Source organism: Carettochelys insculpta, chromosome 1 (genome assembly GCF_033958435.1).
Source record: "Carettochelys insculpta isolate YL-2023 chromosome 1, ASM3395843v1, whole genome shotgun sequence".
Classification (NCBI taxonomy): Eukaryota; Metazoa; Chordata; order Testudines; family Carettochelyidae; genus Carettochelys; species Carettochelys insculpta.
In genome coordinates, this window is record NC_134137.1 from 59,658,819 (window position 1) to 59,730,907 (window position 72,089).

Sequence of the window (72,089 nt, forward strand, 5' to 3'; positions counted from 1 at the left end):
GATGCTGCTCTCTTGAAAGTAAACCCATCTTCGAAAGAATCCTTCTTCCCTTTATTTAATGGGAAGAAGGATTCTTTCGAAGATGGGGGTTTAACCTTTGAAAAAGCAGCGTCTACACTGGCTTTCTTCTTTTGAAAGCGGCTCTTTTGAAATTAGAATATGCAAATGAGGTGTCAAACATGCAAATTTATACCTTATTTTCACTTTTGATTTGCCTCACTTGCATGCCTCTTTCAAAAGAGAAATGCAAGTGTAGACACACCCATACTGTCTGATTTCCTATATAACAGAGGTCACAGAATTTCCCCAAAATAATTCTTAGAGGCTGCCTTTTAGAGAACATACCAATCGTCATTTCAAAATATGCAGAGATCATGACTGCCAGTCTATGAATTCAAACTTTATTTGCATGATTCAAAATTTACATCTCATTTCCTGTCTGACTTTATCTAGTTTCAGTTTTCAGCCATTGGATCATGTCACAGTTTTCTCTTCTAGCCCGTTAATAGATATTTGCTCCCCCGATAGGTACTTAGAGACTTTGGTGAACTCATCCTTTTCACCTTCTCTTTGTTAAGCAACACAGATTGAGCGCCTTCTGTCTCTCAGTATAAGGCCAGTCTATACTAGACCTCAGAATCAATTGTACATTTGCAATTCCAGCTAATTCCTTTCCTCTTCATTATTAGTCACTTCACCCACTAGATGTGTCATCTGCAAACTTCAGTCTGTGATAATTTTATGTTTTCTTCCAGGTCAGTGATAAAGATGTTATATAGCGTAGGGCCCCCATCTCTGGAGGATCCCACCCCCTCAGGTGAGACAAAGCCTACATCTCACCTCACGAACCTGTACTTTATTAAATAGCCTTATTTGCATAAAAAATCCTAAGACTCCCAGCAAGTAAGGTTCCCAGAAGTCATCCAAAACACCAAATATCTTTCTGGCCCTCCACTTAATCACTCACATGATGCAAAATATTCAAAATCAGAGACAGGACATCATAATTTACACTGCATTCATTTTACCCCAAGGGAGAAAAACAGGGCCTGTGTAATAAACTGAAACAGCTCTCACTTAAGCAGTTAGCAACTGGAAAATAAGCCAACAGTGAAGAAATTCATTAACGCAGAATTACACATTCAACAGTTTGCTTGCTGAGCAGATTGACATTATTGAAATGATAATGATTTTGATCATGGCGAGAGAGAGAAAGAGAAACTTTAGCAACACAACTAAACTCTGTTCCTATCATATAAGATTAAAATAATGGGCTAGAGATAACCCACCCCAAGATTTCATCAGTTTAGGATTCTGGATTCAATGTTCATTCAGATTGCTACTCTGACTCGAGCAGGGAGTTTAATAAATTAGCCACTGTGTGACAATTTTGAAACTGTTTGGTCGTTATTTCTATCAGTCCCAACGTAAGCTGAAGGTTAACCCAGTACAGATGAATGGGTGAGGAAGGGTAGGCTGGGGGTGAGGGCTAGCTTGGAATTTGTGAGCTTAGTTCTTTGCTCTGTCACTGCAATGTAACAGCTACAGCTGCGCTGCTGTAGCATGACCACCGAGACACTCACTACAGCCATGAAAGGCACTCTTCCACCGCTGCTGTAACTCTCTCTCTCCAAGAGGTGGTAGCTAAGTCTACTACAGACGTCTTCCACTGCACTAGCAGTGTTTACGCCTAGTAGTAGGCATCCTTCAGTCTGCATAGACTATGGATCGCACCCTTTATAGTTTCAATTGAGGACTTCATTTACAGCATCTACTGTGACTATGAAGACCCGCACGAGAGTGACAGTCCTTGCTGCATCTCTTGCAGATGTGGTGGGTGTCTGGCAAGTCCTTAGTGTGTTTTCTGTGCACTCGCTTCTCCTCTGCTAGCTGTCTGATCTTCATCTCGCCCTTCTGAAGGCCCTTGTGTAACCCCTGCCTCCATCTGCCGTGGTCGTCTGCTAGTTCTTCCCAGTTGTCCAGCTCGATGTCTACCTCTCTGAAGTCTCTCTTGCAGACATCTTTGTAGCGCAACTGGGGGCGTCCGGGAGGTCTTTTGCCAGAGGCTAGCTCACCATACAGGATGTCTTTTGGAATCCTTCCATCATTCATCCTGTGGACGTGGCCAAGCCAGCAGAGCCGACGCTGCCTGAGAAGGGTGTGCATGGTTGGGATTCCAGCTTGCTCGAGGATGGCGGTGTTGGTCACTCTGTCCTTCCATGATATTCCAAGGATGCGCCTGAGGCAGCGCAAATGGAAGACATTCAGCCTCTTTTCCTGGCGGGCATACAGGGTCCGAGTGGTTAAGGCATTGGACTTGAAATCCAATAGGGTTTCCCTGTGCAGGTTCAAATCCTGCTCACAGAGAGGTCTGTGTTTACGCCTAAAGGTCAGCTTAATTGCATTGCACAGGACATGAACATTTTCACAGCCCTGACTGACATAGTTAAGACAGCCTAACTTTGTAGAATAGTCTTGGACAGAACCTCACTGATAGCAACAGCCCTTTGCCAGTTTATACCAGGTGGGGATCTGACCCATGGTCCTTACCCCACAGAGGTTATTATCTGAGGTTCCAGTCCTACAGTGTGGCCCACGTGTCCTTATGGGTCCCATTGCAGAATAGCAGTCAGCACTGAACTGTGACACCATGGCTACGTCTACACGTGCCCCAAACTTCGAAATGGCCATGCAAATGGCCATTTCGAAGTTTACTAATGAAGCGCTGAAATGCATATTCAGCGCTTCATTAGCATGCGGGCGGCAGCGGCGCTTCGAAATTGACGCGTCTTGCCGCCGTGCGGCGCGTCCAGACAGGGCTCCTTTTCGAAAGGGCCCCGCCTACTTCGAAGTCCCCTTATTCCCATGGGGGGGGACTTCAAAGTAGGCGGGGCCCTTTCGAAAAGGAGCCCCGTCTGGATGCGCCGCACGGCGGCAAGGCGCGTCAATTTCGAAGCGCCGCTGCCGCCCGCATGCTAATGAAGCGCTGAATATGCATTTCAGCGCTTCATTAGTAAACTTCGAAATGGCCATTTGCATGGCCATTTCGAAGTTTGGGGCACGTGTAGACACGGCCCATAAATGGGAATTGAGAATGGGATAGGGGGCAGAGGAGGATAATGGCGTTGATTAAGCTCATATACTTGCTTATTTAGCACATACAGATCTTGTTTCCATTAAGAAGGGTTGTAGTAGCAGGAGGAGGATTAAAAGCTAAGGGTTTGAATTGTTTCAGATCCAGAAACTGTACTCAAATGAACAAACATTGTTCCCAAGGTCAAATTCTCACTTGGTATAGGCCCATCAAAATCAAATAGTGCTATGCCAGTTCGTACCCTCTGAAGATCTGCTGCAGTCCAAACATGTGTTACTAAATCTGGTCTTAAGCTGGTGGGGAAGTTATTCCATTTCCAAATACCCTTCCAACAGAGCCATGAGTGGAGGACATCTCAAAGTGAGTTACAATAGAAATTAAAGAGAAAATGCCACCTGGGAAAAATCTCTCCTGTCTGTTTTATACCTTCCTACCTGAGCATTTTGCAGCCATCTTTCTTTTTAAAGGCTTCCCATTTTCTGTCTTATGCCCATTTTAACATCCTATGAGGGGAGTTAAGATCACTGATTACACACACACACAAAAACACACACACACACCCCCCACCCAGATGTTATTCCTCAGTCCTAAATGGAATTACAGTGGAAGGATCAACAGACTGCTACCACAAGGAGCATTGAATTCAGGCAAGTAGCCGGTGTGGGAATTAAGGCACAGTTTAGTGTAGGCTCCATCTGTATACAACCAATGAGGTTGACAGAGACTCTTTGGAAAACTAGTCACTAAACTGAGCACTTATTTGACCATCCTTGATGGTCCTCAGCATAAAGAACAAATCTGATACATGCTGCTCAGTGGGCAACATCCAGGCTTCTCAAGGTAAAGAGAATTTTGGAAGAGTAAAAGGAAATATATTATATTGGTACACTGAAATATACAACGTAATCAGCTCACTTCATTCTCTCCAGGGACAGCACCTACACTGAAGCAGAATTTTATACTTATCAACAAAAATGTTATTTGGATCTATTGAAAATAGGGTTTTGAAACATGACATCTTTCAAGGCAGACAGAACTGAAGTAATAGCTGTGAAGTGCAAGAAAGACAGATAGGCTCATTCAAAGGTTATGGCCTCACAGCACTGTTTCTGCAATGAGCAATTGCAAATCAGCTGTGATCTGTGGCTGGAAAAGAGAAAAAATTCTTGAGGAGACAAGCCCAGATCAAGCGTTGTTCATGAACAAAACAGAACATCAGATAACCTCAGAAACTCTCCAACTCTCATTTTTCAGAAGAATAAACCAAGGAGACTATTGGAACTGTTTGACTAATCAGTTGCCCATTTTGTCAATGTTCAGATTAGATAATTGTTCCTAAATGACTTTCCCCCGTTTGACCGACTTGTGTTATTACGTGGTGAAGCCAAAGCTTCATTTGTTTCGGGGCTTGCTGGAGACTCAGCCCTGGCACCTCTTCTGTCTGTAGCATGTAAAGCATGACCTCCCATGCACAGTGCCTGTCAGGTTATGCTGTCCAGAGGATGCCATTTTGTAGAACAAAATGGTGCACTTCTATGAGATGACCTCGTACTTACAAAGCATGTAAGGACTTGCTGTAAGAGAATGCCATCATTGTTGCTCGAGTCCTGACACTTCTTTCTTTAAAATGAAGCGCTGGGTGAAGTTAAACCTCAATACAACTTTTAACACAATATCACAGGGTCCTTGAGGAATTTGCTCTAGTGATTTTTAGTACAAAAGGTCAGGGTAGTTAACAATACTGGTAGCCTTTTTTGGCAAACTGGTTAGGACTTGCTCTTTTCAGAAATAAAAGAAGCCTATCATTTCCCTTTCCAAATGAACAGGGAACATCCTTTAAATAGTACGTCAAGACCATATGCAAAAGTACTACACAAGCACTTCAAGTAGTACAGGCAAGTTATTTATTGGTATTATTCTTAGTTCCTAAAGACCCAGTTTGTTTGGTGTGATATGGATATAAAGTAAAAGTCAAGTAAAGAGTTTGAAACTTTGAGGAAGAATACATCACTAGGCATCAATATATGAAAAGTTAGGCAGGTAGCCAGCGATTAGCACTTCATTCAATTATGCAAATATACTTGTGGTACCAATGAGCACAAGCAGATTAGCTTGTTTAAAAGTTTGACTTAACAGTACAGCAACAAATCTATTAATCCTTGGCATAGATACAGTACACAGATAGTTTGAAGTATCTCATGTGCTGCTCAGCTTCACTACTCTGAAAACCAGAAAAAACATTACTACCTTTTTTTAATTAATGAAGTCATTTTAGTCTAACCTCAGACACTCAGCTGACAGACTTAATAGGTCATAGTTCATAAAAGTAGATTTTGAAGTCCATCTGCCAGCTTCTCGTCTTGGTTACACTGGTCAGTAGAATTACTTCAAATATATGCGGGATAACTTAAATCAAAATTGAACTCCAGAGGCAACTTTGTATATTCATGTACAATCATTGACATGTGCGCAAATGTATTTCTTCTCAGACCTTGATGCTCCTTTTTAAATAACGTGGCCCATATGTTTAAGACAGCCAGTCAGAAAAAAATTCTCCTGGATACCTTTTTACGTCACAAACTGCTATTGAGTTTACCCCTCAGAGGCAGTGAATTCCCACTAACTGCATTCCTCTGGCCATGGGTGGTTCACTGAACTAATTTCAAGAGCTGATTTTTATTTGCACTATGGCCCAGTCACATTTATACCCACCAGAGTGGCATACAGGAGCCTTCACATAAATGAGAATGATGCCTTCTGCCCCTGAAAATTTTATCATTGATGTTCTATATAGAAAGAGTTAAACTGCTTCAAAATTAAATCATCACACTGAACAAATTTTGATGATTGCAGCTCATGTCCCCAAACAAGCAGTGGCTGCAACTGAACAGTGGTTCTCAACCTAGTTACTATCATGGGCCACATATGCAGCTTTCAATGTGTTATGTGAGCCATACCCACACAATAAATATACTACCTGTATGGCCTTAAGAATGTCTCATAGGCCTCAACTGTGTGCTGACTGGGCCACAACCTGTGGCCTAAGAATGGCTGGGATGAAAAATAAGGCCCTGAGCCAGCAAAATACTAAAGCTGAGCTTAGACCTTAGTGAGATTAACTCTTGGTTTGGGGGTTGGGGTTTGTTTTGTGTCTCGGGGGTGGTGGTTAGAGACCACAGATTTCAGCACCTTGCATGTTCCAGATTTGGATTGCTCATATGTGAACATTAACAGAGCTAATGATAGTGATGGGATATTTGATGAAAACTGGGGAAAATGCTTCATTACGTTGTCACACCATTTTTCCCTCTACAGCGCTCGTAGAAATTTCTTAAAAGAAAACAAAAATAGAATTTTTTTTGGTCACGTCTTTTCCTATGGCTCTGAACCAACTTTAACTCTTACAGCAGAAACTACTGCCCACCCCACATCAAACAGCCTGTCCTATTTGCACGATATTTCACACGCTGATCCCATGTTCCTTACTCAGGCAAAACTCCATTTGAGACAGCATGTTCCAAAGTAAACTGCACATGCATGGAAACCAGGAACCCTGAGCGCCATGTCCATCTCATCTGTTGGTTCCCTGTACGGTCTTTTAGGCAACTCCTTTAGGCCTAAACATTAAAGCTGGGTGCTTCAATTTTTGAATGCCCAAGTTGAGACAGATACTAAGGAATCTTCTCTTCAGAGAAGCCAGCCATTGTCCACTTGGCTCTAATGAAAACTGAAGGGTCTCCCCACGTCTGAAATTCAGGCATCAGAGCAGATGTCTCTCAAGCTGTCGAAACTAAAACTGGAGTACCCCAAATTAGTGTGCACTTTGGAAAATTTAGGCCTTCACCTCTAATCCACAGTTTCCCCCATTTCTGAAACACAGAAATGAAAAATGTATCTCAATGCCAAGTACACTATAATGAACTGTAATTACAGTGCATCCTTGGTGTTTGTATTGGCTTCAGTGGAATTTTTGCCTAAGGGACCGAGATTAGGCTGAAATCATTCAAGATTTTTGGTCTACAAAGTCAGACACACACCATTTAAATTACGTTCCCTCAGTAATACCCACCAGTAAATATATATCTAAATATATATCTGATGCAATGCAATGCATGTCCAGTTAGATGGTCCATTACCGTGTTTTCTATATATTCATTCAGAATACAGATGTTTATAAACAAACAGTATTTCAAAATCAAGTGCTGCTATTTATAGATAAAAGCTTCAGAACAATTTGGTTCAGTAAGTGCCACCCAGAGGAATCCCGACTAAAGAGGCGACAAATTTTATACCGTTTAATCTTTGCTTAATTGTGCCTTTATTTTACACTACATGCTTTATTCTCTGCCCTTTTGACATAGCCAGCTGCCTACTGGAGTCCTATTAAGAAGCACACCAGCCTCAGGCTGTAACTGGCACCAGCTCCCAAAGCCCATTCTATTGACGGGTCACATTGCTTGTATGTGCCTGCAAGCACATCATCAAAGTTCTTATACTCTGTGTTTCCCTTCAAACTGCTGGGGGAAAGAAGAAGAAAAAAAGAGTGTGAGAAGCATAAACAACTAAAACAATGTTTGTAGCTAAGTATCCTGCCCCACAATAGACTGCAATAATTAATGACACAGTGGAATGTCTGGTTCACTTTGAGTTCAGGTTCATCCTGTTATCAACTGAGCAGACAGAGGAAGTGACATCATACACACAGGCTCTGGTTTAAAGGCAAGGAAGTACAGCAAGAAGTTTCAGCACTAGTGCTTTGGCAGGAAGTTTCTTTTTTTTTTAAAAGGCTGGGGTGTGTTTACTGCCTTTTTTGCTCAGCCATGCACAACGAGCTCAGTCCCGCAAGTTGCATATCACCCACAACAGCTGATGTCAGTAGAGGGTACTCAGTCTCTGCAGGACTGTCTCATTATAAGGGATGCATATGCAGCTGTTTTCAAAGGGATTTTTTTGTTTAAAAAATTACTCAGAGGGATCTTTTCACCTCATCTTTGCACTCAAACTTTGCACTCCACAAGAAAGTGATCCCCCTGGATTCAACAGGCCCATTCAAGTATGCAAAAATTACTATCACAAGTAAGGCCCCAACAGCTACCAACACCTGTGCCTTCTGTGATATGCTCTGAAGCTCCAGAATCAGGCTGGTCAACCATCAACGGACTCACAAATAGGAGGGTGACATGAAGACATCCTACTTGTTATCAAGTGATCGCTGAGAGATTGGGTAACATTAGGCCCAGGAACCTTACCTCACAGTACATGCAGCTCTAGAACAATGCTGTACAGGGCTATCTCCAGGATATCAAACACCTAGATCTGTCGAACCTTGGTTAACAGATTTGTGCTGCCCATATATGTAGTGAAAAATTGCTTCTTGTTTCATTCCATATTTGTACCATATCTATTATAATGTTATAATGAAATGATCATTCCTGGGCATTGGAAAACAGCAGTAAGTGTAAAACATGCCTCAAAGCCCTAAAAGGAGTTAGGTCTTAGACCTGAGTAACTTTGCTCACATGAATAGTCTCACTGAACTCAACATGATGGCTCAGACCATCATGAAAATTTGGGTGGACTACAGAAGTGATCAAGGCTACTCACATGGGCATATACAGAACCAGGCACTTATGCTGTAACTTGCAAGGAGCAGAGATCTTGCCTCATTAACTACTTTTATAAAAACGGCAGTGCTTGTAGGTGTGTCAATTGAAATATTAATAATGCTAGCTGACACATCAAACAGGACGTGGTAGTTTACTGATGTGCCCTGCTGAGTCTGTCTTAGGGTTTTGTATTTCACTCAGACTATCAGAGCACTCTGAAAATACCAACATATGAAATCTGTTTTTGTCACAAACCCAGGAATTGGTTTACAATTTCCCCAACCAGGTTGCCCTCCTCTCTTCACACAGTAGTGACCCCAGACCCTTAGAAATGATGATATTTGTCACTAAGTCTTTAAAACTGAGCTGCATGTTATAGCTGTGTTGAGAACACCACAGACCTTGTGCACTAGCCTCAATGATTTCTAAAGGCTTTGTCCAGGCGAATTTCACTTCAATACATCATCAAGTCTTGCCCTTGGGTGATGGTCATGGGAAGAAGATGAACTCCATAGATCCCAGATGGCCGAACACTTAGAGAGAGAGCGAGCAATCTAGGCTACATACACACAACAGAGTACATCGGGGTAAGTTATGTCGCTCAGGGGCATGAATAAGACATGCCCCAAGTGATGTAAGTTACACTAACCTAAGTGGCAATGTGGACATTTCTGTGTCAGGGGAGACCTTCTCCAGATAGCATGACTGCCCCCTATTCACGGGGCCTGGAGTAATTAAGCCAATGGGAGAGCTCGCTCCTTTCAGCTTAGAGACACTGCACTAGCCGTAACATCTGTGCCACTGGAAGCTCTGTAGTGTGGTTATAGCTTAGTTATACGTTAACTCGAAGGGTCTCAGTTTAGTGGCCAAACAAATTTCAGGGAGTCATGATTAGTCCCCCTGTTAGACGGCTAAGTAGGAGAGAGGGCCACAAGCTTAGAGAGGGCAGATCCTGAAAGATTTTTCTGTTGTTACATAGGGTCTTAATATGAAAAAAAACCAAACGGAAAACTATTTTGCTACCTCATCCTAACTCCACAGAGAGAATGTGGAGCTGCAGCTGACCCATAATTTGAAGCCTTATGGCGCATGCAGACTTCTATATTCATAGGAAATATAATTGCTATCCACACTGAAAGATGTTGTTCAAACTTACACATGCAACAAAAAGCAAGGGAAGGAGGTCTGTTCTGATGTACTCTGGTGTCACGGTATGCATCTGCTCTGTGTCACTGGGAGGGCAGGGGAGAATGTCAGAGCAGATTCTTGCCCAGGGCTTGAGCAAGTCACTGTAGGTCTGAAGGAGCTTCAGTAACCAGGGAAGTAGTAAAATACACCAGTAGTTTATCAAACAGAAAGATATAAGGGAACTCATGCTGAGAAAAATCTACAGTGTGAATCAGTGGGAGTTAATTCCTGCCATGGTGGGATATTGAAAATATAAATAACTTCTGCTGTCCTTATGGCTGGATGATTCTGAAGCAGTCTTGAGATCTACTGCCCTGGAGGGAATATGCAGGCATGTTAAAATAACCAGCAGCAGGTGTTTCTGAGGAAGCCAGGAAGGAGCTGTTGATGGAAGCAATAGTCACATTCATGTTTCAGAATTTGCTGTTTCATGCACTACCTAATGTTAATACAAGCTGTGCCCTTTTACACTACTGTGCAATCAGTTATGGGACAGTGTCACTGCTGTGTTAAGATATTGCTTCCCGACACATGGTACAAACGCTGGGATTTAACATTCCTACGGTATGAACATGAAGAGGAAAACTATGCTCTCTCCTATTATGGAACTGTGTTATAAAACTGGAATGCTGTCCCCGCCTTGTCTGGCTCCCAGGCATCAGGACTTTGCCAACAATCATTCTGTAATCCAGCGCGTGTAAGTGTCACAATGGGAATGGTCTCCTGCTGCACAAAGAGGAGAGGCGATGAATGTGCAAAGCTGGCAGAGGGGTTTTTTTCTAATCTGCCAGTAACACTCAAGTGACTTTCTGAATCTTTCTGAATTCTGATACGTACTGGATGCATAGCCTTGCCACTAACCAACGGCAGCTGTATGTTGCTGACGGTGAACTGCACCCATTACCTTTTCAAGGAGAGAAAAAAATCTCCAGCTGACTCCTTTGCTTGCATATACTGCTAGTTTCGGTTTTTAAATGATGGGCTAAGGACAAAGCCACCCAAAGTTTTCCATCGGAACATAGAGTGAGCTTGATCCTCCTCTTGCTTCTGTTGTTTTCCCCAGCATACCACCACTGATCATGTATATGAAAGAAAATTCGGCTTCTGTAAGCATCCAGTAGGATGGCTGTACTTGTCAAGTGCCTGGAGCTAGTTTCAGAGTACCAACAGCAAAGGGAACTTCTAACACTAAATTCTGTTCTCAGTCATACCAGTGTAAAGCCAGCGGATCTGAACCAAGTTAGTCTGGAGTTGCACCCATGTGCACTGGAGTTTGTTCATCAACACAGGAATTAATTTTCTTTACCTCTGCCATGGAAAAAATAATGCATATTTAAAAAATCTCACTATGCGTCTCTGCATTGCCATATTTTTCTTTTATCTGACCCCTTTGCATTTCAATTTCCCCATGTACAATGTTTTAGATCCCCTCAGCCATTTCCAGTCCTACATGTTTTTATCACATTTACTTAGGAAATGCCTTCTGGAGTTACTTCTTCCTCTGCTGGCCACAAAGCTATTTAAGGTTAGGCTTTTTTTATATAAAGAGGCTTGTTTAATTATACATAGAACATTTTAAGACATGAGGCCAAGCCCTCCTCCGCACAGCGATGATCTAAGCACATCCAGGAAACTTTTGGTGCCAAAAATCTCAAACTCTGGAGAAAATATTTGCCAGGCAACATGGCTAGAAACTTGTCAGAGTTCACTAGCATAGGCTCTGAAGCTTAGATTTAGGCATGTGTGCTGCATAAGAAATCAACACAAGCCGAGACGGCTGCATGGGTTGAGTCCCAGTACACAACCTTACATGAACAGTCTTAAACATGACTGCTCAGCCCATGGCTTAGAAAATTCCAGCAAGATTTTGCACGGTTCATGTGTCAAACAGCAGCATAGGAACAGTTTACTGCAGCAAGGGTGACAGGAAAGATGGTAACTTTTGTCAGGAGTTTGCACAGGTGAAGAATGGAAAAGCTTTTCAGATGACAGCACTGGATATAGATCAGGTAGGATTGTCCCGCACAGATACTACACAGACATGTGCCAGTGGCCGATACCTGTATCCAGTCAGTCAGTCATTCAATAGATGCTTTTGAAAGCTCCTTGTCAACCTGAATTCAGTGCTAATTTCCAGTACTCCCCAAAATAATAAGTCTTTGGCAAACAAATAAACTGAGCTGTCTTTCTGTACAGCTTAAGCAAAGATCAGGATAGGATAGGCAGAGAATTAAACAGAGGTAGAAAAGCTGACCTCACCACCTCTGCCACCAACAGAAAAGTTCTACAGAAAGAGTATGAAAGGGAAAGAGTTCAGAGAACTCTGTGTTCCAGCAGAATTCATTAGCGCTAGGAAAATAACAGATTTCTTTTGTGTTTCTCTGGCAGTTCTGCAAAAAATTAAACGTATTAGTTTCATTCAACCCAAAATGAAGCATTTTGTTTCCATTTGCACATCGGGTCTGTTTTAAAAAAATAAAATGGAAGGACGTGCCGAAACAAAAAGTCATTTCAAATCAAAACGTGTATTTAAAAATGTTGACCTAATAGCATTTCAAAGCTTTCAGAAAATATCCGTGTTGCTTTTTTTCCTCCCACTTCCTGGGTTCTCCCCCTTCACCACCCCTCACCCCCAAACAATTTGGCAAAACTGGTATGAATTTGCTAAACACATTGCAGTTGCTGAAGCTGCCTTAGTCACTAAAAAGAAATTTCGGTCAAAACATTTCACCCAGATCTAGAACTAATGCGTTTCCCTTCTCTGATTCTCTGAATTATATAACGTCTTCTTGCTTTTGTGGCCTCAGTGACCTGTGTCAGCAGACTGTGCAATCAAACCGTATAAGACTACAACGAGAGAAATCTACATTAACTAATGACTCTAATAGCTACCCGATGAAGAATGAGACACTTGATAGGAAAGGGAGAGGCAGTCAGAGGATACTGGCAGCAGCATGTATGGGCTTGAACTGTTTTAAAGCTTAGTACTTGCAATGCTGCAAGGAGATTAACCCCTTAATTGCTAGGTAATATGAGAGGTTGGTATTATCCACAGAGTTACAAAGAATCCAGAAGGAAGGGGTAAAATCAGGGATGGGGGGGGTGGTTAAAAAGATGAGTGACAACCAGATGAGGGTGCACTGCCATGTGAGCTGCTGTCTGTGACACGGGATTGTCAGGCTGTAGAGCGACCCTGGCCGTGTAAGTAGATACAGCCTTTACAAACTAATTGTGTGCTGGCCTGCAGTGGAACCCAAAGGTGGGAGGGCTCATAACAGGAAGCCTTCCTCACCCATCAGTCACCCACAGAGCCCCATCCCCAAGTTTTCACACCCCGGGGGGGGTGCTGCTCCCTCCCCATGCTCCTGAGAGAGGAAGCAAGACCATGAGTTCATCTCCTTCAGCCCAAGCACAGAGATATTGCGCAAAGAGAGCATTCTTTGTGTGCTCTCGGAGCAGGCGGAACTGCCAAAGAGTGAGTGATGCTGACCCACACCCAGCCCAGGGCTCTATACCCCACACATGGTTGAACCCTTAACTGAGTTTGAAGTGGTTGGAAAGAGCCCAGACTGGCACAAATCCAAGGGAGGAGACTGTCAAAGTGGCTTCGAGGATCAGGCCTAACCCCAGAACAAAGCATGAGTCAACAGTGCGATGCTGTTGCAAAAAAAGCAAACATGATTTTTGGACACAGTAACAGGAGTGTTGTGAGCAAGACACGAGAAGTCTTTCTTCCACTCTACTCATCACTGATTAGGCCTCAGTTGGAGTATTGTGTCCAGTTCTGGGCACCACCTTTCAAGAAAGATGTGGAGAAATTGCAGAAGGTCCAGAGAAGAGCAACAAGAATAATTAAAGGTCTAGAGAACATGAGCTATGAGGGAAGACTGAAAGAACTGGGCTTGTTTAGTTTAGAAAAGAGAAGACTTAGATGGGTCTTGATAGCAGTTTTCAAGTATCTCATAAAGGGTTACAAGGAGGAGGGAGAAAAATTGTTCCCCTTGGTCTCTGAGGATAGGACAAGGAGCAATGAGCTTAAAACTGCAACAAGGGAGGTTTAGATTAGACATAAGGAAAAACTTCCTAATTGTCAGGGTGGTTAAATGCTGGAATAAGTTACCTTGGGAGTTTGTAGAATCTCCATCACTGGAGATATTTAAGAGCAGGTTAGACAGACACCTATCGGGAGGTGGTCTAGATGGTGTTTGGTCCTGCCAAGAGGGCAGGGAACTGGACTCAACGACCTCTTGAGGTCCCTTCCAGTTCTAGTGTTCTACGATTCTATGGGTCATTAACGGCAGGAAAGGATAACCCAGTGTGGGGCGAAATCTAGCTTTTCCACCTTTGCCAGGAAAGGTGGCATAAGAGTCCCTATGGTAGCTCTACAACATGTACTCCTGGGGGCACTCCTAGCTCTTCTTGAGAGTACATTAACTCAGTATTTCTCAATCTTTTTATGGATAAAACATTGTATTTATTTTATGTTCATCTGATTTCTTTTAACTATCCTTTTTGCACACTCATAAGTATGGTAAGTTTATTGCCTATAGGCAATTTCTTACAACCAACCAGTTATAAGTAAGTTGTTTAAACAAACATGTTGCAAGGGTAGAAAAAAAATGTGTGCCTGAAAATTATAGGTACTGGGGGTACTTCTGAAATGTTTTTTGCTCCACACCAAGAGAAGATCTTATACCGAGGGAATCCTCCAGTAGCCAGCTAAAACGAGTTTAAGACTGCTTAGCGCCACTGGAGCAGTGCAAAGTAGCCTGAATTGCCACAGAGAATATAACTCATACTGCGAATTAGTAGTAATAGCACTGAAACAACAGGCCGTGCCTGTTCTCCAAATGTCGTTGGCCCTACAGAAAGTAACAGCATATTGCTGCACAGAATCACTTTAATACGACTGTACGTGTTCAGAGGAATTTGTATTGTGCAGCGGGTTCTTCTGTAGCATTAATGAGTTTATGCTGGAACAGTACTATATTCCTTTACATTCACTTGTTTACTTTTCCTGCTTGCCTTTGAGCTCTTTCTTGGGAATAACTGCAGAGAGTGCTCTTTGTGCTTTGTATCGTTTTGTGGACAAAAGGTGGGACAGGGATTCTATAGTGAATCCACACTCAATGATTGTGAGGTTGAAAGTCAAATGTGTTCGCTTTAAAATGAGACTCAGTCTACATAAAAGTAACCCACCTAAAACAGGGCTACTTTGCTATCCTCATCTCAGTTTCTTCAAACTGAGCAATGCTCTGGGACTTCCCCACAGCTAGACTCACAAGTGCACCACGCTTTTGAAACTCCTGAACATGCAAGATCCTCCCCTCTCTTCCTGCACAATGGGCGTGTTGTCTGGTATGTGAGACAGAGAGATGCAGAGCTATTCTGCATTGTAGGGACTTTCACAAGCACACTTCATACAGAGGCACAACACGCAAAGAGGCCCTACAGTCTTTCACTCTGAAAGAAGTGGAACAATGAACCCAACCACCTACCACTGTTACTGGCAGAGGGAGGAGCCATGAGGCCTTCTGCACCTGAGGGGCTGCATCTCTCAGGTGCATAGAACAGGCCATTGAAACAGCTGATGATTTTAGTATATCTGGGGAGGAGAACTCCAATTTCCTCCACTATGATCAGTGGTCTGCATACTGGCTCATAACAGCTCTATTTCAATGGCATGCCCTGAGAAGTCTTTTCCCAGCCAATACAGGTGGATAGCAACTTTGTTTTGTAGACCTCAACTAAAAACGCACAAATTAGTTATATGCCATGATGTCCTATTTAACTGAGTGAAAATCAGAGGGGACCTCATCTTCAAACACACAGAGCACATCATGGACTCAAGGGGAGTGGGTAGCCTGAATGTATCATTATTCTAGGCAGACATTGCTTTGTGGGGAGGAGAAAGAACCTGGTGAGTAATATGAACTGTGTGGGTGAAAGGCCTCAAAAGTTTTGGAGAAGAATCCAAATTTTCACACGCTCATCTCGAGCAACCTCAGCTCCCCAGCTCTTCCAGGTCTGCCTACCCACTGACACCAGAAGCTTGTAAATTGTCATTGAGAAGCATGAGGAATTGAGCTGCCTGGACGAAAAAGCCCAGGATGGTCCACCTAAAATAGAGACCACTGAAAGACTTGTCCTTCTCAACTTGGTCCCACTTTTTGGTGTTTGTGGGACTGCATGGGGTGTGCCCCTGCCTGGCTTCAGGCAGCCCTGCAAGTGGCTTCTTACCTCATTTTCCCTCTTGGGTAAACCACAGGCCTCCACTACAGGCTCCAACTTCAACAATACTTCTTGGGGGACCAGTTTATTATAAAAGCCTCATGCAAATCATCTATCACAAAAAAAATCCCAGAGCACAGTACCTGTCACCTCAGAGCATGAAGGTCTTATTTTCATGATCCCTAGTGTCTTTCATCAGAGCTAGGCCCCTTATACATCCTCTTCCACCTCTCTGCCAAGACAGCCACAGTGTGGTTCCTTCTAAGGAGCAGCCCTGCTCTTACCCACAACTCCCCCAGGCTCTATGCTGGGGCATCCTTGCCAGGAGAGCATCTCCTGCTCCCCCAGCTCTCTCACTTTTCCTCAGGATCAAGTTCTCCATCCAGGAGACATAAAGGGTGCATCTACACTTGCATTCCTCTTTTGAAAGAGGTATGCAAATGAGGAAAATAAAAATGCAAACAAGATACAAATTTGCATATTGACACCTCATTTGCATATTCTTATTTTGAAAGAGTATCTTTTGAAAGAAGAAAGCCTGTGTAGATGCTGCTCTTTCAAAAGTAAACCCCACCTTCTGAAGAATACGTCTTCCCATTAAAAGTAAACCCCACCTTCTGAAGAATACGTCTTCCCATTAAAAGTAAACCCCACCTTCTGAAGAATACGTCTTCCCATTAAATAAAGAGAATAAAATAGGCTACTTGAGGCATCCCTTACTCCTCCTGCAATGAGGTCCACAGGGATGTTGACAATGTTTTGAAATGATGGGTGCATGTCAAAGACATGGAGTAGCTATTTTGGGGTATTCCAAAATAGCTCTGCCATGGAGACATAGGCTGAGTGAGAGAGGAAAAGAGTATGATAGGCCCAGCCCACTGACACAAATGTATAAACCCAGGCTCCTGACAGTTGGGGCCAGAGATGGGTGAAGGCAGGAGCAGCAGCAGCAGTAGAGGGCCTAACTTCTTTAGGTGTGTCTACACTTGCATTTCTCTTTCAAAAGAGGTGTGCAAATGCGATAAATTGAAAATTCAAATGAGGTATAATTTTGCATATTCAACACCTCATTTGCATATTCTGATTTCGAGAGAGCTTCTTTCAAAAGAAGAAAGCCAGTGTAGATGCTGCTCTTTCGAAATTAAACCCCATCTTCGAAAGAATCCTTCTTCCCTTTATTTAATGGGAAGAAGGATTCTTTTGAAGATGGGGTTTAATTTTGAAAGAGCAGCGTCTACACTGGCTTTCGTCTCTCAAAAGAAGCTCTTTTGAAATTAGAATGTGCAAATGAGGTGTTGAATATGCAAATTTATACCTCGTTTGCATTTTCATTTTGTGTGCCTCTTTTGAAAGAGGAATGTGAGTGTAGACACACCCGAAGAGGGTCGAAAAAAGAACTACATAAATTCATGGAAGATAGGTCTATCAATGGCTGTTAGCCAGGAAGGGCAAGGAAGATGTCCATAGTCTTTGCCGAAAGCTGGGAATGTGCAGCAGCAGATGGATCATTTGATGATTACCTGTTCACTCCCTCTGCAGCACCTGGCATTGGCCACTATTGGAAGACAGGATGTTGGGCTAGATAGACCATTTGTCTGTCCCAGTGTGGCCATTGTTATGTTCTTTAAGGGTGATGTTGGCAGTGACTGTTAGTGATATCACCCCATTGATATGCAAGGGCAGTTGACCCCTTTCAGAGCTATTATCTCACATTAGCTCTCAGGCAGACCTCTGCACTGGTTACACTCAGGGCATGTTTCCAAGCTTTGCTTTACAAACCATGAACCCTAGAAACTTCTTATTAATTTATTAGTGTTGATGTGATAAAATGAAAGCTGAGTTTCTGGTATAACCACACAACTATCAGAGCTGCAGCCCTGGGTATGGAGCTTCAGCTCCTGTGCCTTAGTCCACCCGTAATCTAGATGATCGGGAGTTCTCAAACCTTTTCAGGCCAGAGCACATTCTTCAAAAGGACTTTGTCTCATGCATAACTTCTCTACATTCATAAACCCACCCTTCTTCTCCCACACGAGCCTGCAATGTCCCTGTGGTACCTACAGCCACCGCAGATGCAAAACAGCCATCTGAGATAAATATGCAAAGTACATGCAACATCTTAACATCATTTGGCTTCTGAAAATCAGAAACACCTGCACACATGATTATCAGCCTGTCTGCAGATAACCAGAGAGTCCTCACCAGTCCATACTGGTTCACAAAACAGTCTGAGAACTAGCGATCTAGATCACATTTAGAAATTTGCTAGCTTCTGTGCTATTAAGAATTGAGTTACTTCCTTAACTGGCTGCTCATTTAGGATCTGAATAAAAAGCCCTGGGTGTCCTTTTATTACCTGCCGCAATACCTGGCTTTGGAGCCAGCCATTGATTTGATTGCTGGTGAGCCCCATTCCAGTCAGCACAAAAGCAGAAACATTTCTGTATATGACTCAAGAGTACGGATTAATAAAGCCATTCAGAGAAAAGGTCAGTCATGGAGAGAATAGACATGGTAAGTGCAATTTTACTCCCACTAGATTCAGTCCTTTTCATTCAAAGCCATTATTCCTAATTAGACAAAATATAATCAGTGGGTAAGAAAAAAGGGCCACTTTGAGGATTACATGTAGCAAAAACAATGATATAAAAGTAGCACTCGCACCCCGTCAATTAAAGATGATACACAGGGCCACTTCAAAGCAGGACTTGGCAGCCCAAATTTCCTTCCAATTAAATGACACCAGGGAAGCATTTGAAACAGTGTGGGCTCCTTTCCATCATTACTTATGACTAACTGATAAACTGATATAACACTGAACTATTTATCACCGTAATACCAACCTACGTTCCGTAAGCACTGACTCAGTATTTAACTGAATCGGGGAAATTGAACCAGTTCTACAGAAAATACTACACATGCTTTCCATTTTCTATATTCAGAAACCTTGACTTGTTATTATTTATTATTTCTATTATCATGACACCTAGGAGCTCCAAGCATGGTCAGGACCCTGTTGTGCTAGAGGCTGTACAATTTCAGTATAAAATGACATTCTCTGCCCCAAAGAAGTTACTCAGTACAAGAGAAGAATCAGCTGGTGAACACAGAGATGTACAAGGGAACCACGAGACAATATTGAATTGCCACTTCCTCCTTCACACAGCCCTAAAATTTGTAATACAGGGTTAAACTGGAGAATCTATCCAAAAAAGAGAGCTAAGAATTTGCCTTGCTGTTCACTTAATTCCATACTGTACAAGTTGAAGTACTGTTAAATTAGCATGTGAATTAGTCTGCAAGTCTGCTACCTGACCTGTGCCATGTCTAGAGAACAGTTTGTTTTTGTGGAACCCCTATGTGGGATTTGCTTTCTTCAGTGAACCTGCCCCCCCACCCCCAAGTTGGAAGCCATGGTTAGCTGCCTGTGTGGTTGGGGTTTGGAGCACAGACATCACATCTACCAATTGTACAGCTAGATCACAGTTCGCACAGATTTAGGCCTATACCAACCCACGAGGGATTGGGCCTGAAACTTCAAAGCTCTCTAAAGGCTCTTTGGATCTTTTGTTATTGATTATGTAACACCACTGGTGCATATGGGACTGTATAGTTTGGTGGACATGACAGGTCTCTCTCCCAAAGAGCTTACAGGGGAAAGGAACAGTCGGTACAACACAGCACAGAACACACATAGGCACGTATGGCCAGAATCCCCAGGCTGCCTCAGAGCATGTGGGTTTTAGATGGTGCTTGAAGGTGGACACACATAAATTGGGAGGTTGGCCCAGGTGCACAGGAGGCCATGAAAGACAGAACAACCACTGGCATGCATGAAAATAACAAGTGATTGAATTCCACCCTGGTGCAAGCAAGTTCAACTCTCTTTCATGTCAATAAGGGTGACCTCAGTTGATACCAAGGTTGAATTTGGCCTAAAAGGGATCAGACCAGAGAGAATGACAATGACTGTAAGTAAGTAATTGCTGAAACTTGTGGGGAGAACATTCAGAACTTTGACTTCCTGTTCTGCGTGCACAAAGACAGATGGTTTTGTTTAAGGGAGTGGAAATTATGTACAACTACTTCTGTGGTGACATTCATCCAGAATTGCTTTCCATACTGTATGCAGCTACAGTTCACTTGCCCACCACTAAAGTGCAACTTCTCCTAGAGCACAGCCAAGCCGCCGCCCAGCACCAGGAGTGCACCCAGCAAAAGTGAAGGGGGGAAAGAGATCGCCACCTCTAACATCAGTCATCAGACAACGAATCCTCCCACCATGTGACAGAGAAACGGCCTTTTGTAATGCTGACTCTGAGGCCAGGAAATTAAGTTTAGTCTCCTACCAGCCCTCCTGCATACCTTGCCTTCGTTCATCTCTCCACAGAGCAATCACTAAGTGGAAAATGGGCACTTTGAATGAGGGCTCACAATTCTGGGGAACAGCACTGGACTCTGATGCAAACGAGTTAACCATAGAAGCTTTCAAGATGGTTGAAAAGATGTGATTTTTCCAATTCCTCAACGGCATTACTCACTTCTAACAATCGTCAAACCCATTCCACTTGCAACCCCAATCTACCCCCAAGTCCCCGAATCCTTTCCACCATGCACAATGTTTGCGTTGGCAAATTCCACTACAAGACCAATGCCAAAGTTAGCAAGCAAAGTGAGAAAACAGTACGTCAAATAATGGACTTCTGGCATGTCTCCAGTTGACTTCAGATGGCCCAGAAAGAGATAACCCCAAATATATTTGATTAACTTAAACTCAGTGGATTTTTTTGTAATGTTTATCGATATGGCTACAAGGATGATTATCTAATTTTTGCATTTCATCCCATTCAAGAGCTATAAAAATAACATTGCGTCTATATGCTGCTGAACTGAGTGGGCAGAAGCCTTCTATCAGTGCGACAAAAAGCTGAAAAAAGTACCCCAGGGCCTGTTGCATTGAACAAGAAATACTGGCATTGACATATTTTAATATAGTCAAAAAGGGCAATTCTGTCATTTACCCAGTTTGCCTCCAATGGGGGGACAGGAGGCATAACGTGCCTGGTGACTGCAAGTATGGTGGGCCAGCAAGCTCCATGACCCTGCAATTCCTCTTCCTACGCATGTAAGGTAGGGAGCAGACACCACAGGCAAGGATAGGAAGTGGGCAAATCTTCCATTCCGCCATCTTCAGTACACAAACTACACAATCAAATCAGTGCAGAGAGGAGGGGTGCTTGGTACTGCCTCGGGAGCAAGAAGGAACCAGACACCAAACTGAGGCTCTGAGTCACGGACTACTTCCCAGAGTGCTCCTGGGACAGAGCATTCACATATTGCCCCTTACTGTGGGCAGACTGTATTGTTACAAGGTAGCCTGAGATATCTTATGAGAAGGCCTGGCTAACTTTAAATGCCTAATAATATTATATGTCATAATTTTTTCATTGTATTAATAAAACCTAACTATAAAGACCTAAAGTACTCAATAGTAGTGTTTTTAGCTAACATGATATTAAAGGGGTACAACAAATAAAAAAAGACTTACCACTGACTGTAGCCAAGGTATTATTTAAATAGTATTTCTCTCTGTAAAAATACTTTGTTTTGCTGTCATGGGTGCAAGAGGTAAACAGAAAACCTTCCTGGTGAGCAAGAGAATTATTTTTTGCACTGTGAGTGTTGAGAATCTGATCCCAGCAACAGAAGCCACTTCAATATGAAATGCATCATTAGTGCAACAGAGCCCTGGTGATGGACTACACTGATAAGTCACCAAAGCAACCCTGACTGGAGATGGTACTTGGTGAATGCACCACATTAGTTTACTAGCCTATCCTCATTGCGCCGGGTTTATTTTTAACTCAGACATCCTGGCCAATGACAATATGTTTCAGAGATACACTGACTCTGCAGAATGCATAGAGTGAGAGAGACAACAAATGCTTTAGTTTTCAGCAACCTAAGGAAAAGTTGGACCTACTTAGTGTTACAGTATATGCGTTTTGTGCTTTTGTTTTTTGGCCTTTAATGTAAAATGAGCCTCGCTCAAGAACAACATTTTCAGATGTTGAAAATGCTTCAGACCACATTAACACCACAGTGCTAGATACCAAATAATACAGTAATTCCTTCCTGCCTGAAGCAATCTGATTTCCACTCCTCACAGCATCAGACCCCATACAGCATGCCACCTAAACAGGCTAAGTAATCAGTATCCTATGGGGGAAGAAAGGCTGACAGAGAAGAAAGGGCTGTGACAGGTGTCTTATCAGTTCCTTGACGTAATTTAACAGCACACATAACAAGGCAGAGCTGAGGAGCCAGACAGGGAAATGGGAAGAACTAATTGCTGCTTTGTTATGTGTGGCACTGGGAACAGTACAAGGAGCGATAGCTCCTGCTGACTTCAAACCACAAAAATAAAACAAACAAACAAACAAAAGAAAAAGAAAAGAAAATTCCAGTGTAGCCCGTTGGGATTCAGAGTTGATATATGAGCCATTTAAATAATTTTGAGACAAGGATACAAACATAGAAATTGCCAGGCAATCTACTGGCAATTTTCCTGTGTTGTAAGGTGCTGACTACAGGTGACAGAAACAAGAGTTAAAGAGAGAGTGCAAGCTGGAAACAATGAGAAAGCATCTCATATGCCCAAATTAATCACCATGTTTGGCACAGACAGTGTTATCATATGCTGTGGGCTTAAGTGTGATATTTATATGTTAAGAGTTATATGACTAGCCAAACTGGGTGCCTATCTTCAGACACTTACAAGAGCCCTGAATTTTGCAAACTATTGAGCACCCACCCTCTGAAAATCAGATCCTTTGACTGTATCCCAAGTTGGACACCCAAAAACAAATCACTTTTGAAAATCCTAATCATAACATGTGTGACGAGGTCACTACAGTCCCTGAGTATTGAATGCTGAACACATTGAGCTCTGGCACAAAGGTTTGCTCCTCAGAGAATTCCACATGACTGTGCATGTGCAGAATTCATGACCCTCCCCCCCCCCATTTCTTTGCTTCCCTGAAGAAAAATGACTGAGGGAGTAAAGGGAAACCACAAGAGCTGTTTTGATTCCCTCCTCAGCAGGGCAGGCAAGTCAGGCTAGCCACCCAGAATAGCCTGCAAAGACGTAAGATCACTGCCAGCATGGAGAGCTGGGCATCCATGCATGTGTGTGTGTGAGACACACACACACACACACAGAGTGTTTGCAGCACACTTGATGTGAAGGGCCGGGCTTTGGGTGCTTCTGAAGAGGTAGGTATGGGACACGCTCTGTCCCCTCAGGCAGAGCAGAATGTAGCAGCCAGACTGCTTAGTGAATTCTTCCCATTGTTCTTAGTGAATTCCCCCCAGGAGTATAATATGGATGTTAAACTTGTAAGGCTTCTTTACATTGCCAGAGTGGTGTAAAGGAACCTTATGATAAAGGACAGCATGACCTTATAAATGCTAATGGTACTTTAGTGATTAGAACTGGTCTAAATTTGGGAATGGAAAAATTTCCTATCAAAGTGTGGTCCATGAGGTGTTTGCTAGCGGTCTTTCTGGAGAGGGCCCATAATCAATATAAATTGTGAGTTTAAGTTCCCAGCCCACCCTTGCTCTTCAGTTGCCTATGATGTAACACAGGGCATATGGCTGACTATATTTGTTGACTAATAACTGAAAGCAAAGGATCAATACTAGCCATGTAACTGTTAGACAGAGGAGGCTTAGGGATTTCCTCCAATGTTTGCCAGACCCATTCTCTATTCATTATACTGTAGTTCAAATAAATTACCAAAATAATTAAAACCAGCATGATTGTACTGTATTATTTTAAAAAATAAAATATGCAGGATTTTTATTTTTTTTTCTTTTTGGCACAGAATTCCCCCAGGAGTAAAGCTTTCCACAAATGCAACCTAGCGCACAGGGGCCTCAGCAGCTGAATGTCTACCTGCCTGGGGGTTGCAATGATTAATACCTGCCTTACTGAGAGCATGGAGCCAGCAAGATTCACCTCAGAAGCAGGGGGTGGTCCTGGCCAGGAGAGCTGGGACAAGCTAATACAGTTCTACTCTACATTTGCTTCAATCACAGGTGCCTAGAAGCCCCAGCCATTGCGTTTTAATGTTGCCTGCATGTTCTGTGGCCAGGCAATGGTGTAATTTACAGCCCCTGTGACAGCAGGTGTGAATCAAGCCCTCATCTGAGTTCCTCCCCTGTTCTGCAGCACATGGTTTACTCAGCAAACTGAAAATCAGGTCATCACAAAATTTCACAATGGAAAAGTGGCTTCCAGGCCTGTGAATGGTCCATGCCAATGTCAGACTTGTTTGGCCAGTGCTCCATTAGAAGCTGCTTTTCCTGTTCTGCATGTCAGTGTCCCTTCTCTTTTCTGACCCTGCTAAACTCCTTAGAGTAGGCTCTATGTTTTGGCTGATGGTTTGTATAATAAGTACCTTGCAAATGGAGTCCTGATCAATGAATAAGTTCCCTAATGCAAATAAATGATGCAAATAAATGCACTAAGGTATGTGCTGAGAGCAACAAGGTAGAAAAGGAAACAGCTCTGTGGGACCACAGTAGTATGGGGAAAGCTGGAACCTGCAGCATTGCAAAGAGTTATGCCAATGCAATTGCTGCTGTTATTCCTAACCCCCTCTGCTAGGCTTCCGGTTTTGTGTTTAGACAGACAGTGAAGTACAAGCTCGGGCCTTCCAAAGTGTGGCTTGAAAAACTGAGCCACGACAAGCCAAGATTTCAAAATCAGTCCACCAGTGAGCATGACAGCACCTGGGCGGGGGAAGGAGTTTATTTATATTTAAAATCATCCTCAGAAAATTTGGTACTGTCAGTTTATGCAATCCTGTAATCCTGCGCACTTAACTGCATTACCCTTATCCTCCATCTCCCTTTCCCATTATGGCTTGTCTCACTCATTTGTTGCAAATGTGACTCTATGCCCTTGAGTCAGGGTCCTGGTTTATCTGTGGCATTGCACAGGGCTGAGTGCAATGGGTTTACTATGCTGAATGGGGCTACAATACATAATAAAAATATCAGATTTTCTGGCTTGGTGGAGAGAGGAGGATTGTTAGAATATACCCTGGTACGCTGCAACACTCGATTGCAATCTTTGGCGTGTTCATATTACTGAAGCGTCACAGAGGCTATGGTTACACTGCAGCAAGCTGTCCACAGAAGCCAGAGAGATTTCCTGACAAAACTTCTGTCAACAGACTGCAGCCACACACAAAACCCAATCAGAAGAGCGCTCCACATTGTCAGCAACGTGGCCACACTGCCCAGCCACTCTGTCAACAAAACAGGCACCCAGAAGCACAGCAGACAGGGCCGCCCATTGTTCTGAATGCCCTGTCCGTCAAAAGAAGCCCCACCCCCACCCTCCCATGAGCTTCCACACAGCTTTTTTGTTGACAGAACCTGTCATCAAAGGGCAGTCCGTCATCTGGGAGAGGAAGAAGGTTGTTGGCAGAAGTGCCAACTCTTGTCGACATACTGTCAACAAAATGCATTTTGTGTGTGGATATCCCACCAGTTTTGCTGGCAAAAACTGGGGTTTTGTCAGCAAAACTCACTAGTGTAACTGTAGCCAAAGACAGTAAAGTGACACAATCCCATGGGAGACAAGAAGTCACACAACTGGATACCTGGAAACTTTAGCAACAAGGAAGTGTTTCTATTCTTTTAAAACCTCTAATAAGGAATACACTAGAAATAAACCCAAGTACTCAATTCACTATGCACAATTGGCTGGCTTAGCATGTGCACCAGAGCAAATATAATATCCCAAGGTGGTCCAGGATTCATGACTTTTAAAAATGTATTATGAAAATCTTTTCCAATGTACACCAAGTGTGTGTGGGAAAAGGCTACATTTTGCATAGATGATATGGCGACACTTCTAAAGTTCACTTTCTGCAAATATTTGCACAAATAAAAGTTGACACTGTTCCCAGAAAGCAAACACTAAATACGTGCATGCCCAAAGTGAATTTATTTAAACATTCAGAAGAATTCTTGCAAAATATGTTGGCAGTATTCATATACTTTTAATACTGTGGCTATAGTAGATACACCTTTAACACCATACCCTTTAACATACCAGAAGGTCTGACGCTTACTCTGAAACATACAGTGAACACATGGAAATTATTTATCTAGGTGTAATTTTTATTTATAGTGCTGTAAATACAGAAAGATTAGTGACCTAAAAGATTTTTTTTTCAATACATGGAAGGAGAGATAAAAAGAACTAAAGGAAAACATGGGCCAGAACTTGCTAAACATGCAGGCACATTAACATGGAACAAGACATCCTGCTTCTGTTTTTTGTGGCTTTGTGTAAACTTGTTCACGATAAAACAAAGCTCAGTTTGTTGGTAGATTGTGTCTCTGAACCTGGAATCAGAAGAAGATCAGGTATACTTGGCTATCCAAATGGGTCACCGTTAACTCTCAGAATAACAAAAAGTGAAGCTAAGCAGAAGTCCAACAACTTTCCCCAAAGCAATCAGGAATCCAGCCCCACTGTGTAACAGCTCTGAAAACCCAAGATGTACAGTCAGGCATTACCCAATCGCTGGCAGACAGCCAAATGATATGCTGTGCAGTTATAAGCTGTTTGAAGTGTGCTAAAAAGAATGCAACCCAAAAGAAGCTATTAAAGGTCTGACAGAATTGTGGCCAAGCCTGTTTATTGCATGAGAATTTGTATATATATATACACACACACATCATAAACACACATATTATAGACCTCAAAACAACCTTTCCAGGGACTCTATAAAGCTGGAGAATGGAGGTAAGGCACATGAGAAAAGATTAAAAGATTCACTTATCCCATATCATTGGCCAAGATTTCTTAGGCCTGGTCTACACTAGGGAACAAAGTCATCCCCATATACACAATTCTAGCTGTGCCTTTAGCGTAGCTAGAATGGACCTATCGGGATTGACTTTGTTCCTTAGTGTAGATCAGGGCTTTTCAGGCTCATGCCAACATCCCTTACTCCACGCAGCCTGATCGTTGGGGAACAAACACAATCCCTGATACACAATTCTAGGTATGCCATTAGCGTAACTAGAATCAACCTTTCAGGATTGACTTTGTTCCCTAGCGTAGATTGGGGTTTTGGGGGGTCATGCCCATGTCCCTTACTCCACACGACAGCGTGGAGTAGGAGGGTCAAAGGCCAAGCACAGAGAGATCAATTTTGGTGCGTCTTCACACATACAGCAAAATTGATCTCCAGCAGATCGATCATGGTGCATTAAACCCCCCATAAGTACAGACATACCCTCAGGGTTGAGGAATTTTCTCACACAAACAATGGTATTTGTGAAAAGTCCATCCTGTAAACTGCAGTTGAGTGTTTTTTAACTCATCTTAAGAAAAAAATTGATCAAAAGATTTTGTACTGAGATTTTTTCTGTCAGGAAATTTTCATATAGAACTAATTTATTTTGGTTTTCAATAAACTAAAAGAAAAACTCATTTCAAAATGACACGAAAAGTTTCTTGCAATTTGAAATTTCCCATTGGAAAAAAAATGTCATTGGAAATGACATTTTCCTGCCAAAAACATTGATTTTGTGAATTCACCTTCCTTTCCAGTAGAAATAGTATTCTGCCTTAACATTCTGTTAGCTTCCAAATCTTAACACCAGAGTCAGAAAGAAGCTGGCGAAATAGAATAATATATATTACTTCCTTTCAGTCTGTGAACTGTCCTCTCCTAAGCAAACAGTACAGGACAATGAGAGGGAAAACGAGACAAGGGCTACGTCTACACTGGCCAAAAACTTTGAAATGGCCATGCAAATGGCCATTTCGAAGTTTACTAATGAAGGGCTGAAATACATATTCAGCGCCTCATTAGCATGCGGGTGGCCGTGGCACTTCGAAATTGACACAGCTCGCCACCGCACGGCTCGTCCAGACAGGGCTCCTTTTCGAAAGGACCCCGGCTACTTCGAAGTCCCCTTATTCCTATGAGCAAATGGGAATAAGGGGACTTCGAAGTAGCCGGGGTCTTTTCAAAAAGGAGCCCCGTCTGGATGAGCCGCGCGGCGGCAAGCCGCGTCAATTTCGAAGTGCCACAGCCACCTGCATGCTAATGAGGCGCTGAATACGTATTTCAGCCCTTCATTAGTAAACTTCGAAATGGCCATTTGCATGGCCATTTCGAAGTTTTTGGCTAGTGTAGACACAGCCAAGGAGTGCATTCTTAACTTTCATTTCTTTGAAGAAGGATGGATTTATTGCAAATACAGAATGAAGATGGCAGCATGGAACAAAAAGTCATGAAAGGAACTGTATATGCTTTGAAGATTTGTACATCATCAGCAAAACAAATGACCTTTATAGCATCTGCACCCAAACTCAACTAATATAAAAGATAATAGAGTGGCATGTCATGAACAAAAAAACTTAGGCCAAAGATTCTCAGTGATGCTCCATGAACCATTACAAATTCTTTCAAGGAAAATTATGACTTAATTCCTTCTCATTTATACTGGTGGAAGTCTTCAGTTTTAAAGCAAAAGGAAGTATTTCTTCACACAACACACAGTTGACCTGTTCAACCCTTTGCCAGAGAATGTTGTGAAGACCAGAACTTTAACAGGGTTCAAAAAAGAACTAGATAAATTCATGGAGGATAGGTCCATCAGTGGCTGTTAGCCAGAATGGGCAGAAATGGTGTCCCTAGCCACCATTTGTCGGAAGCAGGGAATGGGTGAAGGGGACAGATCACTTGATAATTATTACCTGTTCTGTTCATTTGCTCCTTGGCATCGAGCACTGTCCACTGTCAAAAGACATAATACTGGACAGAATGGAGCCTTGCTGTGACTCAGTGAGCGTAGGGGGTAGGGCCTGCAGACAAGGGAGTTTTAAGAATGAGAGAAAGAGAACCCACCATTGAAAAGGCTGCTGGGTGAGCGTACTAGCATTTGGTGACAGTGAGTTTGCTTGACTATTTAAATTTTGAATTCTGATTGCAGGTGATTTCAGTTTCAGTTACTGTGGCAGTTGGGAGTGTGTGTCTGGGAGGGTTTGATCCCTTGACTACCCTTAATCAGGCTCAGGGTCAGCCTTCCTCTGTGTGGCTAATGAGGGAGAAGGCCTGACCTAGGTTTGCAGGTTTTAAAAAGCCAGCAGCAGAGTGACCGGGGAGCAAAGTGGACAGGGTGCTGCAGACAGGGGAGTTTTAAGGAGTTTGATAGAGGGAGTGTGACAGAGGGGTTCCACTATGATTAGGAAGACTGGCAACACCTGTGCCAGCACCGCTCCTGTCTCCTCCACTTGCGCCTGTGGTCAGACAGACCTGCTGACCCAGGGATGCCTCTACCCAGACTCTGGTGTGGTTTTGCAGGGACTGTGACTTGCAATTCTCGCTTACTGAAGTCCAGGCTGGGGGACCATCCCACGTGGAAGGTGTCTTCTGCTGGAATTGCTCAGAACGTAGGTGGGAGAGCTACAGGAGGAGGTGGTTAGCCTTAGGAGTATCCAAATCCACAAGCAATTCCTGGACAGTACTCATGGGGGGACAGCTGAGGCTAAGATAGCTGTCCCTCTACAAAAAACTACTGACTTGCCATTGGTGGAGGAGGAGATGGCTCAGGGGGCACTGGCAGCTGCTCACTTCTGGCAGCAGGCATTGGTCTACTCCTGCTCCCAACCCACCCACTGTGGCACTGGAAAACCATTATGCCATCGGGATATGGGAGACACAGGAGATAAGGAATCACCCCCTACAGCAGAAGAAAAGCCTTGTACCCCCAAGGCTGGGAGGTCTGCTGCCAACACTACGAGGAGGAAATGTAGAGCAGTGGTGGTCAGAGACTATCTTCGAAGGGAGATGGAGGCACCCATCTGTTGCCCTGACATGTCTTCTTGGGAGGTACGCTACCTGCCAGGAGTCTGTATCCAATCCAAGACAATACTGAGACATTGTCGAGGATTATCTGGTCTTCTGACTACTACCCTATCCTACTCATCCATAAGAGCATGAATGATACTGCAAAGGGTAACTTGAGCAGATCAAGCATGACTACAGGGCTCTGGGAGTACAGGTAAAGGAGTTGGGAGTGCAGGTGGTGTTCTTCTCAATCCTTCCTGTCAAAAGTAGTGGCCCAGGCACCCTGGACATGGATGCCTGGCAGTAAGGATGGCATAGCCAGGAGTACTTTGGCTTCCTCGATCACAGGATGCCATTCCATGCAGGACTGCTAAGCAGGAATGGAATTCACCTTTTGAGGAATGGGAAGACCATATTTGGATAGAGACTGGCTAACCTAGTCAGGAGGGCTTTAAACTAGGTTCAATGGGGACAGGTGACTAAAGCCCACTGGTACATAAAAAACCTGGAAACCTGGGAGTTGGGTTGGAAATGGGAAAGATCATATGCTATAATAGAGAAAAACGAGGGGCTAGGCAGAACTGGGAAAGAAAAGTAAATCAATATCTTAGATGCCTATATACAAGTGTCAGAGATATAGCCGAATAGGGCTGTATCTTCAAAAAAAACAAGAAATCCTGTGGTACCTTATAGACTAAGATATTTTGGAACATAAGGTTTCATGGGCAAACATCCACTTCATCAGATACATGGGGTGAGGGAGGAGGAGAGTTTCAGAGGAGGATTTAAAGGGGGAGTCTCAGTAAAGGGGAGGGCCAGAGCTAACAAGGTCTGTTCAGTCAGGGTGGATGTGGCCCATTATCAACAGTTCATATGGAGTTGTGAACATCAAGAGTGGAGAAATCAAGTCAGTTCAGTCAGGGGGAATGTGGCCCATTTTCAGTTGCTAATGTGAAGGTGTGAACATCAAGAGTGGAAAAACTGCTTTTGTAATGGGCCAACCACTCCCAGTCTCTGTTCACCCTTGGTTGATGGAGTCAAATTTGCAGATGAATTGCAGCTCAGAAATTTCTCTTTGCATTTTATTGTTGAAATTTTTTTGTTGTAGGACTGAAACTTTTAAATCTGTTACTGAGCGTCCAGGGAGATTGAAGTGTTCTTCTACAGGTTTTTGTACGTTACCGCTCCTGATGTCTGATTTACGTCCATTTATTCTTTTATATTCAGACTGTCCAGTTTGGCCAACGTAAATTGCAGTGGGGCATTGCTGGCACCTGATGGCATATATTATATTAGTAGATGTGCAGGTGAAAGAGCCACTGATGGTGTGGCTGATGTTAGGTTCTGTGATGATATCACTGGTACAGATACATGAGCAGATTTGGCAGCGAGGTTTGTTGCAGGGATTGGTTCCAGGCTTAGAGTTACTCTGTTGTGGTCTATAGTTGCTGGTGAGAATTTGTTTAATGTTGGCAGGCTGTCTGTAGGTGAGGACTGGCCTGCCTCCCAAGGTCTGTGAGAGTACAGGATTATTGTCTAGGATGGGTTGCAGATCACTGAGGATGCACTGGAAAGGCTTTAGCTGGGGGCTGTATGTTATGGCCAGTGGTCTTCTCTGGTTTTCTTTGTTGGGCCTGTCTTGTAGCAGGTGGCTTCTGGGTACACACCTGGCTCTGTCAATCTGTTTCTTCACTTCCTTAGGTGGGAACTGTAGTTTCAGGAAAGCTTGGTAAAGGTCTTGTAGATGTTTGTCTCTGTCTGAGGGATTGGATCAAATGTTGTTGTACCTTATGTATAAATGCAAGAAGCATGGGTAATAAGCAGGAATAACTTGAAGTCCTAAAAAATAAGTACAACTATAACATAATTTGTATCACAGAGATTTGGTGTGATAATACATACAATAGAAATATTACTCAGGAAGTATAGGCAGGGTAAACAGGGAGGACGTGTTGCCTTAGACATTAAAAATGTGCACACCTGGACTGAGATGGAGATGGATGCAGGTGACAGATGCATTGAAAGTTTCTGGATTAGGTTAAAAGGGGTACAATACAAGGGTGACATCATGGTAGGTGTCTACTACAGACCACCTACCCAGTAGAAGAGGTGGATGAGGCTTTTTCTAAGCAACTAACAAAATCATCCAAAGCACAGGATTTGGTGGTGATGGGGGATTTCAACTATCCAGACACATATTGGAAAACTAACACAGCAAGGCACAGACTATCCAGAAAGTTCTTAGCCTGCCTTGATGACAATTTTTTATTTTAGAAGGTGGAAAAAATCTATGAGGCTAGGAGAAGAAGCAGTTCTAGATTTGATTTTAACAAATAGTGAGGATCTGGTTGAGAATTTGAAAGTGGAAGGCAGCTTGGGAGAAAGTGACCGTGAAATTATAGAGTTCATGAGTCTAAAAAATGGTGAAAGGGAGAACAGCAAAATAACGAATGGATTTCAGGAAGGCAGATTTTGGTAAACTCAGGGAGCTGGTAGGTAGGGTCCCATGGGAAACAAGACTAAGAGGGAAAACAGCTGAAGAGAGCTGGTAGTTTTTCAAAGGGACAATTATGAAGGACCCAAAAGCAACCTATACTGCTACATAGGAAAGATAGGAAGTATGGTAAAAGACCAATTTAGCTTAGCCAGAAGATCTTGCATGATCTCAAAATCAAAAGGAGTCGTATAAAAAATGGAAATCAGGAGAAATTACAACAGATGAATATAAGCAAACAACTTGTATATGAAGGGGCAAGATTAGAAAGGCAAAGGCACAAAATGAGCTCAAACTAGCTAGAGACATAAAGGGTAACAAGAAGACATTCTATAAATATATTAGAAGCAAGAGGAAGACCAAGGACAGGGTAGGCCCGCTGTTCAGTGAGGCGGAAGAAACAATATCAGGAAACTTGGAAATGGAAGAGGTGCTCAATGACTTCTTTGTTTCAGTCTTCACCAAGAAGTCCGATGCTGAAATGCCTAACATAATACACACTAGTGGGAAGCAGGTAGGTTTAGAGGATAAAGTAAAAAAAAAAAAAGAACAAGTTAAAATTATTTGGAAAAAATAGATATGCAAGTCACCAGGGCCTGATGAAATGCATCCCAGAATATTCAAGGATCTGATAGAGGAGGTATCTGAATCTTTAGCTATCATCTTTGAAAAGTCCTGGAAGTTGAGAGAGATTCCAGAATACTGGAAAAGGGCAAATATAGTGCCCATCTATAAAAAGGGAAAACACAACAATCCAGGAAACTACAGACCAGTCAGTTTAATTTCTATGCTGGGAAAGTTAATGGAGCAAGTAACTGAGAAAGTCATCTGCAAATATCTGGGAAAAATTAAGGTGATAGCTAACAGCCCACATGGATTTGAAAAGAACAAATCATGCCAGATCAATTGTATAGCTTTCTTTGAAAGGATAACAAGTGTTGTGGATAAGGGAGAAGCAGTGAATGTGGTATACCTAGACTTCAGTAAGGCATTTGATACAGTCTTGTATGATCTTCTGACCAATGAACTGGGCATGTATATTTCAGATGGGGCTACTATATGGTGGGTGCATGACTGGATGGATAACTGTTCTCAGAGAGTAGTTATTAATCATTCCCAGTCATGTCTGAAGGGAATAACAAGTGGAGTCCCTCAGGGGTCTGTTCTGGGACCAGTTCTATTCAATATCTTTATCAACGATTTAGATTTTGGCATAGAGAGTACTCTTATTAAGTTTGCAGATGATACCAAGCTGGTAAGGGGTGCAAGTGTTTTGAAGGAGAGGCTCATAATTCAAAATGGTCTGGACAAACTGGACACATGGTCTGAGGTAAACAGGATGAAGTTTGATAAGGACAAATGCAAAGTACTCCACTTAGGAAGGAACAATCAGCTTCATACATACAGAAGATGGGAAGATGTCTCGGAAGCAGTACTGCAGAAAGGGATTTAAGGGTGATAGTGGACCACAAGCAAAATATAAGTCAACAGTGCAATGCTGTGGCAAAAAAAAAGCAAACATGATTCTGGGATGCATTAACAGGAGTGTTGAGAACAAGGCACAAGAAGTCATTCTTCCGTTCTACTCTGCGCTCATTAGGGCTCAGTTGGAGTATTGTGTCCAGTTCTGGGCACCACATTTCAAGAAAGATGTGGAGAAATTGGAAAAGGTCCAGAGAAGAGCAAAAAGAATGATTAAAGGTCTAGAGAACATAAGCCATAAGGGAAGACTGAAAGAACTGGGTTTGTTTAGTTTAGAAGAGAGAAGACTTAGAGAGAACATGATTGCAGTTTTCAAAGGTTACAAGGAAGAGGGAGAAAAATTGTTCTCCTTGGCCTCTGAAGAGAGGACAAGGAGCAATGGGCTTGAACTGCAGAAAGGGAGGTTTAGATTAGACATTAGGAAAAACTTCCTAACTGTCAGGGTGGTTAAACACTGGAATAAATTGCCTGGGCAGGTTGTGGAATCTCCATCACTGGAGATGTTTAAGAGCAGGTTAGATAGATATCAGGGATGGTCTAGATGGTGCTTGGTCCTGTCATGAGGGCAGCAGACTGGACTTGATGACCTCTCGAGGTCCCTTCCAGTTCTAGTGTCTTATGATTCTATGATTCAGTTTGGCCATTCCTGTTTATATTCTTAAGATTACTTTCATTAAAGGCAGCTGTGCAAGACCAGTACAAAACAGTAAAGTAAAACTGTGTATTTTTTAAAAAAGTATTATCATACCAAGAATAAATGCCTTTCTAGAATATGTGCTTTAGTCAAACAGAAAATATTTGGGCTCACTGAGGGTAAATAGGTAGAATTTTTGGCCTGTGTTATAGAAATAGTCAGACTAAATAACCTAATGGTAATTCAGTCCTTTAACAGAAATCTATGACTCTAGTAATTATTCTATCTAAATACAGGTAAAGGTGACAGAATACTGTATGAAAAGATCGTGTCTATGGTCAGGCTAACATTATCCAGAAATCATGTATAGGAGGAGATTAATAACTACAATCATTGGTTCTCCGTAAAGTCTTGAGCTATGTCTACATCTGGCCAAAATTTTGGAAGGGCCGTGCTAATGGCCAAATCGGAGAACACTAATGAGGCACTGAAGTGAATATTTAGAACCTCATTAGCAAGCTGTCAGCCGCAGCACTTCAAAAGTGACGCATTTCAATCGCACGCAGCTCATCTACATGGGGTCCTTTTTGAAAGGACCCCACAAACATCAAAATCCCCTTATTCCTATCAGCTGATAGACAAGCTGTGCGTGATTGAAATGCAGCAGTTTCGAAGTGCCACGGCCGGCAGCATGCTAAGGAGACACTAAATATTCATTTCGGTGCCTGATTAGTATTCTCTGATTTGGCCATTAGCATGGTCCTTTTGAAATTTTGGCCAAGTATAGACATGGCCTTGGTGTTATACGAGTGAAGGCATTTCCACCAAAGCATGGACTCACAATGCTTCAATGAAAAGTACCATCTTCTGCGATTTCCATTACAGAAGTGCTAACCTGATGCCGTCAAACACCCGAAAGTTGCCCTGGTCCATATAAACTTGGTCTGAGATAAATGAGTATTTGAAGGAAATTGCACTTAATGTTTCCATGTGTGAATAGTGCTGGATTTAGGCTGCTTTCTTTGTAAACAGAAAGCATTCACATTGCTTTTGGTAATAACCTCTTCTGACTTGCCCACACACAGATGATAATTAGTTCTGCTTTTTATGGACACAAGTATTCTAGTCCTGACACATGTGATGTTCCATCGTTCAGTCAGGCTTTCTTTCAAACTATAACAAGCAGCCGCTTCCGTGGGCCGGTTTGTAAATGAACCTCTTGATCAAATAGAGCTGATTTAATAAATTCAAACAGGATTTCCCCCCCACAGGGTATTCCAGACTTATTTTTTAATTGTTAACTTATCAATCACTCAAGAATATACAGCAGAGGGAATGTGCTTCAGAGTGAATTATCCATGGAAAATATTTCTCAAAACATTGTGGGAATTCCTGACTCCAGTGCTTTTTTTGTGCTGGTACTTGACGGTACTGAGTACAGGCACCTCAGCAGCCCCAACATGGGGATTGGCTAGGGGAGAGGGGCAGGGAGCTGGCTGAGTATTGGCTCCTCTTTAATCACTGGCTTCAACAGAGCCAGGATGTCATCCATTGACCTAGTTATGTATCATTGCTGATTCTGAACAAAGGTTTCACTGCCAGGCCTTAATTAACACAACACAGATAGGAAAGCTGGTGTGTCTCTAGAGAGATTCATCAGCCTCTAAGGATACAAGGGCTATAGCCTCAATTAGAGAGCTTTAACTCTTTGTGCTGTTAGCTCTGGAGGTCTCCAATTCAATCCTGAGCATCTTCTCCAAGATATCGGATATCACAGGTGAACACTGGATCCACAGTTTTTGTTTTTGTAGATCCACAGTAAATTAAAGGAAATCAGTCTTCTCCAGAGATTTTGAAAGGACTGGGTTGCTAAAGAAATGAGAGAAGTGATAAACAGGATTCTCTATAACAAGATAGCCAACTAAGAAGTGTCATCTGTGACACATATGAGAGAGCCAACAGAACTTCCTATAGCAAGCTGTCAATGAATCAACCCATCCCACACTTGGAAGCACAAAGGGGACAAGAAGAGGGGTACACTGTACAAAAGAGTATCCATACATTGCAACTGCTGAAATGCTGAGACTCCTCCAGCATGGGACCTAGGATAGAAGGATCCATGCATGCATAACAGTTCTATTGGGGTGCAGCCTCAGGATGATGAAAGACTGTCCTAGGCCCCATTATCCCCACCCCTCCAACCCTACAGAGCATGCTCCAGCTGAAGACAGGCTTGAAAAAGGAGCAACCCAGCTCAGAAAGGGGAGACTAGGAAGGAGTGCCGACGGAGCCTCAGGCTCCTGTGAAAGGAGTCAGGAATGCCTCCCAGACAGGCCAAGGTCTGTAGGCAGAGACTGTCTGGAGCTGGCAGTTTGGTTTCCTTTTTCTATTCTCCTTCTCCCTACCTTACACTAGAAGTAACGAGAGCAGTAGTAGGAAGTGACCTAGGGAGGATTATGCAGAGGGAGACATTTGAGCAGTTACAGCCCAGTGCAATGGGTGGGCCCAGGTGTTTCTACCAGTACTCCCACCTCAGCTGAGCAGATGCTAACAAATAGGCCACCCTGGCAGCCTGTGACTACTACAGGCACTCTTTGTATATTGCACGTGTTGTCCTCATGCTTTCGCTAACCCAGGAATCCATCAATCCAGGGTATTGCCCATCCCCTGGTAGCTGATATTCCTCACCGCCCCTTAGCAGCACTTTAAGAAATACCAGTATGCCCTTCTATAGTCAGACTAGGCACCAGTTGGCCATTCCTTACATTGACTTGCAAACCACCTGGAAGACACAAATGGCTGCCCAGTGCCTACCAACACCCTGCTGATAATCCCAACAAACTGGATCCACAGGCTGTCCCATCAGATAAACCCTACAATTCACTTGCTAGGTCTCAACCATCTCACATCTGCTGTGAGCTACAGCATCACCTCACAGTGGGTATGTCAGAGGTATGACTGCAACCCATGTAGCCACTCCCAAACTAGCTTCAATCTGAAAAGCTCAGGTGCCACTAGCAGATAAGCTGCAGCAGCACAGGCTTTGCTTTAGCTACGTGAATGTGGCAGAACGCCAGTTACGTTCTTGGGTGGTTAGCCTTCCCTGAAGCTCACACTGCTGCGGCTTCACTTATATCTGTGCTCACACTAGCTCCAGTGAATCTCGCTGGGGCATGTCTACCCAAGCTACCGTCACACCTCCAGCTGCCATGCAGACCTACTCATTGTGACAACTGGAATCACAGGAACACAAGGTAATTAACCAAACAAAATACGTACAATGAAAAAAAGAGGTCACTTAAGCATGGCAGCTACCAGTAAATGAAAAACTTTTCACTACTGAAATTACAAACCTCACAGTTACGCTACCCATCCACAGACCCTTAGGCTAATTATGAGATCCATCTTTAATGGCTAGCATCCAAAATATACATCAGCTAGCTAAACACCCCCATTATATAGTTATCAGTGAAGGAGTTTAAGCTATACTGGGCCCAGTGGTATATCTCCAGATGACAATAATGGAAGAAGCTTAGTTATAATGGTGACTGTTTAAAACGAGCATGAGGCAATTTGAAAGAGTGAAAATATCTTTGATGAAATCTCTTTTACATCACTGATAGGGAGGAGAAACGATTATTTCAAATGCACGATAAGTTAGAGACAAAGAGGCTGTGAAGTTGAAAGTTCCTCAACACTTTCTGAATCCCCAGGGGGAGTTCTTGTCAGCTGAGAACGTATTTTGAAATGCACACATTGATCTGCTCATTTCTTATTTGTTCAAGAGACAAAGGAGACATTTAGGATGCAGACAATAGCTGTACCAATTAAAAAATGTAAAAGATACATGAAGGTACATCTAGTCCACTTGCTATCTCAAGAGCTTTCCCTACAACATATTTTCTAGTGTTTTCTTGACCTGTTTTTAAACATCTTAAGTGGCTTCTACCATTTTTCTTGGATAAATACTGAGGTCTCACAGCCAACATTGTTTTCCCCAGATAATCAGTCATGTTCTTCTGTTTTAATTTCATTCAGCTCCTCCTAGCTGCTCCTTCTTATCCCATTATAGCCCTAAACAATTCCTCTGTCTTCTGGGCTACGTCTACACTACTCCGCCCCCTTTCAAAAGGGGGGTGCAAATAAGACACTTTGAGATATGGTAATGAGGCACTGCTTTAGCATAATGGTGGCCATGGCACTTCGTCCTTTTCGAAATGACCCCACACATATCAAAATCCCCTTATTCCTATAACCAAATAGGAATAAGGGGATTTCGAAGTGTGTGGGGTCCTTTCGAAAAGCACCCGGTGTAGACGAGCTGTGAGCAATCAAAAACAGCACTTTCGAAGTGCCGTGGCAGCCGTTATGCTAACGAGGTACTGCATATTCATTGCAGCACCTCATTACCATATCTCAAAGTGTCTTATTAGTATCCCCCTTTCAAAAGGGTGGGGGGGCTAGTGTAGATGTAGCCCAGGAGAATATCTCAAGGTGTCTTTCGAAAGGGGGGGCTAGTGTAGACATAGCCCTGGTGAATTACCACTTGCCAAACAGAGGTTGCACTGCAACAGGGCATCTAAGAAGGAATCACTATCTGCTGTGAACACATGCCACGGCAATAATTTTGTTTCCCTTGCAATGGATGCAGTCAAAAAGCGAACAAAAACCTGGGGAGGCTCTTGGTACCATGCCTCCATCTTTCCCTTGCACACTCATGCAGGTCCAAGCACACTCTGCCCTCACCTTAAGTCTCCACTGGATGGATTTCACAACCCTCACGTGGATAAAGCATCAATTTACTTCATTAATCAACCTATCGAAATAGGACCAATGGGACCACTTGCATAATACAGAAAAGACTCAAGTCCCCTATGAGCAAAACTGATACCAACTGAAATTATATAGCTAGAAAGATCTAAGACATTTATTATGATCAAAGATGGATGAAACAGTTCTTTCTAACAGACCCCATAGTATTCATGATCTGGAAATAAAACAAATTCAATATCAGCTTGAAGAACTGGGACACATCCAAGCCTCACAACATGACTGGTTTCACTTGGGAATGAAAGCTTTGATGGTTCAGGTGACACAATACAAGATAGCATTTCATGTTTCCCAGTCCTTTGGGGAAATTATGTGTACAAGCTGAGACTGCTCCCTGCACTATGATCTTGCATGTGAAAAGGATACTCCTGAAGAGTACTCTGATCCGCGGTGCTGTTTGTGTAGGCTAGTCAATAGGAGATTGTAAATGACCTCAGACTGTGGCAGTTGCTCTTCTAGGCAGAGCAGGCAGCCACAGCTTGCCTCCTCTGCCTCTGGACGACCCTGGGTCCTTATTTCCTTTAAGGGACAGCTCGAGGCAAGCCCGCAGTTAGGGAGCTCAGCCCTCAGTTCAGGGTGGGGCAGCAGGCAAACACACAGTAGGAGGCTCGGCCCTTCGTTCAGGGCAGGGCAGGGCAGTGCAGCAGGTAAGCATGCAGTTAGGAAGACCAGCCCTCAGTTCAGGGCGGGGCAGCAAACAAACAGCTAGCCACCAAACAGGTGGCTTAGGAGAGGCGAGAGGCTGCCCCTCCAGGGAGGTAGGGTAGGGAAACACAGGCCCTCCCACTCCACTGCACCCCGGCCCAGGGTCCTAATGATTGCTGTCACCCTGAGCTTGGTAGTGGGCATCCAGGCCGCAACACACCACCATGGGTTCAGGAGGAGTGTTCCCTGAGCCACTTCCTACCTCAACCTCCATCGGCACTAGATTCCCGTCGGCTTCGTCCACCGGTCCTGGCTGGTGGGTCTCCTCCGGGTAGATAGCTCTCGGTAAGTCCAGCCAGTTGGACATCTCCACATTGTTTGGGTAGTGCACTGGTGGCAGGACCGTGGGCTCCAGACAGTTGGAGGCCTCAGCGCTGCGGACGTCAGGCAGGACTCCAGGACTGTGCTACTCTGGAACTCCAGGGCAACTAGCCACTGGAAGTCTCTCTGGGCCTGGCAGGGCCTCAGGGGAGGGGGCCTGCCACCGGCATGAGGGTCCCAGTAGATCAGGGAAGTCAGGGTGGCCCAATTGCAGGTGTGGCTGAAGCTGTCAGGCTGATCTGGGCCGCTGGGGGGCAGCTCTCACCAGCTGGACTATCCAAACGATGTAGAGATGCCCGACTGGCCAGAGCTACCAAGGGCAACCTACCTGGAGGAGACCCACCAGCCTGGACCGGCGGACCAAGCTGACTGGGACCCAGCACCGATGGAGGTCAAGGTAGGAAGTGGTGCGGGGAACACTCCCTCTGAGCCTATGGTGGTGTGCTGAGGTCTGGATCCCCACTACCAAGCTCAGGGTGTGAGTAACCAGTAGGCCTCAGGCCGGGACACAGTGGAGTGGGAGGGCCTGTGTCCCCCTACCCCACCTCCCTGGAGGGGCAACCTCTCGCCGCTCCAAAGCTACCCCGTTCAGGGAATAGTGGCGTACCTGTGGCCCTACCCTGAACTGAGGGCTGGGCCCCCCAAACTGTTTGCTTACCTGCGGCCCTGCCCTGAACCAAGGGCTGGGCTTCCCAACTGTTGTGTGTCTCTTGCCCCGCCCTGAACTAAGGGCTGGGTGTCCGAACTGTCTGCTTGACTGCTGCCCAACCCTGAACTGAGGGATGGGCTCCCAAACTGTTTGCTTGCCTCCAGCCATCCCTTAAACAGGACAAGGCCCCAGGGTCAGCTGGACACGGAGGGGCAAGCTGTGTCAGCCCACGCCACCTAGAGGGGGCGATGGCCGAGGGCAAGGTCATTACACTGCCATTTAACTATACCAAAAACAATGGAGTAAATTGATACCTGCCCTGTCACGTAAGACCTATCACAACTGTTCCTATGATCAGTCAGTCCCACAGAAAGGACTAAAGACATCATTTGAAAAAAAAAGGCGGGGGCAGGGGGGGAGACACTGGTTCTTCATTCCTTTAAGTCAACCAGAATGCTTTTGACATAGATAAAAATAACACATCACACACTGGGTAAGAAAAATTTTGGGAACAGAAAATACAGACCTGCTGCAGAAGGAACTGTTAGAGTTGTTCTCCACAAGTGATACTCTAGGGCGTATGCTGAGGTCTTGCAGGAAGTTGAACAACTAATCTAGATGTTTGCCTAGTTTTACAACAGGCTACTTAAAACACACTAGCAAGGTCAGTACAAACTAAAATTTCATACAGACAATAACTTGTTTATATTGCTTTGTAGACTACACACCAAAATGGAAGTACTATAGTTATGCTCCAAATGATTTATGTTATTCTTACAAGGTAAAAATGAGAAAGTCAGTAATAGTGTGCTGTGACTCTTGCATTTTTATGTCTCATTTTGTAAACAAGTAATTTTAAAGTGAGATAAAACTTTTCAGGTGGAGCACTGCGACTGTTTTTTGCTTCCTCCTCTCGCTTTTCTTACATCAGGCTCAATAGGAGCTCATCCCTGTGAGGATGTTATGGGCCACTCACAGCTCTCTGGTCATTTGTAATTGCAGACACCCCAACAGGACTATACTTCACGTCCAGAAGAGTGAAACTCAGAATGACAGGAAAGAAGCCCTGCAAAAAGATGGAAAATATATTGATAAACGCACACAGAGTAAAGATGAAAATGTCGCAGTGGTCAGGGGCACATTACATCAGCAAGGATCCAACAAATGAATTGGTTTGCTTGGCCTGGTCCTTTCCTCCCTGAACTGGGCCAACCAGTAAAGGATAGCTCCTCATATCTCCTTCCATTTTAAGATCATTAGCAATTAGCCCACAGCAATCACTACCTTCATCCAGGTAGGGCATCTAACAATAGCAACCTCAGTCTCCAACAGAATTTGCAAACCCAACCTTTCTGACTCTACTCTGCACTTATTTCAATAACAACCCTGCCTGACAATGTTTTTATGGGTCAAAATGACCTTCTGCCACCTCTGACCTATGTTAACTTAGCAAATCCACATGACTAAGCATGACATAACAGCCCCACTGGAAAGTCTGGGAAGATTGAATGACATGACCCACAGTGCTGACAAAAACCAAGTGTCCTTGCTTAAGGCAATAAGAGTGCTCAGCATTGTTCAGGGAGTCAGACTCACGCTACATGTGGAAGCTGAAGCACAGAAAAGGAAGAAAGGCCTGACCTTATGAAATGTAATGACCACATAATGTTATCCCTTCAGTAACTGCAACCCAGGTCTGCATCCAATGTAAGTCACACAAGTTTTAGTTCTGTTCATGATAGCTGAACAAGGCTGCAGATCTTGGTCTGGCCTTGGTCCTGCCTGCTTTGGAATAGGGCTAAAAGCAACTGAGAGAGAGCGCAAGATTGCAGATCATGGTTTACTTCTCGAACCACTGGGTCACAGATCTCTGTGATGGTGATCTTCACTATGCTTTCCTGTTTTTTTTGCTCAGGTAACAAGCTCCACCTCTCCAGTGACAGTGGCAGGAGTTTGCCAGAATAGCGCCTGAGTAAAAGCAGAGTAAGGATTCCGCTCATGAGGTCAGAGAGTGAACAAGAATGCCACCCTCACCCCCTTCTTGTTTCTAAACCTGGGTCCAGGCTTTAGTAACAAGAAGGTGCTGCCATCTCACTTACTATCTCCATAATACAAGGAGATAGGAAATGGCAGGAAACACTCAGAGCCTTGGCTTCACCCTCCTACTGACTGGCCGTGGTAGCTGAGCTGAACCAGTACAGGAGAATGTATGTTAGGAATGAACTTCTCCAATAGGCCAGCAGCAGATTATTATCCACCTGCCTCTACAATAAGGGAGAAATTGTGATTCTGACGGGACTTTCTAAGGTTCAGTGCCTTGTAGACCTATCCCTTATGAGCAGCTTACATACCCTTTCTTGCCCTGAATAGGCCTAAAGGCAGAATATTGCCCACAACAAATGGCCTTGCATGTATTTGCCATAGTATGCTGGGGGTGGGGAAAAATATGGACAACAGGACACTACATCAGACAGAACTGGAAATTTTCATCAGTCACTTAAAAATTAGGATTTTTTTTTGTCTGGTTTAAGTGATGTTTGAGGTAAGGAAAAATGCTAATAACCAAAACCATTACATTGGGTCAAAAACTGGAGGAAAAAGCCCTCCATTTTTTCAATGACGAATCAAAAATTTTGTGGGGAAATTGAAAAACCAAACTGCTTTCCAACTACCTGTCGTGTGTACCTTAAACTCTAAATCTTTGGAGCATTCTCAAAAATCATCCAGACTAATGCAAAAAGTATAATTTCATGTAAAGTCAAGACCTGAGAAAAGAAAACACTCGCTGCAAACTCTTTGGCCATATAACCTCTTCTCTTGACCCTAAATAGAGCATTAAAACAAAGGAAGAGATATGGACAGATTGCAATTGGTGGTGGTTAGTAGTACAACTGATTTTCTCAAGTTCATGACCAGCATTAACACAGACTCGTTCTATGGGAGGCATGCCTTTACTGGGGACCTCTCGCTAACAACAAACAAAGCAGTGAAAGCTGCAGGAAAAAAACAATAGGTTGTTCCTTGCACAAGGTTGGGTTACTAAACAGGAAAAACCAGCAAAGTCTGTGGGAATCTATCAGGGACCATGCATCCTCTTTTGGAATGTCCCTATCTCCAGCATAGGTATCAGAAATACTCAAGCAATAGCACTCCTACACCCAGGGCTGAATATTAGAGCTTCAACCCACATACCAAGAGCTAATCTCATATCCTCTACTGATACTGCTGGGGAACTTTAATAACAATTGCACACCCAAAATGTCAAAAGATGCCACTGACAGTTGCAAAGCACTTGAAAGTTAGGAAATGTCCTATTTACAGTTGTCTGTGCAATTGTCATTCTGCTCTCTTGTGCAGCCTACTCTGTGCATGGAGCCAAGCAATACCGAGGAAACGTAACTGCTCACCTCGGATGAATGGTGATGCTCTGGCAAGTGCCATAGCCACATGCCACGAGTGCCAAAGGAGTGATATTACCTCAGACAATTACACTCCACAGAATGCATTTTTCCATGTGGAAAGGGGTACAGTAAGTGGCTTAATGTAAAAACACTGATAAAGCTAAACAGTTCCAGTTCTCAATTATTGTTCCATAAGCTGAGGGGCTGGGACTTCCATCTATCAACCCTGTCCAGTTGGAAGTGTTGACAGATGTCATTTTCCTGTCATTCTCCCATTCTGGCTTCCTGCCCAGGAGGTGACCCAAAGGCTCAGGCCTAGCCTACATGCAAAGGTTGTACTGGCATAGGCTAAACAAAGAGTCTTCCTCCGTGTACAGTGCACGTAATGTCACTCTGTGGTAGATGAAAGCAGACAGTACCATAGGTGTTAAACCATTTAACATTCATTACCAGCTCCCAGAAGAAGCTGCTTTCCTGTTTGCAGGCAATGTGTACCTTGCCCTCTGCACTCTCACAGCGCATCACAGCTGCAGTTACGTGGTTGACACTACAGCTACATCACAGCATAAGCTCCCCTCCCACACACATATTCAGAAACAAAGTCCCTTCACCCCATTTAAAACAAAGGTTAAAAATAATAAGCAGTTCAAAGTCAAAGTTCTGGGGAAAAGGTGTTAAAGATCTTGCAAGACATTTAAAAATATAGTGCTGCAGTGTCTTGCCTCACATACAAAGCCATCTAAGTGGAACAGAAAGTTACTTAACCCAGGATGTTTGTGTACACTGTAGTGCTTCAGTATAAACTCTTACTACTGCAACAATGGGAGGAGGTTTCCCAGCACCATCGAAAAGCCGTGTCCCCACAAGGTAGTAGTTAGGTTGACAAAAGAATTCTTCCATCAACCTAGTGCTGACTACACATGGACTTAGGTCAGCTTAACGAGTCGCTCAGGGTGTGGGTTTTTACATTCCTGAGCGATGTAGCTGGGTTGATCTAATTTAGCATAGACCACAACCTAAATGCCTACATGCCCCTTCAGACAAGTAGCACAACCCATCTGCCAGGAGGAAGTTGGCAGTACGCATGTAGAAAGCCACCCTCTTTGCATACATACCAAAACTCTCCATGTTTGGAATAAGAGGGGGCTGCCAGTTCAGCTCAAAGAACCACCAACCCAAAGCTTGTCCAACTCTTACCCTACGCTCCATACTGGGTTTTTTTTTTCCACTTCAAAGATGCTCAGCTGACTTTTGGTTGAATCACTGTCTCCCACTTTGTGGAGGAGTCTACAGCCTGGTTCTATCTGGAGCCTAGCTTTGGGGCCAACTTCCCCACTGAAGCAGGAGCCATCCATGGCTTTCCCTCAGTCCCTGCTCTGACACTGAACCCACTGCCCCCAGTTTTAACACTAGTCCAGCTCCTTTCATTTTACTGGTATTACTCCTGACTCACGCCAGTTGCTGTGAGAAGAGAATCAGGCCAGTCTTGTGAACTCAGTGACACTCCTAGCTCTGAGCTTCCCTAGCAGCTCATGGGATGGTGGCTGTCAGAGGCAGACTTCAGGCCCGCCAGGAGACGTTTCATTACTGACTTCTATAGGCACAAGATAGAACCCCTAGGTGAGTGCCTTGAAGCTGAGACAGACAACATGCATGAAACACCATTCAATGTTACAACTCAGCCGGACCAGGAAGTCCTTTCCAAACCACAATGTAACTATTTTTAGCTGCGATAAAAACAAATTTCAGTGCATGTCATTTAAAACAGATTGAGTTTCATGTCCCTCATTTGATATTTAACTGGGATAAATAGCACCATCCTTAAATTCTACTTAATCTGGGGAGCTGAGAAACTCTGGGGACAGCTGTGAAAGGCATGTTAAATCAAAAGACACAAGCCTCACCTAAGTTCACACAGAAACCAGAATATTAACTTAACCATGGGCTGTTCTTGGCACAGCAAGGCCCCCCGGACTGTAATATCCCTGCAGCCAGGCTGCGTCCAGAGGGTTCTCAACTTTGGATCTTATTCTGTCCCTCTCACTTGACCTACCAGAGCCCAAATTAATTAACTTTCTGGGCATGCTCAAAACCCAAGTCCTCTTTTGATGGGCACTGAGAGAGGAGAAGTTTTGATGGGATGATGGGTGGGATGCAGGTGCTCTGGCTTGGGGATCAGTGCTTAAAGTGGTCTGAAAACAATATCACATCTGCCTGTCCCACTGCTCTTCATCAGGTCTGGCCCTATCTCTGCCACACCATCAGTTCTACCCTACCCTTCCTAACCACTGACCAATTCACACCCCCAGCCCCCAATCCACCCACCTGTTCTGCCCCACATCTGTCCAGCCTCCAAAATCACCCATCATTTCTGCCTCCCCAAGCCTTCCTCAGTTTTGCAATATATGCTCCTCAATGGTGCAGTTCAAGTCATAGAAATTTTACAGGTCTGTCATTCCTTGCAACTGAGCAGGCTTTCGGGTCTGCTGGGGTCAGTGTAACTATCTAGCAACTTTGAATGTACCTCTCAGAGCAACCCCCATAGTAGTGCAGCTCAGCCACCATCTAAAAAGTACAATCTCTCTCAGAAAGTCTACTCAAATACATGCCTTTATAACAGCTTAACACCTCTGCCAGCCAGCTCCAAATAACTGCTGCTGGGACAAATGCGAAGTGGACTCTAGGAGATGCATAGTAAATACCTTGGATAATAAACACAGACATTTTATAAACTAAGACTTTCTACTAAAATATAATTCCACCTCCAAGAAAGAAAAAAGACATAGTGAGGATATGTCACAATTTTAATATTTTGCAGGTGAAGTGCCACAGAAGCTGCGTCTACACGTGCACGCTACTTCGAAGTAGCGGCACCAACTTCGAAATAGAGCCCGTCGCATCTACACGCGTCGGGCGCTATTTCGAAGTTAACTTCGACGTTAGGCGGCGAGACGTCGAAGTCGCTAACCTCATGAGGGGATTGGAATAGCGCCCTACTTCGACGTTCAACGTCGAAGTAGGGACCGTGTAGACGATCCGCGTCCCGCAACGTCGAAATTGCCGGGTCCTCCATGGCGGCCATCAGCTGGGGGGTTGAGAGATGCTCTCTCTCCAGCCCCTGCGGGGCTCTATGGTCACCGTGGGCAGCAGCCCTTAGCCCAGGGCTTCTGGCTGCTGCTGCGGCAGCTGGGGATCCATGCTGCAGGCACAGGGTCTGCAACCAGTTGTCGGCTCTGTGTGTCTTGTGTTGTTTAGTGCAACTGTGTCTGGGAGGGGCCCTTTAAGGGAGCGGCTTGCTGTTGAGTCCGCCCTGTGACCCTGTCTGCAGCTGTGCCTGGCACCCTTATTTCGATGTGTGCTACTTTGGCGTGTAGACGTACCCTCGCAGCGCCTATTTCGATGTGGTGCCGCACAACATCGAAGTTGAACGTCGACGTTGCCAGCCCTGGAGGACGTGTAGACGTTATTCATCGAAATAGCCTATTTCGATGTTGCTACATCAAAATAAGCTATTTCAATGTTGGCTTCACGTGTAGACGTAGCCAGAGAGAGCCAGTTAGCAAGGCAGGAGGTAGTACTAGGCATCCTTCAGTCTGCATAGACTATGGATCACGCCCTTTATAGTTTCAATTGAGGACTTCATTTACAGAGTCTACTGTGACTATGAAGGCCCACACGAGAGTGACAGTCCTTGCTGCATCTCTTGCAGATGTGGTGGGTGTCTGGCAAGTCCTTAGTGAGCTTTCTGTGCGCTCACTTCTCCTCTGCTAGCTGTCTGATCTTCATCTCGCCCTTCTGAAGGCCCTTGTGTAACCCCTGCCTCCATCTGCCGCGGTCGTCTGCTAGTTCTTCCCAGTTGTCCAGCTCGATGTCTACCTCTCTGAGGCCACTCTTGCAGACATCTTTGTAGCGCAACTGGGGGCGTCCGGGAGGTCTTTTGCCAGAGGCTAGCTCACCATACAGGATGTCTTTTGGAATCCTTCCATCATTCATCCTGTGGACATGGCCAAGCCAGCGGAGCCGACGCTGCCTGAGGAGGGTGTGTATGGTTGGGATTCCAGCTTGCTCGAGGACGGTGGTGTTGGTCACTCTGTCCTTCCATGATATTCCAAGGATGCGCCTGAGGCAGCGCAAGTGGAAGATGTTCAGCCTCTTTTCCTGGTGGGCATACAGGGTCCAAGTCTCACTGAAATAAAGGAGGGTGCTGAGGATGCAGGCTCTGTAGACTTGCATTTTGGTGTGAGTGTACAGCTTGTTGTTATTCCACATTCTCTTGCTGAGTCTGGACAGAGTTGTGGCCGCTTTTCCGATCCTCCTATTTAGCTCAGTGTCCAACGACAGGGTGTCAGGGATGGTGGACCTGAGGTAAACGAACTCGTGGACGACCTCTAACGTATAGTTGTCAATGCTGATTGATGGGGATTCAGCAACATCCTGACCGAGTACATTTGTCTTCTTTAGGCTGATGATAAGCCCAAAGTCCTTGCACGCTTTGGAGAACTGATCCAGCAGTTTTTGAAGCTGGTCTTCTGTGTGAGACACTACAGCAGCATCGTCTGCGAACAGCATGTCTCTGATGAGGACTTCCCGCACCTTGGACTTAGCTTTCAGCCTTGCAAGGTTAAACAGTTTCCCATCAGATCTTGTGTGCAGCAAGATGCCCTCTGTTGAAGATCCAAAGGCATGCTTCAGGAGGAGTGCAAAGAAGATGCCGAACAATGTTGGAGCAAGCACGCATCCTTGTTTGATGCCGCTCCTGATTCTTAAAGCATCTTATAATGCGCCGTCATATTGGATGGTTCCTCTCATGTCTTCGTGGAACGACTGGATCATCTTGAGTAACCGTGGAGGACAGCCTATCTTGTGGAGCAGTTTGAACAGTCCATCCCTGTTGACTGAGTCAAAGGCCTTGGTCAGGTCTATGAAGGCTAGGTAGAGTGGCTTCCTCTGCTCCCTGCACTTCTCCTGCAGCTGCCTTAGAGAGAAGACCATGTCAACAGTAGACCTCTCTGCGCAGAATCCACACTGCGATTCAGGGTACTCCCTCTCAGCAATCTTCTGGAGTCTGCCAAGGATGACACGAGCGAACAGTTTACCCGTGATGCTTAGGAGGGAGAATCCATGGTAGTTGTTGCAGTTGCTTCTCTCTCCTTTGTTCTTATACAACGTTACAATGTTAGCATCGTGCATATCGTGTTGAACCTCACCCTCTTTCCAGAACAGGCACAGTAGCTCATGTAGGGGTTCCAGGAGTGTGTCCGCGGCACACTTGATCACCTCCGGTGGTATACTATCCTGGCCAGGGGCCTTTCCTGCTGCAGTGCTGTCGATGGCTCTCTTCAGTTCTTCCACAGTCGGTTCTTGATCCAGTTCGTCCATTACTGGTAGGAGCTCAACGGCACCGAGGGCTGCGTCAACCACAACGTTCTCGCATGAGTACTGCTCGGAGTAGTGCTCAACTCAGTGCTCCATCTCTTTGGCTTTGTCAGCGATGACTTCACCAGATTTGGATTTCAGAGGTGCCATCTTGTTCTGGGTGGGTCCTAATGCCTTCCTCATACCCTTGTACATTCCTCTGAGATTACCAAAGTCAGCACAGGTCTGGATGCTGCTGCATTGCTGGAGCCAGTGGTTGTTGGCACAGCGCCTGCCTGTCTGCTGTACTGTTCTTCTGGCTGCTCTAAGTGCTTGCTGGGTACTCTGGCTCGGTGAGCATTTGTACTCCAGGAGTGCAGCGCGCTTCTTTTCAATGACTGGAATCATCTCATCGAAGTTAGCTTCGAAACAGTCGTTCGTGTTTCTAGCTCTTCTTCCAAACACCGACAAGGCCATGTTGTAAACTGTATCCCTCAGATGTTGCCATTTGGATGTTGCACCGGCGCCACCAGGGCCGCTGCGCAGATTTTCCTGGAGGGTCTCTCTGAACTTTTCAGCTTTCTCCGAGTTTGCCGTCTTTCTGGCATCAATGTGGGGCCTTCCAGCAGGTTTAGAGCGGTACAGCTTCTTGGGTCTCAGCTTGAGCTTGGAGCAAACTAGCGAGTGATCTGTATCACAGTCAGCACTATGATAGCTGCGTGTCAGAAGGACGTTTTTGACGTTATTACACCTAGTGATGACCACGTCTAGTTGATGCCAGTGCTTCGAGCGTGGGTGTCTCCACGACACTCTGTGCTATGGCTTTGTTTGGAAGAATGTGTTTGTGATGCACAGATTGTGGTACGTGCACAGTTCAAGGACACGCTGTCCATTGTCATTCATTTTTCCCACACCAAAGTGTCTTAAGCAGGAAGGCCATGAGGCCCAATCAGCTCCAACTCTTGCATTGAAGTCACCCAAGATGTACAGTTGTTCACGAGCAGGTATTTGTGCTACAGCAGCACTAAGCACGTCATAGAACTTGTCTTTTACTTCCGGTGTGGCATACAGGGTTGGAGCATAAGCGATGATCGGCGCAAGTTTGAAGCGTGATCCAAAGAAGTCTTTCTGATCCACCCATGACTAATTCCACCATTTGTAGAAGGGTGTTTCTGACAGCAAAGCCAACACCATGCTCTCTGGGTTCTTCTTGGGCTTTACCCTGCCAGAAAAAGGTGTAGTTCTTTTCCTTTAGAGATCCCGAATCTGCGAGTCGCATCTGTTGCAGTGCAGCGATATCAACTCGGAGCCTCTTCAGTTCCTCGTTGATGACAGCGGTCTTTCAGGTGTCACTGATGGCCTGAAAATCTTCAGTCAAGCCGGTCAGCATGGTCCGCACATTCCAGCAAGCAAGCTTAAATTGTTGATATTTCTCATTTCTTGTTGATTTTCTTATTGGTTTGCCTGGTGCCCAAATTTCAGTCACTTGTCAGATTCAGGAACCTTAAGCCTCACGCACCCAACGAGGCAGGTGAACTGTGGCGAGACAGTACCCTATTGGCTGGGGGCTGCCCAGCTTGAGGCGGGTGGTGACTGTCCAGTGAGATGCGAGGATCTCTCCCACCATCGAAGGCAACCCCTGGCGCTCGTTCTCTACGCCAATCGAGCAAGAGCTTATAACCGGTATCTGTTGCCTCCCGTGTTGATGCAACGCTGTTCAGCGATGCCGGAGTACCTCTCCAGGCACGAGCCTGGGCACTTATTATGGAGACTCTGGGCTGCCCAGACACCAGTGTTCCCCTCTTGGCTCTATTGATATAGTCCAAAGGAGAGGATAACCTCCACGTCTGGTACCAGCTCAGCTGCAGGAGTTGCCGGGACAGTGCAAGAAGTTGACACTGAACCGCCTTGGGACTCCACTCCGGATTTTCTGTCAGGGTTTACTCCCTTAGCCTTTCTCCTTCCCAGGATAACGCACAAGGCAGTGGGGTGTGGAGAATGTGGTTAAGGATCCCACTACTTCATACCTCCCTGTTACCACGAGTCACCATAGCTCCCTGTGGAGCAATGACCTCATATCCCCGGGACCCTCCTCCCCACCTTTCGCCTCCCCCCCAGCTACCATCACCATAGGACCCTCCCCAACCCACTACCCCCATCTGCTCCCATGTCCGCCCTCCTGGAAGCATCTTCCTTCTCAATTACTGTAGCACTGAACTAGTGATGCACTAAAATGCCATGTGAAATTGAAGGAACATCTTTTGAGTGAAACTTAAAAATGTAGGTCACTTCTAATGAGAGACTTGTAGGGGTTCTGACTAACCCTGATATGCAGGCCAGAATCCAGTGCTGGTAATTGTATTTCGTTCACTTAAACTCCTTGTTCAACTAGAGACAGAACGTATCTTCATTTCCTGTACCAGACAGCTGTGTAGCCTCACAGTACAATGTTCAAACCATGACTATGTTCCATCCATGCAGCTGTTCCCTTTCAGATGTGAATGAATGGTTTCTTATATAGCCCTTACTTACCTCATATGAAACAAAAAGCAGTCATGTAGCACTTTTAAATAGTAACAAAATAATTTATTGGGCGATGAGCTTTCCTGGGACAAACCCACTTCTTCAGATCTGGAAATTCTGATGAAAGTAAACTGGCCTGGCAAAAATATAACAAAGAGATAGAAAAACATTAAATTAAATTAAAACTGAGAAATCATCTGCATAGGACAAAATGGTGGGGGGCAAAGGGGAGAAGAGAGGGAAGAAAATTACTTACTGTAAGTGTCTATGAAGTTAAGTGACTTGCCTGAGATCACTGCAAATATCAAAGATGGGGAAGCTGTCTCTGTAATACATAAGGTCATTGCTATCTCTATTAAGACCAAGCCACAAAGTGTTGATCTTGACAATAAACTCCAGTTCAGATGTCTCCCTTTGTAATCCGATGTAGTCACTCTGTGGTTTAATTTCTTAATTAGTGTATGTAAAATGCTCATAATCTGAGAACACTAGTAATATTGTAAGGACTGCATAGTACTGCTGCTATGACATACACCCCAATTTCTACCTTGTATTTCCTCATGTATTATGGGCAACCCATTTGTGCTTTAAGCCCCCAGTTTATAAATTTGCCAAACTGGTTAAAAATAAAGTCTTATACTGTACAACTGGATGTATTTTATCCTGGTTAGAAAATAAGTTTTGACCAGGCCAATAAATACACTGGTTAACTCAAACTTTACAGGGAGTGGGAATATTTTCAAGGGGCAAAAGAAAACCCAGAGTAAGCAGAACATTCAAGGTCTGTCACAAACTTTTGAGAGGCTGGGCACGTTTTACTCCTGTCTGCCTGCCTGCCATATTTATTATAGTGACTTCAATAAATTGCGGTCTCACAGGACAGGGCTATACATGTAGGGAGTAGAGTTGCTCAATCTCTTGTGACTGAAAAGTGGAATTTTGACCCCAATGACTTCTTCCCAGAAACATTCCCATTCACAATAACTTTGTTTTTCAACAGAAAGATTCTGACCAAAAAGAATCAATTGTTTTCGTTTCGAAATCTTAGAGAAAACCCCATTTTCTGTCACATGCCCTACCCACTAGAAGAAGATGAGGAGAAAGTGAAAGTGGGTTTTTTTGTATTATTTCCTCAACTTTCCCTCTCATAGTTTTTACTTTCCTTTTTTCCTAAAAAAAATTAATGAAAAATTTCTAACTAAATGACCATTTTTCAATGTTTTTGAGATATACTTTTTATTGACCAGATGTAACAAATACAAGTGCTCCCTGTGGTGTCTTTCCAGGGATCCTGATCAATGAGTGCTCACTACAAAGTGGTTTTATTTTATTTTATTTCATTTAGTATTTAGCCAAATAAATACTGGCACAGTCCAGCTTAGCCTAGCCTTCTAGAATACCTGATGCACATTAGGTAGTGCCTGAGACTTCCAGGTGGCCTACAAAGGAAAAAAAAATGTGTTTGTACCCTTCTTCTTCACCCTCACCTCCCACCTATTTAGGTTCCTCTGCCATATCACAATAACAAAGTACTTTCCTAGAGGTAAAATCAAGCTGACTTATAACAAGATTAACATCTCTCCAGTCCTCATGAGAAGAAAGAATGAATGTGTCTAATGCTGTTTTTTCCTGAACTTCCATGTGTCATTCCTTTGGAATGCAGGGGTAAAGACATGTTCTTTGCATAGCCACTGGAAAGTGATAAGACTGGTGGTTGAGCTTAGATCCAGCCCTACTGATTTCCACACTCATGACAGCTCTCTAGAAAACAGAGTCTCCTGTGCAAAACAGTTTCACTAGACACTGACCTATCTTGACTATTGCATTAAACAATTGCACTATTTCACTGCACTAGACAATATTGTTGCCCTTGCAGAGCAAAGTCACTGAAGGTAATGAGAGCCTTGGACCCTGGGAAAATAATGGAGGGAATCCTCAAGGAATCCATTTTGAAGCACTTGGAAGAGGGGAAAGTGATCAAAAGTAGCCAACATGGATTCACCAGGGGTAAGTCCTGCCTGACCAATCTGATTAGCTTCTGTGATGAGGTAACAAGCTCTGTGCACATGGGGAAGTCAGTGGATGTGATATACCTTGACTTCAGCAAGGCTTTTGATACGGTCTCCCACAACATTCTTGTCCATAAGTTAAGGAAATATGGATTGGATCCTTGGACTATAAGATGGATAGAAAGCTGGCTTGATGGTCGGGTGCAACGGGTAGTGGTCAATGGCTCAATATCTGGATGGCGGTCTGTTTCAAGTGGAGTGCCGCAAGGCTCGGTTCTGGGGCCGGGGTTATTCAACATCTTTATTAATGACCTGGATGAGGGACTGGGTTGCACCCTCAGCAAGTTTGCGGATGACACAAAACTAGGGGGAGAACAAGGAGTAATGGTCAGAAGTTGAAGAGGGAAAGGTGTAGGTGAGATATTAGGATAAACTACTTCACCAGGTGGGAGGTGAAGCATTGGAATGCGTTGCCTAGAGAGGTGGTAGATTCCCCATTCCTTGAGGTTTTTAAGTCCCGGCTGGACAAGGTCCTGGCTGGGATGACTTAGTAGGGGTTGATCCTGCTTGAAGCAGGGGGCTGGACTAGATGACCTGCAGAGGTCCCTTCCAGCCCTGTGATTCTGTGTGACCCCAAAGTGATGCTTTAAGGATTCCAGCCCCAGACGTCTCAACAAGGTGCAAAGGAGCATGAAAATCTTCGATGCGGTATGGTATTCTATGGGAATCAGCAGATTATCTGACTGGTGTGCTTATGGTAACTTGTATTAGTGTGGAGATTTATCACTATGCCCTGTACCAATTGCAATTTCTCTGGACTGATGCTTTCAACTCAGATGAAATGCTTTGCTGTAGTTCGAACAGGAGTTGATGAAGGTATTATGAGTGAGTCTAGCTCATCACAATCTAGGTTGGTACTAGTAACCTATACATTCAGAGAATGCAGAATACACTACCAAGTGCATGAATGCCACATTGGTATTTAATGATACATCTCCTCACCCAGGGGAAGCCTCTCCATTTCTGCAAACTCATTTCAGTGTTGCCCTGCAGCCTTCAAGAACAATCTCCATTTTGCAAGGATAGAGTTCCTGCATATCCATGACCCTCTTCATACACATGAAGACTCAACTTCTTTGCCCCTGCTACTTATAATTCAGCAGCATCTAAGGAAAACAAAGGCCAGGGCACCTTTGTACCAGAGGTGGGGAAAATATCCCAAAAGTTACTTGAGTAAAAGTACAGCTGCTTTCACTTATGGATATTTGAGTACAATAAAGATATGGCATGTGTGTGCAGGTGTGTGTGTACTTTTATTTAAGTAGTTTTCCAGAGGGACACCAGTGACTTGTACTTAAATACACTCCCCCCACCCACCAGCTGTACTTTTAGTCAAGTAACTTTTTGGGTACTTTTTCCACCCCTCTGCTTTGTGCTAGGCAGAGTAACAACATACACAGTTAAAAGACAGTCATTGCACTGAAGAACCTCACAATTTAAGTTAATAAGAGGAGAGACAAATAAATACAGGGGAGGGGGGAGGAGCAGAGGGAGCAAAAATAACAACAATAACATTTTATGATGTTTAAAGGAGACGGGGTTTTTTTCTTTTAATTAAGTTCTTTTCCCACCCTGGGGGCTCCTGGAATAAAGTTACAGAAACATAAAAGCATTCAGTGTCATTATAATTCATTTATAAAGGCTTTACCCTGTTAGGATTTGTTTACTGCAGCCTTGTAAAATTCTGTGGGATTTTTCTTTAAGAGAAAACAGAGGGCAGAGTCATATTAATTGACTTCACTTCATCCTGTGTTTCAGCTTTAAGCATCAAGGAAATTAAAGTACAGGAGCTCAAAGACAAAATGACATTCATAGAAAAGAACACCTTTGCATTTCTGGTCAGGGAAAAAAGGAGACACACTAATTATGGAATTACAATGAGGCTGTTCACTGCCACCTGAATTTCTTAGAGAAATAAAAACACCCACCCATCCCAAGATCAGAACAGCCATATCAGTAATCGGCAAGTTTTGTTCAGAGACGACAGGTGCAGATGGAAACAAATATTCTGGATTCATGAAGTAAATGAAAGAGTTAACTTTTTCCAAAATGAATGCAATACAATAGTTGTATTTTTTATCTAGCTCCCTCAATGTGCTCGTTCATCTTGGTTCCTATACACAACGCTGTCCTTGTGTTGTGACACCCACAAAAAGTTACTTCGAGTTCAGGGAATAGTGTGCCCTAGCTTGTATAGAATTTAAGGATGGAAGAAACCAGCAGGTTATCCGGCGTTACCTCCTTGACATCACACCCATTAAATTTCAACCAGATGGTTCGACTAAAGTACTTCAGTCCCCAGGAGAGTAAAGTGTTATATGCACAGGAGAAACCAACATGCCACCAATGTCCAAGACTCCTGCAATGATATGGAACTAATTAAATTGGACATGCCCGAATTATCCAACAGGCAGCCCACAACCCATGCAGCAAAGGAAGAGGGGAAACCCTGATCTGACATTGGAGAAGGTGAAGGGGGAATCCTTCCTAATCCCAAATTTGGGGATCAGTTTGATATCGAGCATAAGAGCAAGGCACACCAGCCAGGCATCTAACCAAGAGGATTAACTGTAACACCTCAAACGGCTAAATGTAGTGCCTTGCATGTTGAATAGTAACAAAGAGGAAGCCATGCTAGTCTATACACTATCAAAACAAAAAGCAGTCAAGTAGCACTTTAAAGACTAGCAAAATGGTTTATTAGGTGAGCTTTCGTGGGACAGAGTCACTATAGGGGCCTGTCTGCATACTTGGCTCAATTTAATTCTTGACCTTCCCCCCCACCCCTCCACTCTCTAATTTGCTCACTTTGATTATCTTTTTCTGATTTGTCCTCCTTGCTTACTGTTTTTGGTTCTCTGTGCCTTAAATATTGAGTCTGTTCTGGTCTGGCTATGGTCTGAAGAAGTGGGTCTGTCCCATGAAAGCTCACCTAATAAACCATTTTGCTAGTCTTTAAAGTGCTACTTGACTGCTTTTTGTTTTGTAACACCTCAGAGTATCTGTCTACCTAGCTGGTGCTGTGTCTCCTGCTAGAGCCAATGCTTGATGCATCAGAGGAAGGCGAAAGAAAACCCAGCATACCTCTAGCCAATTGGGCCTTGTATTTTGAAGACTACTTCATCTTGCTTGTGTAGTTGAAGGCACTTATTTTTCTAATTCTTCTCTGCGTGTAGCTTTTATGGTTCCATAATTCTAAGAGATCTATTTAAGCCAATACTTTTTTATGCCTGTTTCTACAGTATTTTGCAGCTGTTCAGGAAAACTGAGATTTGTTCATGGGGATTGTGACACGACAAACCCCATGAGGGAAAAATAATGGTTTCAGTACTGGCTTATTTTAAAAGACACATAGAGATGAGATGAAATCTGGGATCTTATCCAGGCAGAGATCTTAGCCTGGCATTCCTGCTACATTCTTTCTGTTATTAAAATAGTTTATGAAACAAGGCAACCAGTTATCTCAATGTATTTGATCATGTTAGCCTACGTCGTGTTAGTCTGAATTCTCTCTCTATTGATAAAAGTTGGGAGGCTTATGAGCTAGATCCTCATTTGATGAAAATCTGCATAGCTCCACTTAAATCAGTGGAACTCTGTCTATTCACACAGTCTGAAGATCTGTTCCCCTATTTCTAGGTGGGCTTCTTTCCAGCGAGCCCGCCAATCAGTCTTCTATTCCTGCAGTAAAGAGTAAGATAACGGGACCACTTTAAAAAAGTGATATAACCAGAGCAGTAAAAAATCAAGACAAATACAACATTATTTGCATATTCTGAACTGGATTATCTTTCCCAAATAGAAATCTGATTTTTTTAGATGAGGCATATATGCAGTAGATCTTATCTATCTGGACTTCAGTAAATATTTGATATGGTATCAAACAGGAAATTGTTAGATAAGCTGGAGGAGGTGGAGATTAGTACAAGAGATCAAAGGTATTGAGGAAACGCCTAAAGGGAAGACATAAATAGGTTGTGCTCAAAGGAAAATCATAAAGATAGTGGGAGGTTCTTAGTGGAGTTCTTAAATTTTGGGACCAACATCATTTAAATTCCTCTTTCAGTTTCAAATTAAAACATTTCTTCAAAATATTGCATCCAATGAGCAAGTTAAGAGCTACCTAGAAAAACTAGATGTACACAGATCCATGGGTCTGGATTTAATGCACCCAAGGGTACCAAGGAAATTGGCAGATGTCATTGCTGAGCCTTTGGCCATTATCTTTGAAGACTCTTGGAGATCAGGAGAGATCCTGGATGACTGGAAAAAGGTTAATGTAGTGCCCATTTTTAAAAAAAGGAAAGAAGGACAATCCAGGGAACTATAGACCAGTCAGCCTTACCTCAATCCCCAGGCAAATAACGGAGGGGATCCCCAAGGACTCCATTTTTGAGCACTTGGAAGAGGGAAAAGTGATCAAGCATAGTCAACATGGATTCACCAAAGACAAGTCATGCCTTCTGATTAACTTCTGTGATGAGGTAACAGGCTCCGTGGACATGGGGAAGTCAGTTGATGTGATATACTTTGACTTCAGCAAAGCTTTTTATACAGTCTCCCACAACATTCTTGCCCATAAGTTGAGGAAGTATGGATTGGATCCGTGGATAGAAAGCTGGCTTGACGGTTGGGCCCAACAGGTCAATGGCTCAATATCTGGATGGCAGTCGGTTTCAAGCTGAGTGCCCCAAGACTCAGTTCTGGGGGTGGTGTTGTTCAACATCTTTATTAATGAGCTGGATGAGGGACTGAATTGCATCCTCAGCAAGTTTGCAGATGACACTAAGCTAGGGAGAGAGGCAGATATATTGGAGGGTAGAGATAGGATACAGAGTGACCTGGATAAATTAGATGATTGGACCAAAAGAAATCTGATGCGGTTCAACAAGGAAGAGTGTGGAGTCCTGCGCTTGAGACGGAAGAATCCCAAGCATTGTTATAGGCTGAGGACTAACTGTCTAAGCAGCAGTACAGTAGAAAGGGACCTCAAGATTATGGTGGATGAAAGGCTGTATATGAGTAAACAGTGTGCCCTTGTAGCCAAGAAGGCTAAGGACATATTAGGGTGCATTAGGAGGAGCAGTGCGAGAAGATCTAGAGAAGTGGTTACTGCCCTGTGTTCGGCACTGGTGAGGCCACATCTGGAATATTGTGTCCAGTTTTGGACCCCGCAGTATAAAAAGGATGTGGATGTGCTGGAGCAGGTTTAGTGGAGGGCAACAAAAATGATTAAGGGGCTGGAGCACATGACCTATGACGAGAGGCTGAGGAATTTGAGCTTATTTAGTTTACAGAAGAGAAACCTGAGGGGTGATTTAATAGCAGCTTCAACTTCCTGAAGAGTGCTCTAGATAGGATGGAGAGAAATTGTTCTCAGTGGAGCCAGACAGCAGAACAAGAAGCAATGGAGCAAAGTTACAGAAGGAGAGGTGTAGGTTAGATATTAGGAAAAACTACTTCACCAGGAGGGTGGTGAAGCGTTGGAATGAATTGCCTAGAGAGGTGGTGGATTCTCCATCCCTCAAGGTTTTTAAGTCCCAGCTTGACAAGGTCCTGGCTGGGATGACTTAGTTGGGGTTGATCCTGCTTGAAGCAGGAGGCTGGACTAGAGAGCCTCCCAAGGTTCCTTCTAGCCCTATGATTCTATTATTTTTGTTTTTAAAAAACAGAGCATTTGGAGAGAGAGAAAAAGTTTTAAATAAAGCATTTCAATCAGTTCTAGTTCCAACGCTGTTTTATTTTATAGAATAAATGAAAAAAAATGATAAAGCCTTGGGGATGTCCAAATATAAACATATATAACACAGTGGATGCTGGAGAATATTTACTTATAGTACATTGAAAATCTCTCCTTACTGAAAGACTGATAATTATAATCATCCAATCCACTACCAGAAACTTATCAGGTAGCATAGGAGATCTATCACATGGCTTGAAAATTTGAATATCAAACATTTGCAAAGAAACAATTATGAATGAGCAAGAGACAGGAAGTTACTCTGCAAATACATTCATATGAAGAATCAATTTGAGAAAACCTTAAGACTATGAAAACAACCATGTTGGGTCAGCTCAAAGGTCCATCTCTCCTGTCTTCCGATAGTGAAAGGAAATGCACTGAACAGGACAGTTATGAAGTGGTCCATCTCCTATTGTCCAGATCCAATTTCTGGCAAGGCAGACATTTAGAACAGCCAGAGCACGCAACTCTGGCCATCTTGTCTAATTGTCATGGATGTACCAATCCTCCATGAACTGATCTCATTCTTCTTGGAACCCACTTACAAATTTGGCCTTCACAACATTCCCTCCTGGCAATGAATTCCACAGGCTGATTGTGCATTGTGTGAAGAACTTTCTTAAGCTTTTTTTTGTTTTGTTTTGTTTTAAAAAAAAATTCTGCCTATTTATTTCATTGGGTGACTTCTGGTTCTTGTGTAGTGTGAAAGAGTAGGAAACATGTCCTTGTTCACTCTTTCTGCAACATTCATGATTTTTAGACCTCTATCATATTCCCACTTAAACATGTCATTCTGAAGCTCAGCAGTCCCAGCTGTTTTAATCCCTTCACATGCAAATTGTTCCATAGCTTTAACCACCTCTGCTCCCATTTTTTCCAATTCTAATCTACCTTTTTTGAGATGGAGAGACCAGAGCTGCATACAGTATTCAAGGAGTGAGCGTACTAGGGATTTATACTGTGGCATTCTATTTTTGGCCCAATTTTCTATTCCTTTTCTAACGGTTCCTAACCATATTAGCTTTTCTGACTGCAGCTGTACATGGAGTAGATGTTTTCAGAGAACTGTCCAGGATAACTCCAAGATCTCTTTCTTGAGTGGTAGTAACTAATTCAGATCCCCTAATTTTGTACACTTTGTTGGGATATTTTTCAATATGTATTACTTTGTACTTAACATTGAATTTCACCTGCCATTTTGTTGCTTCATCATCGGCAAGGGAGACAGCCTCGCCAGGTCCCTGAGTAAGGTGGGGAAGCCTGCTCCAGCCTCTGAAAGGGAAAGGCCCTTGAGTAGAAGAGGCAGGGTTGGTGCTAGGCAGACCTCTGTGCTGTCTGGACCACAGCATCCCACTCCCCACCCTTCCTGCTGCCTGGAGTGTGCTGAGCAGTGCTTCAGTGGTGATTCAAAAGGCCCGGGGTTGCAGCCACCACTGCTGTTGTAGTAGCAGCAGCTGGGAGATCTGGGCCGTTTTGTATTGCTGGGCCCCAGGACAACCGCCAACTTTGCTTCCCCCACCAAGCCTCTGTTGGCAGGCCTGCTCATCATCCAGTTTTATGGGACACCTTTTAAACGCCTCATGGTGAGTGTTGGACTGAACTATCTTACATAATTTAGTTTGATCTGCAAACTTTGCTACCTCACTGCTCGTGTGGTTTTCCAGATCATTTATGAATATGTCAAACAACACAGGTCCCCATACAGATCTTTGGGGGACCCAGATATTCACCTTGCTACACTACAAAACCTGACTGTTGATTTCTGCCTTTTGTTCCCTTCTAACCAGTTACTACTGCCTAGCATATCCCATAACTACTTACTTTGTCTAAGAAAGAGAATTTACTCACTTGTGTAGTAACGATGGTTCTTCGAGATGTGTCCCCATGGGTGCCCCACATTAGGTGTCGGGCTCACCCTGGTGCCGCAGATCAGAAATTTCCAGCGGTATCTCATCGGGTCGCACATGTGCCAATGAGCTTTGGTCCTTTGCGCGCTTTCGGTCACGTGCGCGATCCAGTCCACACCAGTTCCTCGATCAACCACCCCAGATGCTCCTGAAAAACACCAAGCAGAACTCCGAAGCGGGGAGGAATGGGTGGGTAGTGGAGCACCCACGGGGACATATCTCGAAGAACCATCGTTACTACACAAGTGAGTAACTTCTCTTTCTTCTTCGAGTGGTCCCCGTGGGTGCGCCACATTAGGTGCCTACCCAGCAATGACCCCAAATATGGAGGTGGGTACCCGATTTATGTGCAGCTTGCCCTTGAAAGGACTGCTGTCGATAGACACGTATCTTCATCCAACACCCGGTGCATTGCATAGTGTTTGGCGAAGGTGTCGAAGGATGACCAAGTCACCGCTCTGCAGATGTCTTTTAATGCGATTCCTTTGAAGAAGGCTGTCAATGTCGTGATCGCTCTAATGGAGTGAGCCCTGGGCGGAGCTAGCAGAGGGGTCTTACAGAGCTCGTAACACAGCTTTATGCAGGATACAATGTTGTTTGAAATTCTTTGTGAGGATAGGCCTTCCCCTTTTGATCTGGGTGTGAGAGACACCAGAAGTCTGTCCGTTTTCCGGAAGGGCTTAGTTCTGTCTATGTAAAAGGCCAACGCACTCCTCACATCTAGCAAGTGCAGCCGTGCTTCCTTGCTGGAGGTGCGCGGTTTAGGATAAAACGAAGGTAAAACTATTGGTTCATTAATGTGGAACTCTGAGGCTATCTTTGGAATGAAGGCCAGGTGTAATCGTAAAATCACTGCTTTCTTTGAAAATATTGTGTAGGGCGGCATTGCCATTGTTGCTGCGAGTTCACTCACCCTGTGGGCTGATGTAATTGCGAGAAGAAAGATTGTTTTTATGGTAAGCAACCGGAGGGGTACCGTGGCCAATGGTTCAAAGGGTGATCTAGACAGCGTGTCAAGGACCAAGTCCAAACTCCATGAAGGTGATAATGGCTTCCGAGGGGGGTATAGGTTTGCAAGCCCCTTTAGGAACCGTGTGGTAACAGGATAGGCGAATATGGTTGGCCCTTCCTCTCTGTGTTGGAGCGCTGATATAGCTGCGAGGTGGACCTCTAATGAGGACAGAGAAAGTCCGTCTTGTTTCAGCTCCAGCAGGTACTCTAGAATTACGGGAACAGAGACGTCTAGGGGAGCCAATTGCTTGGACGAGCACCAGGATATAAATCGTTTCCATTTCTGTGCCTAAGTCCTCCTGGTGGAGGCCCGTTGACTGCACTCCAGAACTTCATTTACTCCTTCTGAGCATGTGCTCTCTAAGGCCCTGAGCCATGGATTAGCCACGCTTGTAGGCGGAGCATTCGAGGATGGGGGTGTACTATGGACCCCTGACTCTGCGTAAGAAGGTCCGGTACTATCGGGAGGGGGAGTGGCGGGCAGCATGACATGCGCAGGAGCAAGGGAAACGACTGCTGTCCATCCCATGTTGGGACTATAAGTATCATGAGTGCCTTCTCCCTTCTGGCTTTCTCTAGAACCTTGTGAATGAGTGTTGTGGGAGGAAATGCATGGAGCAGAGGACCCTTCCATGGGACCACGAAGGCGTACCCCAAAGAACCCGGCTCGATGCCTGCTCTGGAGCAATACTGTGGACGTTTCTTGTTGATGTAGGTGGCAAACAAATTGAGTTGGGGAAACCCCCATCTGTGAAATACTTCGCGGAGCAGATCGGAGCAGATTTGCCACTCTTGCGTGAGAGCAAAGCGTCTGCTTAGTTGGTCCGCCTTCACGTTGTGGACACCCGGCAAGTATGAGGCTTTGAGCGTTATGTTGTTGGCAATGCACCAGTTCCACAATCGGACCACCTCTGTGCATAGCGCACGAGATCTGGCCCCTCCTTGACGATTGATATAGAACATTGTGGAGGTGTTGTCAATGTTGACTCCGACCACTTTGCCCTGCAGATATTTTCGAAAGCGTCTGCATGCATTGAACACTGCTCTGAGTTCCAATATGTTTATGTGCATTGCCATCTCTGCTGGGGACCATTGCCCCTGTGTCACTCTGTTGCCAATGTGTGCTCCCCATCCTATGTGGGATGCATCCATTGTGAGAAAAACCACAATCTGCAGTTGGTGGAAAGGCACCTCTACTAGTAAGTTCTCAGGGTGTACCCACCATGCCAGGGACTTTCGCACCTCCATTGTGGGCGATACCATTTTGTGGATGGTGTGAATCATTGGCCTGTAAACGCTCCCCAGCCAGTGCTGTAGGCCTCGCATGTGTAGCCTGGCATTCTGTACCACAAACATGGTGGCCACCATGTGCCCTAGAAGCTGTAGGCATGTTAGGATTGGCACTGTGGGGCTGTACGTCATTACCTGCACCAGGGATTTGATGGTGCAGAAACGGGCATTGGGCAGATATACTTTTGATGTAGTAGAGTCTATGTGTGCCCCTATGAACTCTATGTTTTGTGTGGACTCGGTCTTTGATTTCAGGAAATTGATGACTAGGCCCAGTGAGGTAAAGGTCTTTGTAGTAACATCTATCATGTGGAGGACATCTGCCCTTGAGACCCCTTTCAGTAGGCAGTCATCCACATATGGAAAAATGAACATGCCCTGCCTGTGTAGATAAGCTGATACTACTGCCAGCATTTTGGTAAAGACTCTGGGCACCGAAGAAAGACCAAATGGGAGGACTCTGTATTGGAAGTGCTCCCTGCCCACTTTGAAACGAAGAAAATGTCTGTGTGCTGGGTGGATTGATATGTGGCAGTACACGTCCTGTAAGTCGAGGGCTGCGAACCAATCTCCATCATCCAGTGCCATGACTATGGAGGCAATTGCAGTCATCTTGAAGCACTGTTTGCACAAGTACCGGTTGAGAGCCCATAGGTCCAGGATTGGCCTCCAGCCTCCTGTTTTTTTCTCTGTTAGAAAGTATCGAGAGTAGAAGCCTTTCCCTTGGAATTCTTCCAGGACTCTCTCCACCACCCCTATAAATGTGAGGTGGTCTACCTCTTGCTTCAACCTGTCTCGTGAGAGGGGTCCCTGGGGAGGGACTGGGTAGGGGGTTTTGGTGGCGGTAGTGATTGGAAGAGGATGGAGTATCCCTTGGCTATAATTTCCAGCACCCATTTGCCATTGAGGATAAAACGGTTTGAGTTGGTGGTGGAACATATGTTGTGATTGGCATTGAGTGATGGTCTTGGTATTGCAGTCCTCGACATAGCCGTCAAACTTGCTGTCTTGGAGCTTGCCCTGAGGGTGTATGCCCTTGCTGGGGATGCCGTCTGGGGGCCCTATACTGTTGTTGCTGTTGATGGCGCCCTAGATCGTAACCCTGTTGGTATTGCGAGCACTGGGGTGGTATGCATAGCGCCTTTGCTGGGGATAAAATTTCTTTCTCCTGTATGGAGGGGTGTACATGCCCAGTGTTCTAAGTGTGGCCCTCAAGTCCTTGCTGGAGTGCAGGACCGAATCAGTTGAATCAGCAAATATTTTTTGTTTATCAAATGGGAGATCCACAATTTTTGCTTGCAGATCTTTGGGGATGCCAGACGTCTGGAGCCACGACTCTCTGCGCACTACTACTGCTGTGGCTGTGGAGTGTGCTGCTGTGTCCACTATGTCTAGGGCGATCTGGACTCCTGTCCGTGAGGCCGCATAACCCTCCTGAATGATCACCTTCAAGACCGGTTTCTTGTCATCCGGAAGGAAATCCATGAGGGAGGTAAGTCTAGAATAGTTATCAAAATTGTGATTTGATAGGTGGGCAGCATAGTTGGCCATCCTCAGTAATAACGTGGAGGAGGAGTAGACCTTTCTTCCAAATAAGTCCAGTTTCCTCGCTCTTTTTCAGACCCCCCGATTTGTATTGGGGTGTCTTAGATGTGTGTTGTGAGGATTCAACCACTAACAAATTTGGCTGGGGGTGGTTAAACAGGAATTCCATACCCTTGGATGGAACAAAGTATTTCTTATCTGCCCTCTTATTTGTAGGTGAATGGAGGCAGGGGTCTGCCATATGTTGGTGGCTGCTTCCATAATAGCTTCATCTAGTGGGATGGCAATTTTAGATGATGCTGGGGGTCTCAGATTCTTTAGGACTTTGTGATATTTCTCCTGTACTTCTGCAATTTGTATGTCTTAAGTGTGTGCCACTCTCTTAAAAAGTTCTTGGAATTGTTTAAGGTTGTCCGGGGGAGAGATGTCCCTGGGGACAACCGCCTCATCAGGAGAGGACGAAGAGGCGTCACTATGATAAACCTCCTCTGATTCCTCGGTTCCTGAGCCCCTCACGTGTTTGCTCCCTTAAGGGTTCTGGGGGGAGGTCCAGGGACTCTGGACCCATCCCCGCTGGAGAAGGCTGGGTTCTTTTTGAAGGAGGAGGGCGAATGTAGGAATGTACTAGAGGTTGAGGTGGGGATCTTCCCCTGGATCTGGAGCCCCTGTGTCGGTGTTCACCATGATATGGGCGGCCGTAACAGCAGGGGCAGGGTCCCGGTGATGGGGAGCTGGACCAAGACCGGTGCCTGCACATATGGTGCCTGGAGGAGCGTGACCACCCTGATGATGTTGACATTGGTGTGTATGCTCTGTAGTAGTATTCATACGGTTCCGCACTGTAGATCAGTGAAGGATGCCTGAGCCAGGGGGACGGTGGCTGAAGAAAGGGAGATGGAGGTCTTAGACAGGCTATTGGTGTTGTTGCCTGTTGTGTTATGTCCATCTCGGGAGGAGAGGTAGGAGACAGCAGCATTTCAATGATGTCCCAGGATGGGCTACAGTGCCGGGCTTTGGATTTTGCTTTGCCCAGCCCATGAAAAGTCAGTGCTGCCATCTCTGGTGCCAGGGACCTCAGCGCAGTTGTCGGTGCTGTGTCTGGTGCCGTTGCACGCGGTCCTGTGTGGGTAGCTTCCTCCAGCACCGTCAGGTCCCGTGCTGGGTACCCCTGCTCTGGTGCCGTCGGTGCCGCAAGTCTCGGTGCCGTGGCTTCCGGTTCCTGCCGCGTTAGCGCCTGCGGTGCTCTCAGTGCCGACTGTTTAGTGGTCAGAGCCCCAGGCACTGTTGTATGCGGTATGGCCTTTCCGCTGCTATGAGCAGTCAGTGGCTCACAGCCTTGTGCCTTGCTCATCCTGCTCACAGATGCCACCGGCAAGGATCGAGCTGGAGAAAGCTTCTTTTTCTTGTGCACAGAGGAGATTAAGGAGGCAGCCTTCCTCTTATGCAGCCCTGAGGACCCTTCCCTTTGGGGCTTCTCCAACGGTTCAGGCTGGAGGGCCTTGTAAAATAGGATCATCTTTAATCTCATTTCCCTGTCCTTTCTTGCTCTGGCTGTAAGTTTAGAGCAGTGAGGACATTTCTGGGGAACATGGGCCTCTCCAAGGCAACGAATACATTTACTGTGGCCATCAGAGGCAGGCATGGCCTCGCGGCATGATTCACATTTCTTAAACCCCGTTGAAGACATCTCTGTCAAGGCGTTTAACTCCTTTCAATGTTAATAAGGTATTTAGCAGCTATTAACAGTCACAAAGGGGGATAACTTTTATGGCCATTAAGATAGCAGACCGCCTGAGGCAGCTGCCTCCTTCCCCTGTCTTTCTTTCCTCCCCCTTCCTTTCTTCTTCTAAAAACTATATATATGAAGAAACCAACTTTAACAGTCTTAATAAACTAATGAGTAACTATTAACTATATTAAAACGATTTTATCTGTCTCAGGCGTTGGAGCCGGATCGGATTCCATCTGCAGCCGTTGGTGGTTGAGAAGGAACTGGCATGGACTGGATCGCGCACGTGACCGACAGCATGCGAAGGACCGACGCGCATCAGCGCATACGCGACCCAACGAGATACCACTGGAAATTTCCGATCTGCAGCGCCAGGGCAAGCCCGACACCTAATGTGGAGCACCCACAGGGACCACTTGAAGAAGAACCTTTGATGTGGGACCTGGTCAAAGGCTTTCTTAAAGTCCAAGTACAATACGTCCAAGTGATCATCTTTGTCCATGTGCTTGCTGATGCCCTTGAAGAATTCTAATAAGTCGGTGAATCATGTTTTCCCTTGACAAAAACCATATTGACTCTCCCAACATACTGTGTTCATCCATGTGCCTGACAATTTCTTCTTTATTGTTCCAACCAATCTGCCAAGTGCTGTAGTCAGGCTTACTGGCCTGTAATTGTCAAGATCGCCTTTGGAGCCATTTAAAAAAAAAAAAAAGAGAGAGATTACATTAGCTATCCTTCAGTCATGTAGTGCAGAGGCTAGTTTAAGTAACAGACTACACACACAGTTAACTCATTGTCAGCTAGGAGTGACCAGAATAAAGGTTAATAGATAATACACAATGTTTACTCATACTCACCAAAATTAAGTATTTGGCCCTGTAGGACTGCTTTGTGCCTTTCTAATGCCACAGAGAACCTCAGACTGTAGAAGCTGTAAAGCTGGCCATGGAAGGATGTCCCATATGGAGACATCCCCTTCAGCAGTGTACACCTGCCATAGCAGCTCCCCTAGTACCATCTTCTAGCAGCTCACACAGGGTACATGGCTGGGTGCCAGCCTGATGATGGGGATAAAGGGGGCAATTTCTCCAGGGCCCAGAGAGTCAAAGGAGTCTGGGGCTCCTGGCCACCACCACTGCTGCTACTGTGGCAGTGGCTGCGTCCAGTGCTCCAGGCCTTTTAAATCACTGCCAGGGTACGGCACCACACTCTCCATGTGGCTCTGAAGGCTGGTGGAGGGGCAGCACCATGCTCCAGGCTACACTGAAAGCTGAATGCTTCTTGCCCCGCCCCTTTCATAAAAGGCTCCGCCCCTTCTGAGAGCACTAAACCAGACATTCTGCATACTTTACCCAGTGGCCCACAGATGTTTTTGGCCTCCCTGGCTGGGTGCCCAGGCATATGGCAAGAGCTCCTGTATCCCCAGCTGCTTCAATAACCTGTCTGGACCATTGGCCTCTGGTTTGGAATAAGGCAGTCCTGCAGAGTGTCTAACACATTGTTATGGACTGTCCAACATCCAGCAACTCAACATCGGGGTGGGTAACACAGAAAGGAAGATTTAACTCCAGTTGTAACCATCACAACAGACGTGTTGAGTAACCATGAGCCAATCCAGAAAATCTGTCCCACAGAGTTAAACTGAGGTGAAAATGCACAGTATAAACCATCCTTCAGTTTAGTTCTCAAATTTCAGCTAAAACCAAGAATTCATCTTCCCAGTTGTTTTTCTGCTTTAGGGGACTTTTTATTTTGATTGGGTCTCAGACCAAATGACACTCAATCAAGGCACTTAAATTTGTACTAGAACCACCACTGTCATGAACTATGAGAAGCAGGAAACAAGGGGGTGAAGGGGAAGGTTTGCAAGCATCTCACAAGACTGCAAAGATTATATTAAAATTTTAATCACAAACTCCTTAAGTTAAAACCACAAAGGACCCATTGTGTGAGAGAGTTTCACAATTTGAAGCTCCTTTTATATATTTGTGTCAGATCGCAATTTGCTGTCTGGGAAATGTAAATCAGTTATTAATGAGCCAAAATGCTAACATCAAAGCCTGTGCATCTACATGCCAGAGAGACAAAAGCTCTCACAGTACTGTAAACTCGTACGTGTCCTGGCCTGAACAAGGCATTCATTTTACTCCCTGTTTCCTCATCAGAGAGACATCACTCGGTGCAGACTCGCTGAAATAATTGCCTCCTCATCTGTAAGAACATCTCCACCTGAGCACTTCATAATGTTGGTACAGTTTGAGGAACAGTAATTTTACACATTAATGAATCAAAAAGATCTTCTGAAGGCCAGAGCTATTGCAACTGAATGCTTAATTTCTCACTAAAGACATCCAGAGATCAGTTTATTTTCCTTTTATAGACTTTGGTTTGTCTTCTTAACCTGTTTTCAGACTGGTCTAACTCCACTGACAGCAGAATATCACTTCTGGTTAACACCAGTAAAGGCGACAGCCACCTCAGGCCCAAAGCTAAGAGCTACAGACTGCAGGTTCTTCAACAACTCATGTGATACAGGTAAGCCCCTTAGCAAAGAGTCCTCTGTTCTTTGCAAGCAACTTTCTTCTCAGTCCTGACCAACTCACTACATCCAACACACGGCTTGCAATCTATTGATCCATCCACGATAACACATAAGGTCTCTGTTGAAAGCTTGAGACCTATCATGGTGAGATGTAAGTATGAGTAATATTTAAGGAATAATGTTGAGCTCTATTGAAGTTTATTCCCTTACGTTCTTAAGGTTAAAAAGGGCCACAAGAGAGTAATATTATTCACTGACAGACTGTATGCGATGAAGAGAGTTACCACCCCTCCCTGGTTAGCCCCCATCATAGAACTGTCAATGAAAACCATCAAAGGCAATTGTGAGCAACCAAATCCTTATAGGTAACAAGAACCATTGCAATACCCAAGTGATGGCCCTGTCTGTGATAGAAACAAAAAACTATTTCAGTGTAACAGAGGGGAGAAGAGAGACGCTTCAGCTATTCTCTGAGGACACATTTTGCAAAGCAGGTGTTTTTCATGCACAATTGGGTCCTGGTTCCTGTGAAATCAGCCAGCTCTGCAACAGACTGTGGTGGGAGGAACCTACTTAATTAGATAGGAAAAGCAACTATTGATAAGAGTAGATCCTTGTTCATGTTTTAGGATTTTGTTCTGTACTGTAATTATTTGTTTCCATTGCACACTCTTGTTTCCCACTGAATCTCCATTCTTTCTCAAATAAACCTTCTTTCGTTTCATTGCAAATCCTGTGTCTTGTATAGGAGTGGTGGTAAACCTGCACATACTGCTCCTTTGATGAGACAATGTGGGATTTCTATGAGAGAGTGGATAGCACAGGAAACTTGGGGACCAGGGTGCACCTTGTGTTAACCTGCAAGGCAGACAGGGATGCAACAGCCCAGAGAGAGTGCTTGCGTGGTTGAAACACACCCCCAATTACCACAAGCGAATCTCTGTCATACTGGAGTTGGGAAGTAATAAGGTGACTCACAGTCCTGGGCCATCAAGATCTATCACAACTAGAAATTACAATCTCTTTTTAAAACTATATAAAGAGACAAGATCCTGGAAACAACCCCCACAAACCTGTAGGAAATGCAGATCCAGAACTGAACTTCAGAAATGTTCTTTAAACCAATAGGGATGAACCAAAAATCTCATAATTTAACACACACACAGCTTTTATAATCTCTGATTTTATTGCTTTCCTTCCCTTCTCCCACCCCCAAGTGCAGTCAACTGTCTATTGTTGTTCTTAAGCATTGGGAAATGTGTTGGTTAATACAGATTGGATTACGGGGCCTAGTTTGCTATGTAGATAGAAACAATGCATTTAGGCTTAAGAGCTCAGCTTCTTATTGAAATTAGTTATAAATGCCTTCAACTCTTTACTATTGCATTTCTATGAAAATGTGTTTTCCATTACTGTGCTATTGCCCAATTCCCTCATTTTCAGGAAATTTTCAAGTAAGAATGAACTGAATCTTCCAGGTGAAATGACATCTCTAAGAAACACAAAAATTGCCAACGTAAGAACTGGAATAACCTGAATTTCAATTCATATAAATTGTGGGACAATAAAGTATATACAGGGTAAACATATAGGTCACAGGCTTCCTAATCTACTGAATTTACAATGGAAACTAACTGAAGGGTTCTAATGGAATTTTTACTAAGATAGACATTGCGTACAAGTCAGAAAAGTGAACTACATTGCTCATGGCATTCCTTTGGTAACATATTTGCCACACTGTGCTATGTTTGGCATCACATTTAAACTTCTAATTTTTCCTGCTCCTTTTTAGTTACTGATTCAGAATTCCGCAACCATGACTAAAACAATGCAAATGTGGTTTTC